The sequence below is a fragment of the Semicossyphus pulcher genome, unplaced genomic scaffold, assembly GCF_022749685.1.
Source record: "Semicossyphus pulcher isolate SPU_LCO1_2020_fin unplaced genomic scaffold, fSemPul1.0.p SCAF_24, whole genome shotgun sequence".
Lineage (NCBI taxonomy): Eukaryota > Metazoa > Chordata > Actinopteri > Labriformes > Labridae > Semicossyphus > Semicossyphus pulcher.
The window spans coordinates 15,375,188-15,447,276 of NW_027211698.1; positions in this window are offsets into that span (position 1 = coordinate 15,375,188).

Here is a 72,089-nt window from a genome sequence, read left to right on the forward strand (position 1 = left end):
CTTACCCGTGCATGGCGTGCAGCGCGTGGGGCTCGTAGTGGTATCGTCCCTCATGATGGCGCATGTCAATCGGGATCGGCGTGTGGAAGGTGGGGAAGATGTGGTGGGGGGCTGCGAGAGCAAAAAGCAAAGAAGAGAGTTAGCTGGGGAAGGGAGGGAGAGGAGACTTCAAAAAAAGAGCTTGCCTTTCAGAAAAGAGAGATTTCAAAGGCAAAAGGGCTACAATAAAGCTACATGACTTTCACAGCAAGCTGAGCACTTTCGTGTAAAATATTGGCACTATCACACAAGAGAAGTGGAATAAATAAATAATCAAAGTCGTCCTAAGAAATCCTACATCTTGAACATAAAAGATATCCAACCGGGCTTTTGACAAAGACCTGCAGCTAGACGCTCTTTGAACTAGACGGGATGATGGACTGTGTGGAGGGGAGCTGCAGCCCCGACTCAAACCGAGGCTGACAGCTCTGGGAAAGCTTTCTTCTGCTCGCTCTCTGAACGAGGCTCCTCTGGAGCTGCAAACAGCACAGCTAAAACCCAGAGAGGCTACTGTACACATGCTGGGGGGGTTAAGTGACGTCTGTGTTTGCTTTGTGCTTCCAGGGTCGGGCGGACGAGGTGCATCGTTGTTGACCTGCGTTCGTCCGAGCTTCCAGGTGAGAAAAACATCAGACGCCCATGACACCATGCTTAAAGAGGCTCAGATATATCTCCAGGCTCCAAATACACTGCATCAAACATTTCCCATAATGCAACCTCACAGGCACATGAGGCTCCTTCTGCCTGGTGACACGCCTCCAGTCTTTGTGGTCTCAAAGTCCATCTGACCCCGCGCTCACGTGATGCTCACGTGATGCTCACGTGATGCTCCGGTGATGCTCCGGGGATGCTCCGGGGATGCTCCGGTGATGCTCCGGGGACGCTCCGGTGATGCTCCGGTGATGCTCCGGGGATGCTCCGGTGATGCTCCGGTGATGCTCCGGGGATGCTCCGGTGATGCTCCGGTGATGCTCCGGGGATGCTCCGGGGATGCTCCGGTGATGCTCCGGTGATGCTCCGGGGATGCTCCGGTGATGCTCCGGTGATGCTCCGGGGATGCTCCGGTGATGCTCCGGTGATGCTCCGGTGATGCTCCGGGGATGCTCCGGTGATGCTCCGGTGATGCTCCGGGGATGCTCCGGTGATGCTCCGGGGATGCTCCGGGGATGCTCCGGTGATGCTCCGGTGATGCTCCGGGGATGCTCCGGTGATGCTCCGGTGATGCTCCGGTGATGCTCCGGGGATGCTCCGGGGATGCTCCGGGGATGCTCCGGGGATGCTCCGGGGATGCTCCGGGGATGCTCCGGTGATGCTCCGGTGATGCTCCGGGGATGCTCCGGTGATGCTCCGGTGATGCTCCGGTGATGCTCTGGGATCAGCTGGGAAGTCGTGTTTTGATTTCGGTGTGTTGCTTCTGTTTGACTCTTATTAGTGGTGCTTTTTTAATATAAATGACTACAAATGTCAGATATATATTTTTACGTAGAGGATCTGTTACATTTAAAAACCCACACATTTCACTCGATGGCAAATATTGGGACACACCTGGATGCAAGGCGCAGGTTCTACAGTGAAGGTGCGCTTCTGTTCCACTTGAATCTGTCGCCTGTGTTTAGGAGCTTTGTGAGGTTCACCGTGCCTCCTGTTAACGGCCCTCTCTATGTTTTATTTCCGTCCTCTGGATTCCTCTCAGATCTGGGAACTTTACCCGAAACACGAGAACTAATTAGCTGTTTGTGATAACACGGAGCCGCAGAAGATGTCGTGTCTTCATTTTACCAGCACATAAACGAAGCCTTTCGGGCTCTTTAAAGACTTTATGGAGTTATGGTTCTTGTTAACATTTTTCTCAGGTCTTTATTTTGGAAAAGCTCCACGAGGGCATTGCCTAACTCTCTCTCTCTCTCTCTCCCCTCATCATCTCCTCCCTCGCTCGCCCTCGCTACAGTTTTCACATCCTGTTAATTGCAACCTGGTGTGTCTCGTCTCCGAGCTGCCGGACCGGAGAAGACAAGAGGAAGAGAAGGACGGAGAGAGGAGGAGGAGGAGGAGGAGGAGGAGGAGGAGGAGGAGGTGAGCCAGCTGATCTCTGGATTGCATTAAAATTCTTCTTGAGTCACACACACACACACTTACACACACACACACACACACACTTACACACACACACACTCCAGTGGGAATCTCGCAGGGTGACCTGGGATTTTGGAGCGGAGGGGTCAGGGCCACGGATCATTATCTGCTCCGGGCCGAGCGTTGGGAGGGGATAACGGGGCCTCCCGGGGCTCCCGGGGGCCCGGGACCTGAGTGAGTCAGCATTCCAGGCCCATTCCTCTCACTCTGCACCCTGACAGCCTGACGGACAGACCCGGTCCCCACACGCACGCAGAAATAGCCCTCTTTACTTCCCTCTCTGTCTGAATGACGCCACAGGGGCCTGGAGGGACGAGGCTGGGCTGATCAGTGATGTTTGTGAGAAGGAGAAGCTGCTTCCTGCTCTGAGCCTCTCACTGATGCCTTACTGTTGTTATCCTGACCGTACCTGTGTGTGAGGCAGGTGTAACACTGTGAGGAGGAAGAGCACAGAGCCATCTAAAGTAAGTGTAGAATAAAATCATTTCCATAATAATAACTAGGAACAGGAGCAGGCCGAGCCTTTGATAGACGCTGATACCAACCTGTTCAGTGCATTAACGAGAGTGCTTCCTGTTAGACACCTACATTTCTCGGTATATCTCGGCCTTCACTTGAGATGTACTGAGCGGCCCTCGCTGCGGTCTGTGACTCGGGACAGCAGCTCATGTACGGTCCCGCTCCTCCTCGCTCTGCCTTTGTGATGGAAAAGGCGTCGGGCGTGTGTTTGAATTATCTGACGCAGGGTAATAAGGGCGCCACACCTGACCTTCAGAACTCACACGGCATCAGAACATGCCGCCAAACTGTCTCTAACAGGGCTGTTTAATTATCTGCATCGTTTTCCAGCTCTGCATCTCTCTATCTGCATCTCTCTCCTACTCTAAGTCTCCATCATGCTTCACTTCCACTGATGCGTCAGCTCTGACTGTACGTATCTTCAGCTGTACTCTTATATCTCTTCCTCACTGTGATCTCTGTCGTCTGCTCTGTGTTTGCTCGTTCTGTTGTCTGTTTGTTATTGACTCTGTAACGCGGCCTCGGGTCCCATGAAGGCTCCACATTAGTTATTCTCGTTATGATTATGAGATCTCTGTCGCTGCCTCGTCACTACTTCTAACTCACCTCGTTCTTCCTCTCTCAGTCAGCCCTTCTCCAGCTCTGTGTGCATGTCAGTGTCACACTCTCTACCACTGTCATCACTTTATCACGTTACCTCTAATGCTGTTTATTTCTATACACATCCACGTGTCTGTGTATCTCACTCAGCTTGTTTTCTCTCTCTCTGGCCTCTAGCTTTACCTCTTCATCTCTCTATCTGTAGTTCTATCTCCTCTCTCTGTTTCTATCTACAGCATCATTTCATCTACTCTGTCTGTTTCCCTCCATCACTTCATCTCTGTGACTTCTTCTCTCTCTTTGTGTCTTCCTCTTCATCTCAGTTCTCATCCTCTCTAATGTTTTATCATTAACTCAACATCTAACACACAGAGATGATCTCTGTTTACCCACTGCTATAACATCCTTCTCTGTACTTCTTCATGTCTCTCAGATCATCCCTCCTTCCCTCTCTCTTTCTGTCTCTATTTCTTTCCTTCTGTATCACCACCTCTTTCCTTCACTCCCTCTCCGCCTGCCCTCTCCGTCCCAGACATTCTCCATTGTAATTTGGTATAATTACCCTCTGTCTGACTCCATGCACTGTGTAGGCTGAGGAGAGCCAGTATATATGGTATATATGTGAGTGTGTGTGTGTGAGAGAGGGAGCTAAAGGGCCCCATTCAAAGAGCAGCTCGAGTTAATGCACCATTCATAACAGTCGGGGGTGAATTATAAGAGGGGGTCACGGGGGGAGGAGGAGGTGGGAGACAAAGAGCAGCTAAATCTGGGTCACCGAGATGTGACGTGGAGAGGAGGAAGACTTTGAGTCCTCGGGACAGGTCACAGAACCACAGAGGAAACACTTTCCTGCGGTGTGTGTCAGAGCTGTTACTCTGTACAGGAGAGATTCAAAAGGAGGCAAAGCAAAGGACAGAGAGAGGAAAGAAAGATGGAAGGAATGAAAGAAACAAAGACTGCAGCAGTGCTGAATCAGATATGTTGAAACGTGAGTGAAGCGTAACCCCACACAGCAAACTGAGCATCAGTCGTCCCAGTCACAGAAGTTTGTTTTTACAGTTAAGACGCTTTCAGTCGTTTAGAGTCATGAAGCGTTTGCCGTGATTTGGACAACGTGCCACAAACGCCTGCTGAGGCCGCCGAGCCCAGGATTTGTTTAATCCTTACAGAAACACGTCTCGTGTTAGTGTCAGAGGTTTCTGGGCTCAGATGACCCGACCAGCCCGGACACGTTGGACCAGTTATTCAGCCAGACTCCTGTCAGGTATCCTCCCCTCATCCAGCCTGAGGTTGTCCTCTGCGGGGCTGGCGTGCTGGCCGGGGGATTGACCATGCAGGCTTATTCCATCACCGAGACAGCTCCATTGTTCTGCCGCCACAGGAAGAACAAAAGGCGAGCGCTCATGAGAGTTCAAGAGGCACATTTACCTGATTCACTGGGCCCCGATCCCCCCTGGGCGTACGCAGCGTCAGGCAGCACCGCCGTGCCCCCGCTTAGGCTCCAGCCATCTATTAGTCTTTGCTTGATAGCATTTGTTTCAGCGCTGCAGCGGGCCGGCCACACTTTCTCAAAGTCAGCCCCCCTTCTGATCGCTCGCTGCAGGCTCGCTGTTTTCTTGTGTTGCTGCGTTATCTTAAAGTTTACGAGGATCTAAATTTACATTTCTGAAAGTGCTTACGCCGCGCTTCACAGAAAGACTTTAACCTCAAACTTTTATACAACTTTCTGACATGAACTCAGTTTTTTTTAAGCTTTTGTCTGATTGTGAGATCCCTTCAGCTGCTGTCATCTATCCCAAACACGCCTCCTGGCTCCTCCGACTGTGCGTCTGCTGGGGAGGCTGAACTAAACTTTTTGGAGCTCTTTAGTCAGGTGTCGACGCTCCTGGATACTCTGTGACCTTGAAAGTGAACGTGCAGATCGTCACTCTGACCCCAGCAGAGGTTCACAGTGAGTGTAACAGCTGACTGAAGCTCGTAAAGACGACTGACGTGAAAGTATTCCGGAGCCTCTGCAGTGTAATCTTTCTGCTCCTCTGTGAGAGCGCAGTTTTAACATCCTGCAGGAAACGTCTCCGAATGTGTCGATGTGTCCATTCCTCCCCGTCCAGGCCGAAGCTCTGTGTGGCTGTAGCTCAGTGGCCCCGGTGGCAAACCACCTCGAGGCAGAGCTACTTATCAGCGTTGGACAGCTGCGCTCAGGCCACGTGCTAATAACCTCCATGCATCACCGGGCTGGAGGTGAGCGCGCGGCGGCTGGCATGAACAAAACGAGGCAGGCAGCGAGGTAGCAGCGCTGATGGGCCTCCTCTGCTCGCCGCGCCGCGAGCTGCATGTTGTTAGCATGCTGTTTGTGCAATTTAGCTACTTAACAGACTGCGAGGGTTCAAAGACTGATTGCACCGTCGAGTAATCACCCACCTCCAACGCCTGATTTATCGCCCCCTCGCTTAATAGCACTGCTTAACACACAGGTTTGTCCAGATTAAGTAATTACCTGAAAGCTCAAGTTTATTATCTCCTCCGACGGGCCGGTGATAAAGGCTCGCTGTCGAGAGCAGCCAAAGGAAGGCCGTGTAGCTGCTGAATGAGAGCGATAATTAAAATACAATGAATTAAATAGTCGCTTCTGGGGCTGTCACCGTGCTCCCCTGCTAACATCCATATTACCCCGCTGGCACCCTCGCCAGGGGGGCGCCTGGGATTACGCCTCGCCCCGGACTCGCAGAGCAGCTGAGGGGGAAATGACTCCAATGGGCCATCTGTAAATTAAACAGAGACCTAGTTCTCCTCTGAAAAAACTGAGCGAAGAATAGTTTCCACATTAGCTCGGCGCGGGTCTTGTTGTGGAGTCTTAATGAGGTGGAGGCCTCTGCAGGTTCAGACGCTGCACACAGGAGAGGAAACACTGGGGAGTCTTTTGAGCGATGCACCTCCTCTTCGTCCTGCTGACGAACGCGGCGCAGGTGGAAGCAGAAGACGTCTTTTACCTGCTTCACGCCGCTCACCTCAACAATCCCCCCGATCCCCCTGAGGAGGCCCGGACCTCCGGTTCGATCTACCAAAATAGATGGAGGTCGGTCCTGTCGCGTCAGCACTCGGCCGCCTCCCGTGTCGATAAACGGTCCGCTGCACGCCGACACAATCTGCTGAAGCAGGAGAGTCTCTATTTTTTGACCCAGCTGCTCCCCCGGCTCCGCTGCTCCGGCCGCCTTTATTTTACTGCTGCTCGTGTTTGTTTGACACTCTGCTGCCGAGCATGACGGAGAGCAGAGCCGGCTGACTTCCTCAGTGCTCCGCAGATGGGCCGACCTCTTCAGCTCCAGTAACAGACGCACAGAGGGACGAGGCTGAGAGGGAGGAAATGACTTCTCTTCCTTTAGTTCAGCAACAAGACACAGTTTCTCTGACGTGTCCTCAGAATCTTCATGAGTTCGACCCGTGTGACAAAGTGGTATAAAACTACAACCTGAAGCTGCAGAGGCAGCACGATGCGGGCGCTCTCTTTCTCTGTCACCACAGCCGCCGTGACCTCTGACCCCGGCCTCCACACAAAGCCTCTTCACACACACTTCAAACTGACCTCCCCTGGACAATGCTGCTCCTTTCTCTGTTAAAGAAAGCATGTGGGAGACGGCCTGAAGGAGACAATGGAGGAAAGGAGACAGACCTAAAGGGAATTGACTTTCTAATCCTGATTAACACTTTCCCACTGCCGAGGGCCGCTCTCTGCTCCGTCACGGCTCGGCTGCTGAGCGTCCTTGTATTGAAAGATCGCCAAGCTCTCACACTGAGCAGGAATCAGATCTTAAACTGCAGCAAACAGCAGAGCACGACTCCGAGTGATCTCTCTGCTGATGGTCGTCAGCTCTGTCTGGGACACCAGAGAAGGGCAATAACACCGCAGAGCTGCCGTCTCTTTGAGCTGAAATTACAAGACCTGGACTCTGATTTGTTTTGACGTGCTTCACCACCAGCATCTCGGCCCCGCTGCGATGACACGTTACACGAACTCTCCCATAAACAAGCTGCTCAGGAATCCGTTTGAGTTCAGTTTACAGGAACCCGCTCGGCTTGTAATTGAGAGAGGGAACCGCAGCGCTTTGTAAACACAAACTTTGCCACTCAAGGTTCAAAAAGAGGACTGTAGGTGTGATTACAGCCTGTGAGGAGCAGCACATACACTGACCTCAGACCAGGTCCTCAGCGGGCTGACGGGTCGTCTCTTTGCTTTGAGCTCACATCAACAAGCAGACTTTTTTTGAGGTGACAGGTACACGTCAGATCAAATTAAAACAAGGCAGAAAACTTCGTATGCACCAAAGAACCTGCAGTGCCTCAGACTGTCTCCTCAGGACCTTTCAGAGTCAGCAGGACAGTTGTGGGAATGAAACAGGCGGTTCAACAGTTTGACCTCATCCAGCTACACCGAGGTGAGTTAGTCTGAGAGTGCAGACAGCTGCTGGGACACAGAAGGAGGACGTTTACGAGGAACAAAGTTTGAGGAGACTTTTGTTTGGGACAGAAAGTCGAGGACTCATCTGCAGATCCTGCAAAAGTCTGACATACTCATGCTTAGCTTGATCATTAAAGACGCCTTCGTGCAACAAGTCTTCCACACTGAAAGGAAGGGAACTTTGAAAGAGCAGAAACAGGATGTAGCTCCTCCTGAAACCCAGGACTCATCCAGCATTTTAGAAAGAGTCACTGCAGGAAGATGTTCATCCAACAAGCTGAAGAGAAAAGGGGACAACTGCTCTCTAATGTTCTCATGTGCATAAAACAATGTCGGCTGGAGAAAGTGACCAACCCAGCGTTTAGAGAGACTGCAGGTTTGTTCAGTCTTACTTTAGTAGTTCATCTTTCAGCCACAGGCGGCAGCACTGAGCACGACCACATCCTGCGCCAACTTTGATCTTAAATAATATGTGTCCACTTTTATGTGACGTATAACCTTTTCATTTTTGTTATTTTACACCTGCCTGGCTCTTGTTGAGGCCCTGAGGAGCGGCCCCCTCCTCCCCCTCCTCCCCCTCCTCCTCCCGAGCGGACCACCTCTGACCCCCACAATTCAGCCGCTCAATAGGGACCGGGAGGGCCACAAAGCCGGGCAAACAGCTCCGTGTGTAATGATAAAGTGTGTAGTCGGGGAGAGAAGAAGAGGAAGAGGCCGCCTCACACAATGAGAGCACGGCGAAGAATTAAACGCTGACTCGCACCTCGACCCGTCCCAGCCAATCAGAGCCCGAGGACGAGAGAGCAGGATGACTTCAAAAGAAAAAATCGTCCCTCTTGAAATAGAACAAACATTAAATATGAATATTAACTCATAATGCTGACCAAAAACAAGCCTCTGTCCGTGCAGCATCATTACAGTCATACATCTGTCTAATGGCTTCCTGTGACTGTGTGTGTGCACGTATTAAGAAAGAGACGCTGTAAATGGGAGCAGCACTGATCTGCATATTTCCTGACCTTATTTCAGTCCTTGCTCGGCCTGGTTTGGTGGCTAATTATCCAAACAGCAGCAAGACAAAGCACATCAGGACTACAATTAGTCTGAAAGAGCTATTAGCTTCCCGACCAAACGAGGCTCTGCAGGAACACTGCTTCTCATGCTGCAGAGGAAACAAGCACGCCACCTTTCACAATAATCGATTTCTTTGATCGGATATTTTATACGATGGTAAATGTATCAGCAGAGAGCTCACAAAGTTTCTCATGCCGTTTAGGAGGGAGGGGGAGACTTTGATTAGGGAACGAGAGCTTGTCTGAGGGGATGGTTGAAGGAGAAGAGGCCTCCTACCTCCGCTCGCCCTGCTGGGTGTGAGCGGGGGCAGGAGGCCGCCTGCCGAGGGCTCTCGTCGGCCCTCAGGCTCGTGTTACGGCCGGAGCTGGGTGTGTTTCCCGTACGAGGCCCTGCAGACGGGCTGTCAGCTGTGATTCAGTTTCCCCCTCAGTAAGAAATGTGTCATTACACCCACATCCTGACGTTTACACACAGACTCCACAGACAGAGCTGTGGGTGGAGACAGATTGATTTCTGAATGACTTCTGCTGCTATGATCGGTGTTGGAGAGCGGGGACAAGATGTCCTTATTTGATCAACTGTTTCAGGCCGTCTGAACAGCTGCCAAGTCTTCAGCGACAGCAGATCTGTCTGTCTGTTCCTCGCTCTGTCCACCCTCAGACAGCCGTGGCGTCAGCTCTGACGCTTGTCGCTTGTTGCCTTCACTTTCACGTCGACTCACAGTCGGAGCAGCTCCAAAGACACTTCCTCCGGAGGGAACAGAGCGGAGCGGTTGGACATGGACGCTTGGTCGGCCATGTTTTTTAGTTGAGATTGTGAGGAGCTCGTCGGCGTTGTGCAGCAGAGGTTCAGTTAGTTTTTACGGTCCTGGCACAGAGCCGGCTCACAGAATCATCCTGGTTTATGTTTTTGAGTTCTTCGTCTTCAGCAGGCTCGTTCCCTCCGTCCAGATCCCTCTGACCAGGCTGCGTCAGGTAGAGGTGGTGTTAAGCTGTGACAGAGCTCTCTCACTGCGCCTGAGCTTGAGGCCGGCTAATGAGACGCTCTAACTCGGCGTGTTTATGAGGGGAAATATTCCTCCGTGATGAATTAAGAAAAGAGCGCCGTCATATTCTCGGTGCTTTAACAGTTGCTGTGGGCCGCGGGCGATGCAGACGTGAGTTCAGAGGGAAAGTTTGCAGCTTTCTGAAACACAACACTCGTCGCTCTCTCAGACCGGAGCTTTAAAATGCAGCGATGTGACAACCTGGTGCTTCATAAAGATTTATAACCAGCAGACAAACACCACACTGTGTGTTTATCCTCACGTGCGAGCTTTGATTTCCACGTTAGCCCAGCTAATTAGCTGTTATTGCTAATCTCCAGCTGCTTTCTGTAATACTTACAAGGCAATTAGCGTGCCTCTTCTGGTTTCACTGTAACTTAGTAAAGAGCGCTGCAGCTGTGAGCTGTTTGAGAGGGCGGGGGCTCACGCCTCAGCCTGTCACTACCTCACACTGTGTCAACTGGAAATGTTTGGCCTTCACAAATACAGAAAAACATATTAAGTTTGCAATAACATGGAATTAAGCTACTGAGGTCATGAGTCAGTGTCCCCAAACATACAATTACCTCCCTCAGAAACATGTGACCAAAAAGCTCGTCTGACAGACTGCCTCACTTTCTCACACTTTATTACTTGGACTGAATTTAAGGCTCTGTGTCGGTGAGGAGCTCACATGGCCCAGAGACGTCTTCACTCATAAATAGAGCTGTCATATTCTTTCGTTCAGATTCTGAGTGCATGAACACGTTGTCCCTTTAAGCGTCCTGCTGCCTGTTAGAGTCACCGTCACATGCAGATTCATCCGCTGCTGAACAATAGTCCCCGACTGATGAACCTGATAAAAAGTAATGATGATCTGTCATGTTGTGAGCGAGAAGCAGAGTAGATATAACATGACTCAAGCTGAAGTGAAACCACTTGTTCCCTGCTGTACTGTACGTGGTTGGTATTTGTGCTGGAGGGCCAGACGCCCGCTGTCAGAGAGAGAAGGCCGAGGAGAAATGAGTGAGTTACATGCCACTCCTCAAACCTTAGTTACCCTCCTGGTGTTTCTCCTGCCCTGTAACACCGCGGGAGGCCCTCCAGACTGCGGCTGTACTGGTCAGAACCACAACGAGCTGCTGAAACCTCGAAATCATTTGATTTGTCTGCTCGGGTGGACGGAGAGTTCCCTGCTCGTCTACGTTTCAGAGCCCGTGAGAGACGGACTGAATCCCTGCAAACTTACAAAGTACTGCTGGAAGCAGCAGCAGCAGCAGCAGCAGCAGCAGCAGCAGCAGCAGCAGCCTTCAGCCCCGTGTGTTTGTGAAGTTTCTGCTTTGTAGAGCAGAGTGACTTACAGCTCAGCGCAGCCCCAGCTGCTGCCTGACGCCTGTTTCTTGTGCATCTCTTTTTAAATGTTTTCACAAACGGACCAACAGTTCCTCCCGTCTGTTTGCTGCAGGACAGAACGCTTTCAACAAGCAGCATGTCAGCCCCAGCTTCAAGGCTGATCCAAACCTTTTGTATGTCCTTCACGTGTTTGTGTTCTGTCCTTCACTTGAATCCCCTCCATCTGAGAGTGCGATACAATATGGCCGCCACAGTAACACTCACACTGATCCCTGTGTTTGCTTAACGGGTCACAAGTTAACTAAACACACACACTAACACACTCGCGCAGCATTTCCACATGTTCACTGTTTTTATTCTGACTCGAGCAGACATGTGAGACTCCTAACGTCAGTCCATCCTCCTCCTCGTCCTCCTCCTCCTCCTCCTCCTCCTCCTCCTCCTCCTCCTCTTCCTCCTCCTCCTCCTCCTCCTCCTCCTCAAACTGTTGATCAAAGTTGTCTTTGCCTTTGAATCGCTTCATCAGACTGTTTCAGAGCAGCCGCCGTGTTCAGCATGAAGACATGAACAGATTCGCTGGCAGCACGTGTTTCATCGATGCATTAAAGGTGATCAAGTCTTGATGCATGATATGAGGAGGGCGTCATGTGCTGTCATTGATCCTATAAGAGTTAACGTTGTGAAGTGAAACACTGCGGCTGCTCCTCGTGCAGATCCTGGACTACAGAAGCGCCTCAGTGCTGCTGGGTCTTTGTGCTGAACCCAGACAGACCTGGGACCTGCCCCTAAACCTCAGAGGCCACCTCTCAGGGGGCGGGGAGCTCATTTGCAGTCTGCCGGAGCGGGAAAGGAGGGATAGGGAAAAGGGAAACCAAAAGGTGGGGGAGCTTTTGGCTTAATCCTCTCAAACATCCATATATCGCTCCCCGCAGTTGTAAATCTGCAGGAATGCCGCCTGTTGTTTTTGGAATCAGTGCGAGCGAACCCTAACGGCTCTGAGAGATTGATGTCTCCAGACGTTGCCTGAAGCTGCTGGTTGCATATTTCAGCGCTGGGGTCGCTTCAGCCTGACTTAGAGAGAAAGCGGACTGTGACGAGCGATACGATTGGCCTTACAGCAGGGCCGACAAACACAGGCTGCTTCCTGTCTCCATCTTTCTCTGTCTCCTTCATGCTTAAACAAAGAGCCTGTAATAACTGCACACCTTCTCTGCCATGACCTCTCTTATCCTTTTTATCTTCATCTTTCTTCTCTGTCCGTCATGTGGATGGAGAAGAAGTGTGTTCCTCCTCAGAGTGAGCATACGCTGGTTTCTCAGCCCGTGTGAGGTGATGACACTGAGGCTGTCTGTGAGCTTTTAGAGTCACCGTGTTTCCAGCTTTCCTCTCACTGCATGCTGCAGGCCTCTGCAGTGCATCTGGAATATCTAGGCCATGTTTTTACAAGTTTCCTTAATGACTCCTCTCAGCCTGGAAACAGCTAACAAGTGAGGAGCAAGTGAGGGCACAGACACGTATGTATTCTTTATCCAGTGATCTACCACTGGGCTATAAATAGAGTCAATGTAAGAGAGAGAAACATTCTGTTTTCACTTTAAACATGTGATCCGGCCCCTCGGAGCCCCCCCTCCCCGGAGGCAGACTTCAGATAAAACAGGACGAGGGCATCTTGGAAAGTCATCAAGCTAACTGTTTACAAAGAGCCACAGAGATGTGTGTGTGTGTGTGTGTGTGTGTGTGTGTGTGCACAGGAACATGTGGAAACAGCCGTCCAGAGAGTCACTGTGATCACTGGGAGCTGTGCTGAGGGGCCGCGCTCGGGGGCCACAGGCTGCAGGATCACAGAAACTCTGAAAATGTAAATCTGCTCGATTCAAACTGAGTGAACTCGTCCGTCTCTGTTTCAACGCCGTGTCGCTGCTGACTCGTCCCGTGGAGCAGCCTGCTCGGCCCTCCGCTCCAGAATATGGTGACACAGGTCCCTCTCTGACAGGGACATAGAGAAAAGTTAGAACTTCATGTTTCATCGTCTGTTAGTCGTCGACCGTCTCTCTGTCTGATGCCAGAGTGACGGTTTCCGCACACCTCAGCAGAGACAGGAAGAAGACGCACACACGTCCTCCTCCTGTCTGTGAAGCAGCAGCGCAGTGCAGTCCTCAGTCTCTCCGTCATATGAAACACCACCACAGCTTTAACATGGGGCTCAGTGTGTAGCAGCTCCTCCAGCAGCACAGCTGTGGCTCAGTGGTAGTTTGTGTGTTAGTCGGCCTGCGCTGATGTCAGGGGGCTGTTTTTGTGCTCCCCGGGCAGGGCCTCATTTAAACAGCACAGAGGCGGAGGAGAAAGGACCCCCCCGCCTCCTCCTCCCCCTCCTCCTCCTCCTCCTCCTCCTCTTCTTCTCAGGAAGATTAGTGGCCGTCCTTTTGGAGTAGGAGGAGGATGCTGAGTCTTTTTCGGTCACATTTTTCTCTGCCAGCGGGCCTGACCCCCTGAGTGCTCTCTGTGCAGCTCGCCTGCTTTAGCGGTGGGGGCCCTCGCATCCAGCCGCCATCAATTACTCACTGTCCAGCGGCCCCCACTTTACCGGGCAGATAAAGGAATCCTTCCTTATCACGAGCCCACCTCTCTTAAAACACTATTTACACAGCTCAGACCCCGCCTCCCTTCATCTGACCGAGGCGCTCCGGATTCCTCACATCCACGCTCGTCAGAGTTCCTTTAAAGGCCTCTCAGCTCCGGCCTGACTCGGGCTGCTCACACCTGATCACTGTTTGTTGTGTTCCAGTCTCAGGTCACACAGAGACACAAACAGATGCTTATTTACACGTGACACAATCACTGACGCATCAGGGGGACATCAAGGTTTCCTCTGCACACGCTCTCTTCGTAGGGCTCGGTGTATTTCACTTAGCTTGTAAATGTCAGTTAGGAATCCTGCTTATCAATATTTTCACTGTTCGATTGCTTCTTGAATCAGTTGATCGTTCCGTTGATCAGAAGTGAAACAGTAACCGTTCAGAGAGCCCAAAGATTTAAAATGTAGAAATATGAAGATGATAAAAAACAATACATCGTTTGATCGTTTGGTTGATTTTAATTACACAAATTGTTGCTGATTGATTTTCTCACTTCCTCTTCCTGCTGAAATATCTGCTCAGGTGTGCGTCTGTTTAGTCAGTTTAGGTCGGCCTCCCCCTCCGTCCCCCCTCCGTCCCCCTCCCCGTGTGCCCCGGAGCAGCCTAGGAGGTGCTAAGTACTTAGGCTCCCTCCCTGCGGACCAGCCAGACTCAGCAGAAAGACCTGGGCGGCTGCAGGGGGGGAGGCGGGAGGGGGGAGTCGGGGGCGCTGAGCGCGGCACATCAATCTCCCTCTCGAATGACAAACTCACTCTCAGCAAGATGTATGTCAGGAGCCACCAAAGCCAGTTAATCAAATCATTAGCAGCAGCCCGTGTTTCCTCTGGCCTAGTTTACCGACACAGACAGAGAGCAGAGAGACAAAGCCTGCTCTCTGCTCAGACAGAGAGCTGCAGCAGGGACGGACTGAGCGCACACCTGACTTTCTGTTTGCAGTGTTTTGGAGTCGAGATGAGAAGAAACGATATTAGAAAAGTCTTATAATGCAGCTGCTCTGTGCCGGTCCCGTCACGTCATCTTCATCAGTTCTTACATCGGGGAACGGCAGGTCAATTATCTGGAGACTTCTCGACCTTGTTGAAGAGAGGCTGAGGTTATTTGGTACGTTGGAAGCTCCTAAACAGTGACTCAGTGGTCCTTCAGCTCAGGCTGTTTGCTCGTCTTCTGAACGTGAACTTTTACAGACGACAAAGTCTTTGAACTGTTGAGAGAAAAAAAGGCATGTGATCCGTCTGAAGGCTCCTGATCAGCTGTGAACTGGACTTTGTGGTGAGCGAATCAGGATGGAGCTCGGCTGTGACGTGTTTCCTGGACTGCCTGAGAGGAAGGATGGATTTTTGAAAAGGCAATAACTCTAAATTTAACCAATCCAGCAGAAATCAGATTTGCAGCGCGCCTTAAAGAGACGTCTCTGGATTTAAATGTATATAAACAGAGGGAAATTTCCCCCCTAATACAGACGCCTTTAATCCTCCCAGGCCCCGCTCTGCAAACTGACACATACATCAATAACAGCCGCTGGATTCGGTGTCATTTCCCTGCTTTTCTCACCAATATTTTCACTCTAAATACCCTCAGTTATTACCAATGGGTTGGAAATCATAAAGGTCCCTGAGACGGCGTAAATCTGTGCGCTGTGGCTCGGCCTGTGTAAGCAGACAGATGCGTGCTGTCAGAGGAAATACAAGCGCTCATTTGAATCTATTAACCGGCAGCAGAGTGCCGGGCTCGGCCAGAGGAGGAGGCGCTGCCAGGGCCGGTTCTGGGTAAACGACACAGAACAAGGGTCCAGAAGTCCCCGTGCCAGAGCGCGTTTTATTTTAGAGCCCCTCCAAAAATATAAATATCCTGTCGGGGGGTCGGAGCAGGAAGTCGGGGAGGGGGGGTTTGATCATCAGATATTCTCAGATAGCAGCGTCTGCAGCACCTGGGTCCATCCTAATTGAGTCGAGCGGCGGATCCACTTTTTAAACAAAGTGACTCACACTTGAGCTTCATTATACGCACACCCCATTTCCATAGGCCTCTGGGAACAGGACCTGGGCCGCTCACATAAAATAAATGACCGCTCCATGATAAATGGTTCTATTAGCAATCCAGATTGTTAAAGTGTGATATAACAGATCGGAGAGGGGCGCAGGGGCCCATTCATTTCCCTCCCTTCTGCACACATCCAGCGCTGTAAATAGCTTGTTTTTATGTGTAAATAACATATTAAAAGTCGGCATTAGCCGTGTCCTTTGATAGAGAGGAAATTGTTCTAAATAAATAACGCGGGACGGGAATATAAAACAGGGCGGGCTGTTATAAAGGCAGCGCCGGGGCTCAGAGGTGGGCATGACTTAGGTGACAGGAATTCTGCAGCCAACAGTAAACTACACAGCGACTATAAACGGGCCGAGCAGCAGCAGTATATTAGAAACGTCTACTTTCCCTGTTTGAGAAGAAGCTCTCAGGTTCAAGGACCTGCTCTCATCCGCCTCCCTCTCATGCTGCATATTCACTTATCAGGAGCTGGCAACAGGAATAATAATGCATATTACAGCCATAAGTAATTGCTCTGTCTCCACTCCGTGGCAGACCGCTGTGCTTTTTAGCACCCAGGCTCGATATCTGATTGGTGGAGACGGCGGCTGTGAGTCGCGGCTTCTTGTTTAGTTAAGATTAAAATACGGAGCTCTTACACAAAGCTGATAGGAGGGACGAGTTATTACAGAGGGAGGAGATGAAAAAGTCAGCAGCTGATATTGAAAATGGCCGAATGTAAATATAAAAGAGAGTTCAAGTGAGGTTAGCTTAAAGGTCAGAGCATCACGAGCTCCTGCTTTCACCTTCAGACGACACAAAGATCCTAACCCTCGTGCACTTAAAGATATGTTTTTATTAACCTGTAAAATAAGAACAAGAAAATGTTGCTAAAACCATCCACTGTTTGTCGCTTTGACTTGTTCAAGCATGAAGCGATGGATCGATTATCAGAACGGTTGTAGCTCAGGTTAGCAGGACAGAGACAGATGGTTCACAGATTGGATAAACGTTCTAAACTTAGTCCCTGAAGTCAAACTGCATCGTCTCCTTTAAACAGCTTCAGCTTTCATTCTGTCCGTGAAGTAACTTTTTATATGTAAATAAATCAGTAAAAACCTGTAAAAGGCCGTCTGCCCCCTGAGACGCTGGGACTGATCCACCGAAGCTGCAGCTTTGTTCAAATATTAAAGAGCGTGTTAGGAAACAGCGTCCTACACGCCAGCTCCACATAGAAAGCGTCCTACATTTATACTCTCTTCTGAACAATAACTGTTGGACTTCTTCATCATGGCAGGCCACCAAGTTCTCCATCAGAGAGGCCAACTGTCCCTGAATCAGTGGCTGCATTTCCATTTCAAAGTGTCCGTCACTCTGCGTCCACGTCAGTCTCTCACCCGCCGTGTCCTCCTCTCACACACGCATTCATCCTTTATACTCTGGAGGTAAGAGCGAGGTCTTTTAACCTCATTAGACCGAGCTTTCATCACACCTCCTCTGACATCTTTAAAACATGCATCCTCTGGTGTCCTCCTCACCTCGGCTTCCTGGGACATTCGCTCGTGTGCTTCAGATATGTGCTTTAAATGTGGGTCAGGGCTTCCACGGACCAAACCATAACTGCTTTATTGTGATTTCTCACCTTTCCTCGCTGCTGTATTAATGCCATACCGGAGAAGCTAACGCATGTGATGCATTCAAAACGTCTGTAACATGAAGCTGTTCCAGTCGAATCATTCACATCCTCTCCAGCCGCAGAGACATTCGCTGGTGTTTCTCAACCTGAGGCACCTGGGACACTCTGTGAGACACGATGTGAAATAAAAGTGTACTTAAAGGACAAACTACCTCCTGACACTGACGGCCCCTTCTCTGAGCCCAGGTGAGCTGCTCTGATCTTTGGTAATACAATGCGATCATATCCAATAAAAGACGCAGAATTATCCTTTAAGTCCAACTTGTTTTTTGGTGACATGCCCACTTTTCAGCTCCGTCTCCAGCTTTGTTCCTTCTGCATCAATGAATGCGTGTTTCTTTGTAATGGCAGGCCACCAAGTCCTTCATTAATGAGTCAAAATGTCACTAAATCACGCGTTTAATTTCCATTTCAAAGGCGGCCCATCACTCGGCGTCTTTGTCACTCTGTGAAGCTCCGTGTCGTCCTCGGCTCTTTTTTCTTTATACTCTGGAGGTATGAACGAGGTCTTTCGGCCTCATTATGCGCAGCTTTCATCACACGTTCCCTGACATCTTTAAAACATGTATTCTCTCTCTCTGCCCGCCGTCCCCTGCGAGAGACGATCGCTGCTACTCTTGATTTAGTTCAACAACACAAACACTGGTTCTCACCTGCCCCGACCCCCCTCTCCTCTTGTCATGTTATCTATTCATCAGTGTTTATGGGCTCAAACGGTGCCACACTCCTCGACGGCTCACACCGGGCCTCCATACAGGGGCGCGCCGCATTAACGATGCTCTTTCAAGCCCTGGGTCTATTTAGGATTCCTGTCAGACTTCTACTGTAAGTCACCTCTGACTGCTGCTGCTTCTTATCAGGCCTGAGAGGAGCCACGAGCTGCGGCTCCAGAGATGGCACGTTATCTTTGAAATGTATATTTCATCGCTCGTGTCGGCCCCGCCTCGCCCCCCGGCTGATCACCTTACACACTCCCTCTGTCACACAGCGAGCACAGGCCGGACGGACAGCCGGACACTGAACTCAGATCAGGTTTAAAACACGTTACCTCTCATCTCTGAGGGTTTCTTCGGGAGGTCGGAGAACCCGTCCATTTTGTCCTTTTTCTCTGCAGCTCTCGAAGCGGAAGTCTCCATGGCCAACGTCTGTGAAAAGCAGAGGAGCACAAAAGGAGACGTTAATGCTGAATGAGTGAAGTGGGCTCTGAGGGCCACGCGGAGGAAAGGAGGTGTTAATTTGGGATGAGATGAGTACACTCAGGACTCACTCGAGACTCGCTGTGGAAGCAGAGAGAGCACTCAGACGTTCATGAAAAGGCTCGTCAGGAGCGCAGAGAGCGAGCTAAACAGGGCTGCTGTGGCCTGAAAACACTCTGAAGTCCATCACTTCTGTATTTATCGTAGAGAAAACACTGAAGGACTTTATTTCTCTGACCGCTTCAGACTTCAGACAAGACTTAGAGCGATGGGAAGAGTCTGAACCTGCAGTGGACAGACTCTGATTACGTGGCAGACATGACAGCGTGTTTCCAGCTGCACGATGAAGACATTCAAACGCTTGTTAAACCTCTTCATCATTTAGTTTCTAAATACTGGATTCTTCTTCATTCACAAAGACAAAAGGTCAAAGGTGAAAACCAGCTTTTCTTCTGTAATTTTACAACAAGCTTCATAATAAAAGGATAAGAACAGTATAGTTTTAATCCGCCTCGACGTGTTTCCTCACTGAGCACGCTCAGTCCTCCGCTACTTGTTTATGTTTACTCAACCCTTCAGACTGTCCTCGGCGACGGGCAAACATGTCGAGGGATGTTCATGAAAGACGGCTCACCATGCCGGCCTTTCTGTCGTCCCGTGAACCCCGGCGCTTCACGACTCAATTTGCTCTCTGGCAGTTGAGGTTGGGGGTCGGCAAAGGGGGGGTTTGGGGGTTAAAGGGGACGGGGGATGAGGAGGCGGAGGTCTTAGCTCACATGTCATCAAAGTTTATTTGACTATTGACCTTTCGGCCAGCAGCATTCAGACCGGCTTTGTGGCTTTAACAGTCAGAACAATGCTGGTTTATCTTCAAAGCTGGAACAGAAATGAAGCTTCATTCAGGATCCATCGTGTTACTGAGACGTTCCTTTAAGAACCATTCAGGACCCTGCTTTCTCTTCTGCTCGGGAACGAGCTGAGGTGAATCTGGTGTTAACCACTGCGCACCTTTTTGGACATTTACAGACACGTTTAGGCAAACATAGGCCAAACATACTGTGGTTCTGTAAGAGTTAGCAGCTCACACTGTTCATGTTGTCTTAACCTGTAATATTATTTTACTTTAATCTGTGTTTCATCTTTATCTGGTCGGCCTCAACACTTCTGCTAACTGTTTGCTGATCCTATAGGAGGGTTAAATTACACATGCTTTCACTCATAAAGGCGTTGTAATTATTAAAGATATTATAATAAATAATAATCAGACTCTGATAGTTTCAGGAATCAGACCTGTGACCTCCTGCTTCATGACGGCCTCAGTTACAACAGCAGCTAACAATGCCGTGATCGTCGCCCACACTCTGATGAAGCAGCAGTTCATTGAGTTTGTCAATGACCGTTTACTGCCTCTGTTAACAAAGCTGAGCCTCTGACTGACAGCTCGCTCTGCTGTCTTTATTGCTGCAGATGAATCAGTGTAACAGGTGTGAGAGGCCGGGAGTGAAGCCTCATGGGAAGTCCCTCTCCACACACACACACACACACACACACATGCACAAAAGCTCCTTTAGTTGAGGTGATATATGAGGCACATAATGGCAGTCTTTCACGCTTGCAGTCCTCTGATCTGTCCTCACAAATCATTATTAGTCAGAGTTAGCATTAGCTGTTCACACATTTAGCAGCTTGGTGACGGGTGTTAGCTCTGCAGCCTCTCAGATTATTTAAACTACAGTGTAACACCCTGTTTGTCTTCATGCATCCCTAACAATGTTTATTTATAGCCCTTTACTTTATAAGCATAGATTGCTTTTTATTATTGAGTTAGCATATTAGTTTCCTTTTCCAATTCAGATTACATTTAGCAGTTTAGCAGTAAACTAGGCTACTGTTTATTGTAGCATGCAGCTAACGTAGCATGCTAACTTCCTGTACTGTAGCATTAAGTCTAATTTTTGAACTGATACTGTAATATTCCCAAAATGTCACTCGTAGTATGTCGTTTCTCAGCTTCTATAGCTTTTGATAAGGCTACTTGTAACCGCGGGAGTCAGCAAGTTGGTTAGCTCTTAGCATTCTTAGCTCTCAGAGTCTTTAAAAAGGCTTTTAAGAAACTACATTACAACTACATTAAAGCCTGGTTGTCACCTGTGTTCTTTGAATATCCTAGTTGATAAGTGTCTATGAAGCAAAAGTGCTACTTTTACTTGTTAACATATAACTTGTAGAGAAAGCAAACATGGAGTCTGTAAGCTGTGTGTCTGCTGTTAGCATTCACGCTTAGAAAACACTTCAGCTACCACGTCGCCCACTGGTGAGGATATTTTAAATTTATTCCTGGAAAGAGAACTCCTAAAAACTGTTGTTTGTGAGTGTTTTTAAAGCTTGTTTCTAAAGTATCTGTGAACGGTACAAAACTAACACAAAGGTTTGTTAGCAAACAGAAAGCTAGCAAGCTAGCCTCTCTTTTGTTAGCACTGTAGCCTGACAGAAGGTTCCTATTACAGCTAAACACACTGAAAATATTCCTGAATATATTAATTGGTGAGTTTTTCTTTTAACATGTTTTCTATCTTGTTAATAACATAAATACTAGCATAGTCGGTGAAGGAGACAGGTACAGTTGTTAACAACTTAGCGTCTCTTGTGGGATAGAGCTAACTGTTAGCATTGCTAAAAGCTTTAAACTACTGTCACGGCTTCTGTCAACTTTATAATATAATGTAAAAATGTGGACAGGTTGGAGTTAGATTTTACAGCACTGTTATGAGAGTTCGTGATTAATTTAGGAGACAAAATGTATAATGTAAATACAGTTTGTGTCTAGAAGCAAGATGACACGTGTTAGCCTTTTAGCATCAAACTTTAGCGTTATCAGATGGACGTCGCTTTGGACAAAAGCGTCTGCTAAACTCTTACATTCTAACATTGTTTAAATACACAGTACATTATTATCAACAGGTTGAGAGTTTATTTCTATCTGTAGTTTAAATAGCAAACTTTGTAATCTATCATGGGTGTTAGTAACACAAGCTAGGAGCCGGCATGTAGCATTAGCTTTTAGCAGGTTGCTAATTTTCACGAAGTAAATTATGCTGAAAGTAAAATAAAAGCTCATGAACCTGAAGGCACAGGACAGGAGCTAACAACCACGTTAGCATGTCAACAGCTCAGTTAGCCGTGTAATTAACTGCCACCTCCGACTGTTGACTGTAGGCTCCCTTTGAAAGGACCAACAATGATTCATTTGAGTATAATGGATCCTTACAATAAAGTTATTCAAAGGAGCAACAACATGAGAGCAACCCTCCCCCCTTTGCTCCCATGTCTTTGTTCTGAAATGTATTGTTCTTACATCCTCTCCTTTCACAGCTCTTCTTCAGGGACACAAGCACTCACCTGTGTGTTAAAACCAAGCTGTAGTTTGACCTTAAATTAGTTACAGATGTTTATGCATGTTTAATTAGAGCATCTAAATTTGAGGGTTCGCCGCCTGTTTGCTTTTGATAATGTCTTGTGTCTGCAAATGTCACATATGATATAAATAATGACTTTTGATGTGCTTTACACACATTTGAACAGCTATACTTCATTTATCCTGCAGAGTTATCCCAAAACAGTTTTTGCAGTTAACTAAATAAATCTCTCTTTTTCACTTGCTGGCTGCAGGGAGGCGGTCTGTGCAGAAATGAGGAGTTCAGAGTCCTCCCAAATAACACCTTTGACACGCTGTAAATTTACTAACACTCAGTGACACACATGATTTAGATTAGGGCCTCGACTCGCAGGAATCAAACGTCCTGCAGTAAGAGGGTACTTCCTGTGTCAGGAAAACAAATGCCTCTGCCTTCGAGGTGTAGCCGGCTTACAGCAGAACGGTTGGGCTCATCACTGAGTATAACCAGCAGCCACTGTCCCCCTGAATTATTAGAGCAGCTCTTGTCAACCAAACAAATGAGTCTGTCTCCACTCAAAAGGTCACGGCGTAGCAGAGTAAAATCACAGAGCACGCAGTCAATTCCTCGGCGCGGTACCCCCTTTCGAAGGGCCACTTGCTGGAATTTATGGTCGGGGCCTACACCTATTCTCCTTTGAATAATAGCTATCCCGTAAAAGAAGCCCAGGTCGGTGGCGAGTCTTAAATAGAATGCAGCCCCGACCGAAGGGGGGTTGTTTATTGTGCGAGCAGCGAATGTACAAATAGAGGCTAACAGTGACATTTGAATTTATACCGACTTCCCACACTTGTTCCTCTTAACTTCAAGAAGCAGTGAAAGCACAAAGCAGGGAGACGCAGGATTCCCATGAGACCGAACATGATAAAGCCTCCTGTTTGTTGCTTACTTTATTGTTTGTTTCACCATTTGTCCTTTAGCAGAGGACAGGAAACGCAGGAAAAACAGAGTGATAAAGGAAAGAAAAACAGCCTGTGTCAGTGTGAGCAGCTTCACACCCCTCAGCCGGGATGTTCAATATCCTGCTGCTGATCTCCTCCTGCCCTCGCCAACAGCAAACAGATGTGGAGGCCCCGTTCAGGAGGAGAAATCCCCGCTGCAGGAGGATCCGGATCGGCTTCTTGACCGGGCTACTCGAATGAGCGACTCCCCCCTGAGTGCCACGGCCGACCCTGACCTTAGGCTTTAGTTTTTGTAGTAGCGTTGCCTAAAGGTAGCTTAATGCTTCCTGTGAGGCTCCGTGAACGTGGAGGCCGTCAGTTCATCCACTCCTCCTGCTCTCGCTCACTCATTCACCCTCCTCTGAAGACTCTTTTCTGCAGTCAGTTTTGTTCCAGCTGATCAAGTGTAAAGATTTGTTTTCTGCTTAATTGTATTCAGTCGAATATATTTGCAGTGTCGTACTCTACAAAACAAGGGATAGAAAACTTCTGCATCTTTTCTCGGAAGTTCTGATGATAATTTTCCTTTTTTTCTTACAAAAATCGAAAACATAATTCAGTAAAATATAATTGAGTTTTTTTGATCCACATAAGATCATGAAACAAGTTAGCGAGAACGCGATGAAGAGCCTTTGTAGCATTCGTTGTTTGAAAGTCACGGAGCTCCGTCGGACGGGGAGGGGTCTACTTTTCTGCTGCTGGGGCTGTGATAGAAAAATAACTGTGTGCTTTAATATGTCTGTGTCCATTTCCTCCACATACTAATGTAAAGGAACATTTGAAACGTTAAGGCACTTTGCCAGCAGAACAAACAAACAGAAAGACACAGTAAAGGCTGCCGGCAGCTGGAGGAGGGGATCTAATGAGGGGGGGTCCGTGCGTGTGTGAGGTTTGAGGTGTGACATGAATCAATGCTCAACCTGTCTCCTCATCATTTAAACATGTTACAGTCTGAGTCATCGCTGCCATATGTTTGTCTCCACAGCTCTGCCTGCCGACGGCGTGAAGTCCACACTGACCGCAGAGATCGACCCGCTGCTTTGATCCCTGACCCGCCGCCAAATGGTCCCACCGCAGCTCGGCCACTCGCTGTTTTACAGCCACAGTTTGGACCGCTCACTTCCTCTCCACTTCCTGGACGGGTCCTTTTATTTATCAACACCTTCGGTAAGTCTCTTCTAACTTTTATTAATGCAGCTAACGCCTCGCTCTGTTTTTATCTGCTCCTTCTGTCACATTCATGCAGACACGTCACACCTGATTTTACTGATTTACCTCCTTTAAATTAAGTAGCTTTACTCAAACATAAATGAACATAATGCACAGAACACAAAGGAGATGTGTGTTGATGCAGCAGCCGGTTTACAGTCGATTTCTGCAGTTTAAATGTGTCGTAAAGGTTTGTGACACATCCAGAGCAAAGAGAAGAAGGTCTCTGTGATGCTGCCCAATTTCCACAATGCAATCACAACAAACACACAGCCCTGATTCAGACTCAGCTCTCCACCTTCTGTGTTCACTTAGTCTCTGCTCAGCCTCATGCTGACATGAAACTCCCTCCCTGCTCTGAGTCACTGTCGGTCTGATGTGAACACCTGAAGAGTACAACGCAGTCAGAGGTTACTGAAGAGGTCAATCTCAATATGTTGTCGGCATACAGGCCCTCCTGTGACATCCTGCAAACGTTTGTGGCTCCTGTTTTTCATCCCTTCCCCTCTCTTATTTTTTTTTTATTGTGTCCGACCGACATTTTCAAAGTGATTTAGACTGTTTGGAAAAGTGGTTCAAACCAGTTTGGACCAGTTGTGCGTGTGAGAATGGTTTTGATGCTTTAGAACTTTAGAGCTTAAACTGTCTGCAGCTTCAGACTCTGTGTAATGACTCTGCCGTGTTTGTTGTTGCTCCGTGCTGCGTGTGTTTGTGTCTGCGGTTCGGACTCGATGAACAGACTGCTCTCAGGTCTGCAGCTGTCAGACAGCAGCAGCTCCACTCTCACCTGAAGCTCAGCTAACAGCCAGTGACACAGTGAAACCCGCTGAGGCCCCGAAACCAACGGGGTGTCACAGACCTGCAGGGGCCCCTGACGGGTACCCTCCCCCCCCGGAGAGAGGGAAGGAGAAGCGGGGGCCTCCGGGGGCCGGACGGGTTCCTCCTGACCTCAGGGTCTGATTGAGCTCAGGGAGAAAGCGGCGAGGGGGGAATGATGCTAAAGAGTCCCACATGGCCCCGCCGGGACGCCGCAGGATAACTAGTGTTGTTTTGGCCCGGCTGCTGCGGCTCGGCAGCGTCTCTGAGCTTGTTTTCTCTGTTACTGCTCGTCAGACGAGGAAAAGGCCGAAGCTGTTCATCAAGCAGCAGCCAGCGAGACTCTGCGATCATTGAACCAGGCAAAGCTTTCACATGTGCTGATCAGCGGCCTGTGATAACCAGGCGGGGAGGGATGATGAGTCCCTCCACTGATCTGGGATCATTCGCTTTCTGCACGTGTCAAAATGTCACGGCGGGCGTCTCTCTGCACAGCGAGGGGCATCCTTCATATCCGCCCTTGAAATCCACACACACACACACACACACACACACACACACACACACACACACGGACTCCCCTGCTCGCTCGCGCCGTCAGGGCCTGATCGTGGCGTTCTCTCCGTCCCTTCAGGAGTTAATTAACACTCGCATCAAAGCGGCTCCCTGAGAGCTCTGGGTACACAGCAAAGAGGAGGAACTACAGGCCCCCAGCGGCCCCTGGACCTTTGATTTCTGGTGTCTCTGGCTCCGCGCGCGCGTGTGTGTGTGTGTGTGTGTGTGTTTGAGTGTGTGTGATGCCGTTGCATTAAACACAGCTCGTTTTCATCATGTGTAATTGCTGCTGCCTGAAAGCTGCTCTCCTCTGTCGGAGGAAGTTTCTCACGTCGTCTGAGACGTAGAGTTTGAGAGTAACTCACAGAGTAAATGTTTGCAGAGCTGAGAGTGTGTGTGTGTGTGTGTGTGTGTGTGTGTGTGTGTGTAATATAAAAAACATAATTTAATCATGTATGACTGAAGCACGTCTCTAGTTCTCCTCATGTTGACGCTCTGTCCTCATGTCCCGGCTGTTGGTCATGTTCAGCAGGTCAGAGAGAAACGGCTTTCATCCACACACAGCGACACACTGAAGCCTGGTGTACAACACGGATCATTATCTTCAAATTAACATGCAGCTGTTTTATTCATATTTCAGGTTAAGATGATATAAATCTTCATGTTTTAGCAGCTCAATCCAGAGAGTGATCCGTCAATGATTTAAGCAACAATCTGACTTGATTGATTATTATTAGACTCATTGTTTTTGCAGAATTACTGCAGATTTATTGACAAATTTAAACCTCAAATAATCTGACAGATAAAATAAAAGTTAAACACGTTTAAATTGTTTTGTTGTGTCAAAAATATAAAACCGAGTCCTGCTGCTCCCTCAGCCTGCTGCTCCCTCAGCCTGCTGCTCCCTCAGCCTGCAGACAGCTTAATAACTGATCAGCTGCTGGAAACATATTTTTGACCTCTGAATATTTTCTGCTTTTCTTTGTCTTCTATAATTACTCTAAACATGAAACATTTGGATCTTTGCTCAAACAAAAGAAGTCGTTTGCATGTTTTCATCTCGAGCGTTTACATGTTTCAGTCATGAAAAGAAGAATTATTTGCGGTTAGTCGTAGCTTTAATGAGTCTCAGTCCTCCGTCACCTCTTGTACCTACACACTGACGTGTGTTGCAGCAGCGTTCAGAGGATTTTGTAGTAAGTTTGAAAGATGCAGGAGCTTTCCCCCCCCGAGGGTTCAGAGGATTTATCCCCTGCTCCTGTTAAACCACTGCTGCTTCTTTTCTACACAAAACACACAAGGAACACTGGCCCCGGGGCCGCACGGCGTAATTGGTGTGGACTTGTTGTTTTGTGGGATAAGAGACTTTTGAGTCCTCACAGCGGGGAGTTTTACTCACTTCCAATTCACATTTATCGCGCCCTGCATGCCAGACTCCTTTCTTTCCTCTCCTTTTCCCTGTTTTGTGCTCGGAATCGTTCACTTCTCTGCACAGTCATTAAACTGTGCACACATTTGTTGAGAATCAGAGCTGCAATCAGGGAGACGAGGGAGCGGGCCGCGGGGGTGGAGATGTGTGAAAATGACAGCGAGGGAAGGCGCTCGGGGCAGGATGAAAGTGACATCCCCATCACAGGTTTGGGAAGCCCCCATGTCATCCTGAATAATGTGAAGGGCCCCATTATTTCTTCACATCTTTTCACCCCCCCTCCGCTCCCTGACTGCTGGAACTCTTCATCCTGCACAATAGCTAATGCACTAAAACTTTTTTTCTGATGCAAATGAATGCAAGCGGCCATTCAGCATTAAACAAATCCACTGAGGCTCAGAGCCTGCAGGTTTCCAGGTGCTTTTACTCTCTTATATTTGTCCTGTTGGATTATATAAATACACTTGTGATTGCTGCAATTATTTACAACTGTTTATTTAAAATGTGAGGCATTTCTCTGCAGGCAAACACCACAGTGATCAATGCATTTCATGTGGAAGCGTTCCTGAAACAGACTTCATTCGCAGAAACACACAACTTGACTTTGAGCTCATTTTAACGACGCTTTCTTGTATCTTTAAATGTCTCAAACATTTCAGAGTAAAGATACGATTACTGAGGGGAACAGGAACTTTCCTCCACACTTCCGATCCTTCCTCTGCAGGCGGCTTCGCCAGAGAGCATCTTAAATATCAGGTTGCAAATTCCTGAAATTCCAGCTTCAGTTTAAACTGAAATAATGTTCACGGGAAACTCACTCATTTAAACTGCGGACGTCCTGATGTTGGTGTATTTTCTAACCTCCTCCCTGCTGTTTGTTCGGCCTGATCAGACTGATGCTCGCGTTGTTACAGAACACGCAGTTTAAACTTGTTTGTATTGTTGTGCTATCAAAGAGGATGTAAAGAGCTCTACTGACGGCGTTAATCACTTTCATAAATATTCCAGTCTCTCCTAATAAAGTGCAGGATTTTAGTAGAAGAGTTAAAAGAGAGAAGTTAGTCCTGCAGCCGTTAGAGCCCCGCTGCTCTTGGAGCACATGGCTCACAGACTCACCCCTCTGTCCCCTCCTCTCGTCCCGGGATGAGATGTGTCCGGACAGCTCTCCTCGCGCCTCCTCTGCCTCGTCTTTTCCTTCTTCTCTCTTTTTCAAGTCAAACTTTTTCTCTCAGCGGCGGAGAAACAAAAACCCCTCCGTGCAGAAATCCGCCAGAAACATGAAATCCCATCTACAGGCGGGCGCGCGGAGCTGAGCGCGTGCTTTGTAAAAGTAAGTCCGCAGAGTGAGTGCAAAAAGTTCACCGCTCTGTCTTTGAACGCATCACGGATCCATCCGGCTGCAGTAAAGTTTACACCGCGCGCAGCTCACTCTTCAAGAAGTGAACTCACGTAACTTTAGCGGGATGCTGCGGAGCGCACGCACTCCTGATGCGCCGTTTTTTCACCGCGCCCACCCCTCACCCCCCCTCTCTCTCTCCCTCTCTCTCCCGGCCTCTCTCATATTTCAGTTCAATAAGCTTTATTGAATGTAACAGTGACAGTTTGCTAAAGCGTCACACAATAATCAGATACATGTGAAATTAAAATAAAACGGAGAGAAGCTTCTTTTCTCTCTGCTATAGTTTATAACTGTGGTCGTTATTATCTCTCTCTCTGCAGGTAAAACAGAGTCAGTCATTTCCTGTTGAACTGATTAATAAAGATATTCTATAAAATCCTTCAGACTGAGCGCAGACTAAATAACTGTTAATTAATAGATAAATAAATAACTGATAAATGTCTGACGTGAAGCCACCTTTATCGTTGTGTACGCCGTCGCTTATAAATACAGTTTGAATGAATCAGACATTTTTAGGTGCAGTTTTAGCTTTTTCTTAATTTCCCAGAATGCTGTGCAATTAATCACGGCCTTACTGTCCCTATTTTCTAAAACCAGAGGTTTTTTTCATCTATATTTCCTTCACTTCGCTGTAGTATCTAATTTAAATCACATTACAGTGAAGAATGTCTCCTGTTAAAGTGTTTAAGCTCTGTAAATTAAATACAGTAGAAGACAATAATGCAGCGTCTGCAGAGCGTCTGAAAAGTCACTGAGAACAGTACACCACAAGAAGAAGGACAGGTACAACAAGGCGGCTGTAAAATAATTCGACTGTATTATATCAGACATGGAGAATAATCAGGAGCCTTTACAGGGTAAGAGGTGCCATGTCGCCCAGTCAGGTGAACATAAACTGATATTTATTATATCATAGTTTCTCTCTAAATTAACATGAAGTTTATAGAATAAAACACATTAAATATAAAGAAAGGCCGAACTGCCGTGTGATCCGTCCCTCTGCGTGTCCTGAGCTGTACCCGGAAAATGAGCTGCTGTTCATTTGAAGTGAAACACTGACACCTAGTGGCGGTTTGAGTGTACTGCATGCACAGGTCAGCTTCATGATTAACAATCAGTGTCTTAAGAGGCCGTTTGATTGGAGCCTCACCCTCTTCGTTGTCTGTACTGGAAACACACGGCTCTTTGACTGAGACTGTGATGTAACACGTGCTTTGGTCTGTGTTTATCACAAACACTCAGCTGTCAGCTCTCCCTGTGCACAAAGCTCACGGCTGTAACTGTATCTTTATATTTGAATTTCTGCAAACTGTTTCCTGTCTGCACTTCTTCATCCGCCTGTCACGCCCTGTCGCTCATGTCTGTTTAGTCCTCACATGCAGCAGTCGTTTGACCTCTTGTGGTTGTTACAGATGAAGGTCACAGTCGGCTTGAGGCTTGTTGGTGAAGTTGTTTTGTACAAAGACAAATCATGCCTGTACAGTGTGACCGCTGCTGCTCTGTGTTTGGGAGGTGAATGGAAGCAGAACCCATCTCACATGTCAATCCTCCTTTATTATTATTGTTTATTGATTAATATTTAAACTGTTAAAGCTTCAAATGACCACGTGGCACAAACTATTTACTGTCAGTGTTTTAGTGTTCCTTTACGTTTGAGGAGGAGATCAGAACGCCGTTGTTGTTGTTGTTGTTGTTGTTGTTGTTGTTTGCTTTGCAGTAAAAGTGTAAAACTGTTGGAACCTGATTGATTCTGTGTCTGCAGATGTTAATGATTTCTGGGAGAACTTATTAACAGAAACAAACACATGAACAGTGTTAATACGGAGACAAAGCTGTGAGCTCAGAGCCGTCTTTTGGATGGAACAGTTCCCTCTAGTGGACAAACTGTGTAACAGCAACACTCTCCGGACGTATACAACAACCTGTATCTTTGGTTCATGAAGGTATCTGTGATCAGCTCCTTTATTTATACAAATTCTTTCAAAGTGCCGAAACTCCAAATGTAAATGATTTATAAAAAAAATAATTTAAAATGTAAAAACACAGTCTGAACTTTATCATTTACTTAGATCCAGAAATGATGTGTAGCAGTGAGTGGTGATGAATCGTCCTTCAGCAGATCATGACATACAGAGCTGCTTCACATGGAGGCGGCGTCCTGTAAAGCTGCTCTCCTGCTCTGATCCGTTTTCACAGTCCTGGCAGGAGCGAGCGACCACCTGTGCCTGATCGCTCTCTGGATCAGTGTGGCCGCCGGCTCCAGTGAACCGCGCCGACATGAGTGAAATGAAATGAAAATAAAAGAGGGAAGTTAAATCATAACTGTTAAAAATGATGCTATCACTTGTGGCGCTGCCATATGGAAGTAATCTTCCCCGCGAGCTAAAATAATATAGAATATCTCTTAAAACTATTGCGTGAGAAATGTGTTCCCCCGTCGAGCCATCTGATCCTGATGAGTTCCACAGAGCTGCTGCGAGACGTTGCTGTGTTCGCTCGTCCCGCTGTGGGAACACTGTGAGTCTGACTCATTAGGGTTTATATTCAGTCAGAGAGGCTGCACACACTGAAGAGCTTCACTGAACCTGGAACTGCTGCAAACACTGATTATTATACGTCTGCATTTGTCTGAGTCTCTCAACAGTGTTGTTTCCTACGATTCCCAGAATGCCAGTGTCTCATGTTTTTTGCTCTTTTATGTTTTTTTGTCTTATTGTCGACTTAAAGAGTAAAAATGATCCAGAAGGGAAAATAAGATCAAACCTTCAGCCCAGGTGGAATGTTCTTGTGTGACAGAAACAAAGACAACAAATAACTTAAATGATAAGAAAAATGCACCGTGATAAAATGTAGTTCGTCCCTTATTAATCAAAGTTAAATCACTTGTGCACAGTGTGACTGCTGTCTGTCTGTCTCTTTGAGGAACTGATGCCTGAATGTGATGTTTCTGAAGAGCTTAAACCTTCATCCCCAGGTGCAACCTTCACAGGTAACAACAACAAGGGATGGAGGCACGATACATGTTACACAAAATAACTACTGAACGTATATAAAATGATGAATGCTGTCCACTGAAATAAGGAAAATACAACAAACACAATCATTCTGTTTGTTTACTTCTCCTGAAGCTGACGCGTCTCACTGACGTGCTGCAACAAGATCTAATGTACCTGTTAGTGCGTCAAACATTTTGCCCGGACAATAAAGTTTTCATTCAAATCATTTATTACAATAAGGGCGACGAAAACAGGTGAAGGAGCGCTTAGAGGTGACCAGAGACAAGCTCAGCTGCAACAACAGTTAGTCATGTGACTTCTGTGAATGATGTGTTTCATTAAACACTGTTAGCAGCCTGAGACACACTGAGAGTACACACAGAGAGTACACACTGAGAGTACACACTGAGAGTACACACTGAGAGTACACACTGAGAGTACACACAGAGAGTACACACAGAGAGTACACACTGAGAGTACACACAGAGAGTACACACTGATAGTACACACATAGAGTACACACAGACAGTACACACTGAGAGTACACACTGAGAGTACACGCTGAGAGTACACGCTGAGAGTACACGCTGAGAGTACACGCTGAGAGTACACGCTGAGAGTACACGCTGCGTACCTCCAGGCCCGTCGTACCTGTGCGAGCCGCCTCAGTGCGAGCCGCCCCTGTGCGAGCCGCCCCTGTGCGAGCCGCCTCAGTGCGAGCCGCCCCTGTGCGAGCCGTCTCAGTGCGAGCCGCCCCTGTGCGAGCCGTCTCAGTGCGCGCCGCCCCTGTGCGCGCCGCCCCTGTGCGAGCCGCCTCAGTGCGAGCCGCCCCTGTGCGAGCCGCCCCTGTGCGAGCCGCCTCAGTGCGAGCCGCCTCAGTGCGAGCCGCCCCTGTGCGAGCCGTCTCAGTGCGCGCCGCCCCTGTGCGAGCCGTCTCAGTGCGAGCCGCCCCTGTGCGAGCCGCCCCTGTGCGAGCCGCCTCAGTGCGAGCCGCCCCTGTGCGAGCCGCCCCTGTGCGAGCCGCCTCAGTGCGAGCCGCCTCAGTGCGAGCCGCCCCTGTGCGAGCCGTCTCAGTGCGCGCCGCCCCTGTGCGAGCCGCCTCAGTGCGAGCCGCCCCTGTGCGAGCCGTCTCAGTGCGCGCCGCCCCTGTGCGAGCCGCCCCTGTGCGAGCCGTCTCAGTGCGAGCCGCCCCTGTGCGAGCCGTCTCAGTGCGAGCCGCCTCAGTGCGAGCCGCCCCTGTGCGAGCCGCCCCTGTGCGCGCCGCCCCTGTGCGAGCCGCCTCAGTGCGAGCCGCCCCTGTGCGAGCCGTCTCAGTGCGAGCCGCCTCAGTGCGAGCCGCCCCTGTGCGAGCCGCCCCTGTGCGAGCCGTCTCAGTGCGAGCCGTCTCAGTGCGAGCCGCCCCTGTTCTTCATGGTGTGTTTCTGAGCGGCTCCACATGTCAGCGTCTGCTTTCGTCTTCACTCTCACAAAACACATGTTGGACGACCCCCGACCTTTAATATCCGCTCGGTTTATTTGGTGCGTCCCCCCTCTCTGCCCCCCCCCCTCGCTCTGATGCGTATTAAATCAGATATGCTGCCCCCCCTCCCCCCCCCACCTCTTTGTTAACCCTCCGTGACCTCAGCTTCTCCTAAGTAAACACATTTAGACCTGCGTCTCTGCTGTGTTTGCTATGACTGACCGGGCGGCTCTATTGACCTTAATATAGAGGGGCAGATTAATACACGGCCCCCTCCTCAGCCTGGCGCTTCACATGGGAGGGTGATGCCATCATGTCAAAAACAGGAAGTGGCTCCGTGCGAGAGCGGCTGGGTCCTTTGAATGCAGCTCAAGGAGAGATGATGCGAGCGGGTTCACACAGACGCATCTCACACAGACGGAGACGCGTCCAACATGCTCACACAACTCTTTTGGTCTCCCTGAGCTTCAGAGAAACTCACACGTGTTTCATGTTCTACGTTTTGAGTCTTGACTCGAGCAAACAGGGAAATTAATGACGTGAACTTTGTCAGCAGCCAATAGGAGCGCTCTCTGCAGCAGCTAACCAGGCACACAGTAAACATGGAGTTGGAGGCTTGCTCGCTGTTAGCACACTGTGTTAGCATGGCATTTTGCTAATTAGCACAAGTCCAGCTGAGGCTAACAGGAAGGTTTTTAGTTTGGTCTTACACATAAACGTATTGGACATGTAAAGAATCCAGACTTTTGCTGGTGGTGCTCGAGGAAAGATTTAATGAATCAACTGAAATAATCAGGATTCATCGTCTGGGAACCGCGAACGTCTGTGCCAGAAGGTTCCTACATGTTGACTCGGATGACTAGAAGACTCTGACGTGCTGTTAGATGAAAGGTCAGGGGGTCAGCAGCGTTATAAGGCTTCATGATGTGGTTAGTGTTAGATACATGTGCAGGACCAGAGTCTTTACCTCACTCAGATTTCATTCTGTCTGATTCAAGAGAGACGTTTACGGATGTGCCAGGATGAGTGTGTTACGTCACCGATCCTCATCATCACCTGTGGGTCGTTTAAGTGACGTCATGATCTTCTAAAATCCAGGATATATGACCTCTGACCTGTCACAGACACGGTGCACAGGGACGCTGTCTTTCATGTGTTTTTCACTTAAAGCTTTTCCAGCTTTCTCGTGGAGTTCTTGATCGTTTGAGGCGCAAACTTTGGTTTCAGTTTTTATTTCTTTAGTTGACAAAAAGCGCCTGAACGCACCGTGACTCCGTGACCTTCCCGTCTTCAGCACAAAACGATCGAGACATTTTCCTGCAGTGTCTCTGGTTGTAGCATGTCTCCCCTCCGAGGCGTCACGAGTGTCCGTCTGAAAGTAGAATGTATGGGTTGTTCATGTTGTCTGCTGGACGAGGCGGCTCCCATCTTTCTCTCATGTTTCCTGCTGCAGGGGTAGGAAGGGTGTTTGCATGAGCCGCAGCTCTGCAGAGAACACTTGACTCTTTTTCACTTAAAATAAATGATGGCAGTGTTTCTTTCTCCATTAACTGGCGGGGGACATGATTTTGAATCCCGTGTTTGACACTAATAGTCGGACAATCTGCCCTCCGCCTCCGTCAGCCATTCATCCGAACCAGCAGCCCCGAAAGTTCCCATGCTGTGTAGGGTGCCGGTGTATGTAAATGTGTGTGTGTGTGTGTGTGTGTGTGTGTGTGTGTGTGTGTGTGTGTTTGTCTGCTGGACGAGGGCCAACAGAAATCTGTCAGTCTTTTAGAGACCCATCAGCCTGTGTGCGTGGGGACAATGAGGTGGACACAGACTCCCCCGCCGTCTCTGCCCGTCTCGCTGTCTGACTAACTGATGACACAGATTCTTTCACACCCAGCACGTCTGTTTATCAGCCCAACACTTCTTCTTCATGTGTGACAGCCATGAGTCTGAGCCCCGACACTTCAGTCAGGACAACCCCGACTCTGGCTCTGCTTTCTGTCCCAGAGCGTTCGCATGTATCGCACGGCCTCCAGGAAGAGTTAGCCTTCCTGCAGACGCTGCAGCGTTCCTTTCTCAGGACGTCGAGTCTGTCTGAGCTGCAAAGATTAGTTTGTGAGATCATTCTTCATTTGTTCTGGAGCTTTGAACTCCACCTCATGCTCCTCAAAGTGCAAGATTTCCTTCTGGTCATTCTGCCGTGAAGCTGTAACTGCCCGTGTGTTCGTTACAGCTGCAGACTCAAAGGTACTGAGTTTACTAAAGTGAAATCAAAAGCTGCGGCAGGTCTCATGAAAGCTCTGCTTCCTGTATTTCCCAGTAAAAACACCTCCAGTCAGTGTCAAGCTTTGGCACAGAGAGTCAGTTTGAGAGCAGAACAGTTTGTGGAAGCTTCACGTCTAAATGTGAGACATACGTGTGTTTTCTCTTAATTGATTTCCTGCATACCCCGCTCCCTCTGAGCGCCTGGCCCTGCGGCCTGCTGCTGGAGAGATTATCCAGCATTCAGCAGGTCACAGATGCTTCAGCCATTGAGTATTCTTCTTGCTCAAGTGTCCTTGAGCGAGACTCTAAAGCGCTCAACCTGCACAGATTGTTCTGTATGAGAGCATCGGCCTCATAAACGCTCCGAATGTAAATTCCTGCTGAACACCGAGACGTCATTCTGTGCACAAAGCGCGCAGAGCAGCCGGCTCCAACGGTCCCTGAGCCGATCCTCAGATAAGTCCCTCTTTGAGCCTGCAGATGGAGCGTGTTTGGCTCTGGAGACGTCCGTTCTCATGTCTGACATCATGTATGGGAGCACTTGTCTCAGCCGACTGGACGCACGTGGCCCTCTCCAAAACCCAGTGACACGCCAACAATGCATGTCAGCGGCGTCGTGGAGGACTCGCGGCTCCACGCTGGGCCGAGCCGAGGGAAAGTCACACTCAAGTGATCTGAGAGGAGATGAATGTCAAGTGCAGAGTGGGGTCCCCTCGCGGAGGTCCCGTCACATCTGACCAGTCCCGTCGGCCCGTCTCGCTGTGGAGCTGCTGTGGGTCTGGTTCACATCGAGCTCTGTGGGGACTGTTCTGGGAGCTTCATCACATGAGGCCCGTGTCCCCGGCCATGTCGAGCTCGTCTCTGTTTGATTCTCAGAGTCAGAGGTGTTTCAGCTGTCAGTCACTCAGGCCTGGAGTTTGTTTAGGTTTGAGCTTTGGTGGAGAAACAGCTAGAAGGCGTCATGACGGGCTGCGGGACGATGTGATGAGCATTAATTGCTATAGTGTACAGTTCAAAGGTCAAACTATGAGGAGATAAATGTGTCAATGCTACATGACATTGAGCCGTCACTCATGAAACCCCCGGAAAGCCCCCCGCAGGTTCCTCAGACCTCACTTTGGGAACCACTGATCCCTGTGTGTGTGTCTGTGTGCACCTGTGTGTACGTGTGTGTGTGTTTGTCCCTGCGGTGTGTGACTCTGTCCCGTACAGAGGAGCAGTAATTGCTGCATTGTGCTTTAATTAGATCAGTGCACAGAGCCGTCGCTCACACACACACACACCCTTCAATCAGACGCCATTTTGTCAAGAACCTCGACTGTTTGACGGAGGAAGCGGGGACACTCTGCGACATTATTAGCACCATTGTGCCGGCGCACCGCATGGTGGGCCGTCGCTCGCCCGGCCCGCGGCGGTGAATGAGGGCCAGAGGGAGGGAGAGGAGGCAGATTAGAGCTCAGGGATGAAGGTCGGCTCTCATTGTGCTCCGGCGTTGGGAAACGCTCGATCTGCAGCAGCAGGGCGGCTTCCGTTCAGCCTTTGTGACTCTGTTAGGGGGGGGCTCTGGGAGGCTCAGGGCCCCCACAGCTACACCCGCCTGTGGATTTATAAACCCCGGGTGTCCCCTGCCTCATGGCAGTGTGACGGGCCCACACATGAGAGGCAGGAGAGTGAGGTTAGCTCTGATGGGCGGGACCGGATCAGTGATATCTGTTGTGTCTGTTCAGGAAGAAGCTTTGACTACATGTGACAGTTTTAACCTCTGCACCTTCACCTGAGGAGGTCACTCTCCCTCTGCCTTTAACCTGCATGATGTAACAGTTCAAGTTGTCTCAGCTGGCAGACGCTGGGCCGTGGAGGGCGTCGCAGAGACGTGTTTCTGGTTTTTAACACCTGGTCTGATTGTGTTGGAGACCTCTGTGGAAAAGCCAGCTGTCTGTAAATCCTTATAAACCAGGAACAGTGAGGAGGGCCAACATGCTCTCATCCCACTTTGGCGTCTCTTACAGAAACACACGTTAGCGTCACACACACGTCAAACCGTCTGTCTGGTTCAGGCACAAAAACAAGCTGGTGAAAGTCAGAGAAACATCTTCAGAACAATAAGACAGTCACACACGGGACGCCATCGCTGACGTCTTGTTGTTTGGCCCCTCCATCGCCCCCACCTCTACCTCTACTACGTCGCTGTCAGCAGTTTGTCTAAGCGTCTGGTACTGATGTGGAAGGGTTCATGTAACAGTTGGTTAAAGCCTGACGTGCTTCGTAAAGACACTGAGGGACATGTTTCAGAAAATGAGCTCCTACAAAAAGCTGCAGCTCGTCTGCAGACCGTCCTCGTCCTGTGAAGCTGTCAGACTGGGTTCATGCTGCCGCTGTGCTCTGCGTACGATGGTGCCGCGAACACATACAGAAGTGCAGATGATTCGATGGGCTGTTGTTATCGTGGGCTTGTGAAAGTTATCAGTATTAAACCCTCCACCTTCTTAGTGTGACAGCGGGTTAGCGAGGTCAGCACATCCCTGCATACCAGGATTATTTGTCCTCCGTCCGTTAGGCGTCAGCGGGCGCGATGGAAAGCAAACAGCTCTGAAACCACAAAGTATCCTCACCTGAACAAACTGACTCCGGGCCGCTCCGGCTCGTCTTCAGGGCCGTCGCCTGTTTCAAATGTTCTGCAGTTTAGAGGAGATTTGGTCGGAGGCAGACTTAAAGTTGACCCAAGCTTTTGTTACGCTGTGAGGCTCGGCTCGGATAATTCGGCGTGACGCCTGCAGACCTCAGCGGAGAGGACGGAGGCTGTGAGTCCGGCTCCGAGCAGAGAGGCAGCCACAGAGACGTGTTGGTTCTGCTGCAGCTTCGGCCACTAGAGGTCAGTGAGCAGCTGTGGGCTGCAGGCAGAACGACCTCCTCTTTTTATTAGGAAGACGCTGAACTTGGATGCTTCTCAGAGCTCTGAACTCGACTCCAAGTGCATCCTGGGAATTTTAATTCAATGATTTCATCTTGGACATCTCACACTGCTCGTCTGTGAATGTAAAGGATCGCTCATTAAAGTAGATATCTACGCTTTCTCAGATATCTTCACATGTGTTTAAATTGTGACTGAACGTCGTGTCGGAGCAACTTTTACCTCCCTAAAGGTGTGTGGTTCAGGAGGTGGAGGGGGAGGTGGAGGGGGCGGTGGCAGCCGTCACCCCAGGCCACTGTCCCATGTCGGGGGAGTGTATCACATGGCCGTCTGCCTCATCCATCACTGAGCAGGAGGACGCTGTGTGTGTGTGTGTGTGTGTGTGTGTGTGTGTGTGTGCATCGCTCACATTAAACATTCAGGAGAAACGTCGATCAAAACTTGCTGCCAAAAGTCAATATTGTTTTTCATTTCATGCCGTCAGCGCGCACATTATCCACAGCATTTAAAATGCATCCAAAGACACGTCAGCTCCTGAATGACCACAACTAATAGCCTAAAGGTCAAGGGTCAACACATGTAAGGAAATATCCCTGTGACCCTGCAGTGGTCAAGTCTGATTCACAAAATAAGGAAATAAGAGAAGCTGAAGAGACGGGGGGAGGAGCAGAGTCAGCGTTACCTCTCTGTTGTTTGTTTCACCTGCTGCTTCTTCTTCTGTGGTTTGACGCTCCACGTTCTGTATTTAATCTGGCCTTGTCAAAATGTGTATACGTTTAAACATTAATGCTACATGTTGCTAACGGTTAGCCCAGAGAGGGGTGGGGATGAGTCCTGTGTTGGCCTGTCCCTCTGAGCGCTCACATCATCCATCAGTGCGTCTCTCTGTGAATGAGACCTTTACACACACTGTGTTCTTATATCAGTGCTGAGGTGACCCTCCTCTCTTTAATGGACACGAATCCTGACCCGTCTGCTGTGAACGTCTGATCTGATCTGAACGTCGTTACATGTAATGACCTGCATGCTTTGTGCTGAACCCTGCTGGCGTAAGGTGCCTCAGGTGCTTCCTCTCCCCTCAATTAAACACTGGGCGGCTCAGGCTCCGCCCTCTCTCCCTAAAGGTCACAGGTTGGATGACGTATTGCCTCCGCAGCTCCATACATCTCGTCCTGTGTGCCCTCAGGTGAGACACTGAGCCTGTACCTGCTGCTTCACCTGCGGCGCTCTGACTGGCGCCGGCTCCGCTCCGGGTCGCCGCCGTGACATCAGTGATATTCAGTGTTTGTTTGAGAGGGGAGAGGCAGGTGTGTGCTCCTGTCTCAGTCTGAGTGACGCTAATCAGATTTAAGTGGGAGGATTGTCGTGTTGAGATGAGCGAGCATCAGCTCCAGGTGTGTATGACAGGTGGTTCACAGCAGCAAGGTGAGGATGTGTTATAGCCTTTAGCTTACAGTCTCTAAGTTTTAAGGTGTTATTCTCAAAACAGCCGTCTTCTGCTTCGCTCTCTTTTACCTGACGAGCAATCTCTCAGTGTCGAGCAAACATCGTCTCTCTGCTCTCACAGAGGACGGAGAATCGTGACACGTATGGATCTAATATTAGGCCTGATACCTGAGCCATCTGTTCAGAGAGAGACTGCCTTCAGAGCAGAGTTAGAACAGCAGGTGAAACGTGCAAACACCCTGAAGTCACCTGCAGGAGCAGAAGAATGGCTGCGTGCTGGAGGATCTGTGGGCTGCTCTTTGGTTCACTGCTGTGATCTTCAGACACATCACAGAGCTGCAGGTGCAGTCTTCAATCTTAAATCACCTTTGTTACGAGCACTTTATTGTAATGCAGGTGAAGGTCAAAGGTCGTAGCACTGAGACAACATATGACAAACCAGCAGCAGACCGACTTCACCTCAGTGCCGCTCACATCGTCCTCCTTCAGCGTCTCTCTGTGACATCTCAGCTCCGTCAGTGATGGTGTCTCTCTCCTGAGTCGGGACACACCTGAACCTTTAAGTGTTTCCACTAAAGGAGCTGCATCACGAGGCACCCTCTCTGAACACACAGGACTCTCAGCTGTCTGGACCGCCATCATAACTCCGCTCAGTGAAGATCCGGAGCTCTTTATCGGGGACACTTGACCCTGCAGCTGTCCTGTTAGCAGCTCGATGGAAACCTGTGATAGGCTCTCTGCATTCCAGCCTGTGAAATATCTCCGTCTGAGAAATGTCATCTAATAAAGTGGAGCGCACATGTTTGTGTAAGCGGAGAGGACCCGGCGTCAGCACCCACGGCCCATCTGGACGTCTGCAGGAGTTGAAGCCACGTGTCAGACGGGGGAACTCGTCTGTTTCAGGCTCCAGATGCGTCCGAGCCCGGCCCGTAATTCAGTGCAGGCCTCGCAGATCAAGGCATTTCCTCTGAACCCCTTCTGACATCCATCCCAACTTTCATTAAACCCTCACACAGCCGCAGCTCGGGCGACCCTCTGCGCCGGCGGCTCACCTCCTCGCCGCTCGACGGCATCATTTGTGGCTGGAATCCCTCTCCATCTGGACGCGAGGAAATGAGGCGGTGGATCCTGAGCTGAAAGAAGATTGTAATAAGTATCGAGGAGGGACACATTCCTGACTTAAGAGAGGACATATTGGATGGCCGGGAGATGACGGGAGATAGCTGAAACACAGACAGATGAAGATATTACACACAGGATGAACATGTCGTCCTACATGCTCCACGTAAACGTCTCCTCGCTGCCCCAGCAGGCGGCTGAACAACACGAGCAGAGAAACATCGTGCAGCTGATGGTTCCCTCCTCACTGTAGACCAAACTGTCTTTGTGGATGTCATGAACATCTCAGCCTGTAGGAGGCACTAGCACGGCTTTAGACTGCTGGTGGTGTTGACGTAGGTGTTTTATGAATGAGTTGGTGGATGTGTTTGGAAGGTGTAGGAGTGTGTGTGTGTGTGTGTGTGTGTGTGGAGGAAAAGGTCAGTAGGTTTCCTTTGTTTTTCCTCTCCCCTCATCTTTTCTTCTGTTCCCACGCCGCAGCGGTGATGAATCACAATCACACAGGGTCACTTTGAACTTCAGTGCCGGGCGGCCGGCCCTCTCGTCTCTCAGATAGATGCACCTGATGACAGGCGGTGCTCCGGAGCGTCTGCAACACGCCGCTCCGACATGTCATCGACGTCTGGCCGGCAGCCCGTCCTGTCGCGTCATTGAACCGGAGGGAGAGGTGAGGCTCGGAGCTCCCTGATTGGTGGCTTTGTGAGCGGGGTGTAAAGGTCACGGCAGCATTTTTTAGAGCATGATAAGCTGCTGTTTGACCTTATCACTGCGCCGGCTTAGACCGAGCTTTGTGACATATGATATGAAAGCTGCAGGGATGAAAGAGTCTCCTCAACACCTCAGACGCTGTGTTTACCTTAACAGCATATACATTACATCAGCTGCAGCTCGTCTTCTTCGAGTCAAACCGGCAGGATTTTAAACTTCTCTTGATGCTTTTTAGACGATTAAACACGATGCAAAGGTGCAGGAGGTGCTGCACACACAGGTTCAAAGTTTAATATTTAAAAATCACACACAGATAATTAAATGTATCCAGAGACCCAGGACAAAGCCGCCCGGAGGACGATATAATGTGAATGAATGTTTAAAGCAGATTTCAGAAGCAGGAGATGAAAGAAGGGACAGACATCGTGCAGACATGTGGTTAATCACAGAGTCTTTGTCGTCCAGCACAGGAGCATCTACGTTACAGAAACCTTCATGAGTCGGATGAACCAGCCAAAAGCCTGGAGAACCACTGAAACATCTGCAGGCTGCTGCTCGTAAACACACCTAAAGGGCAGCGCATCAGTGAGCCTGTACATTTCTATTGTTTCAGAGAGGGCTGCAGGGCAGGGTGACCTGCTGATTGGGCGAACGCTCAAAGACATTTAGTCTCTCAGATTTGAAAAACAGCGGAGCTCTTCTTGCTGTGAAAGCAGGTGAGAATGTTAGCGAACCCCTCTGAGTGTAAATAAAAGCCCAAGAATCAGAAACACCTCCTGATATCGCTGTGTTTCCATGTGAACTCCCACCACGTTACCGTCCTGCAGACGGACACCTGCGCTCTTATCAAACGCCACAAATCTGCTGTGTGTCCCGCCAGGACCTTGAGATGTAGAGAGATAGAGGCGGACACTGTTCACACGTCTCCTGTGAGTCGGCCTGCAGCAGCTGAGCGTCTGTTCACACTTCAGTACGAGGAATAATGACCCAATGCTCAGCAGAGTTATAAAGCTGTTTACCCACGCTGACCAGTACAACGCTGCATGTTCCTGTTGATCACACGTGCTTCTGTTCAGTCTGGCTTTACAGACATTTGTGGCGTCTTTGTCATTTCATTGCTTTTACACCAGGTGAACAGCTTGAATCCAAAAGGTCTTAAAGCCTTTTGCCCCCACGTATCCTCCACTCACACACATATTCTTTGTTTCTCTGGGAAGCAGCCACAGTAGCTGTAACTTCTCTTGGAACTAGCCTGACGTCTTATGGAGGCACTGATGTCAGGAAGTCGCCAAAGTGTTTCGATGAGTCGACACATCTTGTAATTTATTTCCCATTTCTCAGGAAGGCCAGAAAACCAGGCAGAGCCCACAGAGGACTTATTGAGACACATGTGGAATAAAGGCCTGCTCTGTCACCGGAGCTTTTTGTGTGCTTCCCCCAAACAAGTAAAGTTATTAAAGAATAATCCAGACCTTTGTAACGCGCTTTAACACCTTGGTGTTTGTTCTCCTCTGACTGCTTTCCTAAAGAACTGTGATCAAAAGTTCACAAGGTCAAAGGTCACCTAAGAAGAAGTGATCATGCATGTCAAAAAAAGGAGCAAACACGTCCCGTAAACCCTGAAGAGCGCACTTCTTTAAGCACCATAGTCCCACATTGGGACGTTTGCCGGTCCCTGTAGATGCAATAAAACGCTAACGCTTCTCCGGCCTCCGCTCCATCCTCCACCTCCATCACGTCTGGGGAACATTCAAGTCCACGTCCAAGGCTACCCGGGGGGAGGCGGGGGGGGCCAAACAAGCCCGAGCGAGTAACCCGAGAGCGCTGACCTGGGCGACGGGCCGTATCGAAGGGGGAGATCAGGCTGTATTGGGGGCGGGGTTATCGGCCCTGATCTCTGGACCTTTTCCAGCCCGCTCCACCTCGGCTTGACCCCGCGACCTCGCTGCAGCTCTTCATGTGCCGACGCCTTTTCTTCTTCTTCTGTGTGTGTGTGTGTGTGTGTGTGTGTGTTTGCTGGGCACGTTCAGAAGCCCAGACACGGTGTGTGAGCATGTGCGTGAACATCAGATAAGAGCATCTTAGGTGTGGGTTTGTGTGTGTTAGATAAGGCCGTCGAGGCTGTGTGTGTGTGTGTGTGTGTGTGTGTGTGTGTGTGTGTGTGTGTCTGTGTGTGTGTGTGAGTGTGTGTGTGTGTGTGTGATGGATGCTGCATGGAGGATTAGCTAAGTTTTAACCTTTACACCACCCACTGTTGTGTCCACGGCTCTGTGCAGAATGCCATATAAACATGTGGTATATGTGTTTGTAGATAAGACATCCAGGTAAACAGCTCACCAGTCAAACCTTCATAATATGCTTCTCTTTGCCTTTAAAGCAGCTCGACACACTGACAGCAGATTGTAAACTATCCTTCATAACCTCAAAGCAACTTGAAGGGGAATCCCAACAAACATATTCTTGATCTGAAGCACACAAAAGCAGCAGAGCAGCAGCTCCTGTGTCCTGTGAGCTTAAATCAGTGTTTTTATGAATGGAGTCTGGTGTGTGTGCAGAGAGCGATGTAACGTCTGTGTGTGGTTAAAACAATCATCTTCCTCTGTAACAAAAAGGTCTATCTCTGTAGGGATCCTTTCTGTCATGTTGTCACACACTTAGAATAACAATCTGAGCCTGTCAGTGGAAACAACTTTTAGTGGACGACCTTTGACCCATTAAGGATTATGTTGCAGCCGTTACAGCCTGTTTCACTGCTGCAGGATGAACACATCTACATCAGTGTGTGCCCACAGTGACAATGCTTCTATGTATAATGCTTACCGTGTTCACCATATTAGCTTAGCATGTTTGCATGCTAGTTTGATCATAAAGTGAATTTTGACGTGATGCTCGAGTTAAGTCGATCCTTCAGGGAACAGTCCTGAACCCATTTGCTGCTCATATGTTTCACAAAGTGAAAACGCTCTCCCTCATCCCGTCCGTGCTTTTACGTGTTCGTTCTTTATGATGGTTGGACAGAAACAGAGACCTCTCTCTCTCTCTCTCTGTGCTCGTTTTACCCACGACCCTCCCTGACCTCCCCTCAGCCAGCAGGAGTTGGCGGGCGGAGGGCTGCCGACGCTTCCACTCCGCCTCCCAGGAGGACTGGCAGAGATTCACAGAGCCGCCTGTCAAAATGTTGATGCTAAACGTACAAATGTTCCGCTCCGAAGTGGCTCTAAAAGGGAAACATGTGTTTGGGCCCAGGCAGAAATGATGAGGTGGCGCGGACATGCAGATGCACTCAGCTCCTCTCGGATCAGGACACGAGATAAAATGTGAAATATTTAGTGGCCTTTGGTGTTGTAAACTGAACACTGTAAACAGAGCGGCTTCAGGAGGCGTGTGGAGGACCAGGAGCTCCACTTTTTGAAAGCTGACATTTAGAGTTTGAAGCATGTAGCTGCCGAGTTATCCAGGTCAGGTTTAGATTACAATCCCAGCTGTGAGGACGGAGGACGAGCGAACAGGAACTTTTAGCAACAGATTAAATGTTAATGGAGGTTTTCGTGGTCCCGTTGGGGGCAGAGGGAGGCAGAGCGAGGCAGAAGATCCTGGAAGTTACAAGAAGTCAGAGTTTCACTTCTTTAGTTTGATGCAGAGGATCTGTGGTCCAATCAGCACGCAGGAGAAACGTCCCTGTGGTCAAGTGTCGCTCTGGAATCCAGTCTTTTTCCTTCAAACAAGGAAACAACTTTCTGCTGTAAATCAGCACCTTTATTTTAATGTGAAATAATGTAGTGAGTCATTTATACATCACGAGGTGAGCACAATCAGTGTGTGTGCAGAAGAGCAGGTTAACGAGCCTTTATGAGGAAAATATCTTATGTTAAGAATTCTTGGCGTTCCTGCACTTCCTCTGGAGCAGCGACTTCTCTGACAAGGTGAAAAGGTCATTTTTCATTTCTTTGTGAGGTCACAGTCGAGGCCTCTCGTCTCACACAGCCTCCCTCTCCATCAGATCAACATCATGCAGCAGTTTAGTGGCTCTGAGTCGACTCGACGGGTTGAAGTGGGGAGGGGAGCGGCAGGAGCGGCGCTGCCACTGAAGCACAATGGGTTCAGTTTGAGGTTTGGGCGTCAGGGTCTGAGAGGGGGGATTAAATGAAGGGCCGCAGCCGTGTTGGGGGGTTGAGATGGACTTGAGAGGACCTGGTCGACTCTTGAGCGCTGGGCAGCTGCAGCAGGCATTCCTGCTGTTCCAGCCGTCATGCAGCACCTCTTAAAACCCGACGGCCGATTGCGAGCAGCACGCCTGGGCCTCAAACCTCCGCTCGGCCCGGCTCGGCCTGAGGAAGGTCCGGCTTCTACCAGCACTCACCCCATGGATCACTTTTAACGACGCCGCTGACATGTTTTAGGCTTCGTGCAATTAGAGCGCCCAGATCTGTGTCGTGTGGTCGCTTCACTTGAGCAGCAGATTACACGTGGAGGATGATCTGACAGGCGGAGGAGAACGTGTCTGTTCTTTCCACAGTTTGGACATTTCATTAATTCCAGTGTTTCTGAGTGATGTCAGCGGCGAGAGAAAAACTCCTGAGCTTCCTGTTTTTGTGAATCAGTGGCAACGTGAATCAGAAATGAAGCTTCTGTTGTGTAAACGGCCTTCCAAACACTGTGACGACGCCGTGTTCAGGGAAGTAACTCCACAGCATTGTGTGGCAGCGAGTCAACTTATGTAACTTTCAGGCTGATTGAACTCTTACAGACAAATCTGCTGCATACAGTAGACTCCCTGCAGACGTTCAGTCTTGTTTTGAAGAGGGCCTCACAGTTTGACAGAATAACAGTCTTTAAACTGCACACAGGCCGTCACATCGTCACATCAATCCATCACCAAACTTTATTTCTAACATCCAAACGTGACAGCGAGGCCACAAGCTCTTAAAAACAAACATGTTTCCTGGAATAGATCGGTCTTGACCGCGCTGCTTTAACTCAACATCTGCTGACTTTGTCCTCAGTGAAATGAATGATTCTCAGAACAGTTACTGCGGTTATCAGATCCCATCCACATTTTCTGGATTCAAGTTTCTCAGAAGCGCTGCTCGCGGAGGATTTTGGCTCAAACTCTCGTCTGTTTCTGGCCTCCAGCTTGGGTCGGAGTGTTTGATGGCTGCGGCTGAGCCAGAGAGTCACAGCCAGCAGGTTTCCCACCTCCCTCCACTCAGCAGCTGGATCTGGCCTCCACAAACAGCAACATTCCCCCACCAGTTCAGCTGCTCATCAGAGGAGTGGAGCGGGTCCAGGGGAGTTTCAGGTCCGAGCTGCAGCGTCACAGTCAGACTCTCGAAGCCCAACGGGATTCTTTACATTTGTTCAGCCTGTGAGGCAGCGTTCAGGGCGCCGCGGCCCGACGTGAAACCGCTGCCGACGTGAAACCGCTGCCGACGTGAAACTGCTGCCGACCACACAACGGACACAAAGAATGAACAACTGCTGCTTTTATACGTTTTAAACAATCTTAATGATCATATCTGACTCCTCATCTCTCCTCCTCCTCTCCTCCTTTCCTCCCTCTCCTCCCTCTCCTCCTTCCTTCTTCTTCCTCATCCTCTCCTCTTCCCCCTCCTTCTTTCCCCCTCCTTCTTTCCTCCTCTTCCTGCACCTCGTCCTGCTGCTCTCCACCGTATTCCTCTCCTCTTTTTCCTCTATCTCCTCCTTGTAGGTCTCCCGCTCCTCATCTTCATCATCCTCTGCTCCTCCCTCTTCCTTTACTTCATCACCTCTTTCTCCTTCTGCCCTACCTTGCTCCTATTCTTACCTCCTCCACTCCTCCTTATCGTCCCCATTACTTTCTTCTCTTCTCTCCTCTTCTTCATTGTCTCCTACTCCTCCCTCCTCTTTCTCTACTTCTCCACACCTCCATCTTCCCTTCTTATCTTCCTCCCTTTATCTTTCACCCCATCTAACCCCTACTTTCCTCCTCCACCTCCTTCTTTCCTCTTCTTCCTGCTCCCCACCACATTCTCCTCTCCTCATCTTCTTCGACTCTCTCCTCTTCCCTCTACATCTTCCTCTACTTCTTCCCACCTCCTCCTCCTCTCCTCCTCATCTTCCTCTAACACCTTATCTTTATCTGTTCCTTGCCTTCCTTTACTCCCCTGTTTCTCCTCCTCTTCCTCTCTTCCTCCTCCTCCTCCATCTTTCTTCTTCTTCCTGCATCACCTCATTGCATCTACAGATTCTGTCTCTCATGTTTCTCCTCTCTCTTCTTCTTCTCCTCCTCCTCCTCCTGTTCCTCTCCTCATCACATGATGACAGTTATATTCTCTGATAATTATGTAGTCAGATAGAACTTCACAGCGTGTGTACCTGTTATGTACCTGTTATGTACCTGTTATGTACCTGTTATTAACCTGTTATTAACCTGTTATGAACCATTAACCTGTCATTATGACGTGTTGTTGTTGTCTCCGGTCTGCACACAGTGTGGTCTCATTATGCAAACTAATGAGGCAGGGCTGTGTCAACAAACCCGGAGCATCGCGGGACAAGAGACACGCATCATAAATCAGTGGCTGTGATGGTTTCTCTTCAGCCCGTCCTTTTGTTCCTCTCACACAGTTTCTCTTCTGTCTTCATCTTTCTGTGTTTTTATTCTCCATCGCGACTAAAAGCTCGAAAATAAACACGACCAAACGCAACAGAATCAATAAACCAATAATTTTAGAGCTCAACACGACCAACAGTAATTAAAGGAAAACAAAACAAGCAGGGGGAGTGAGACGGGGGAGACGGGGGAGGGGGGAGGACCAGGCTTTTCCTTTGATGAATTCATCCAGGGGTCAAGTTCACGAGGTTGGCGTGCGTAGAAATCCGCGAGGCTTATCTCTCTAAAGAGTCCAGTGAGACAATGCAGATAGAGGAGGGGGGGGGCACTATGTGTCCATCTGGTACAGAGGGAGGAGGAGGAGGAGGAGGAGGAGGGGGGAGAAGGAGAAAGGAGAAAAGAAGACAGAATAAGATAAGGATGGAGAGGGTGAGGGAGGAGGGAGAGAGAGGTGAGAAACAAACAGAACAACAAGCTCTTCCTCTGCGACTGTCTCAGGACACATGGGGCTCTTTCACGCCTCCTCCTAAACTCGACGAAGATGAATACGACCATGTTTTATCTGAGCCTTCATGTGGCTGCGTTCACTCACTCTGTTTGTTTGAATCAAAGAGCGGATCATTACACAGTTACGTTTGTGTTCACACGGCAGCTGTAACCAGCAGACCAAATGTTTAGATGTGCGAGGGACCTGCTCTCTGATTGGTCAGAATTTCCACATGGGAAACTCCCAAAGTAAACAAAGAGAGCGAGCCCGCTGATCAGTCACTCTCAGCACGATCGCAGACTTTCACGTCCTGTTGGAGTCTTAGTTTGAACACCTCCGTGTTCTCGTGCGTTTCAGCATCTGTGAAATTGTTTGGTCGGCCATATTTCTATTCCCTCGTCGCTCCCCCACGTCTGTCCTCTGCTCATCTCCCTGCCTGTCTGCGTGTCTGTCTCTGCCAGTGTCAGCACCTGTTCACAACCCACAATGCACTGTGTTTGGGTTTGCTTCCTGTATTAGGTCCTACTTTAAGTCTGTTTATGTTCTCACCTGAGTCGAGCCGGATGCGTGTTCTCACCTGTCCAAACGAACCGGACCAAAGCTGTCAGGTGTGAAAGCATCCTGAGAGGAGTCGTCGGAGCAGAGACGTCAAACTGTGTTTTTAAGGAGTCTGAACAAACAGACGTGGGTCACCTAAAAACAGGTCTGACCACACACATGATCATATTCAGGTTAGTCCTGATTATAGCAGCACTCCGTAACAGTTACACACGGTGCTTCCACACTCACAAACAGCTGCAGCCTACCACGACCTGTATTCACGTCATCGTAAGGCGGCCTCCTGCATGCCGTGATTAAGACGGGAGCATGCGTCCAACGAGCGAGCAGGTCTGATTGGATGGTTCAAGCTGTTTCTGCAGTTCTGTATTTTTGCCGCCATCTTTTCTTAAAGAGCCAGAAGTGACCATATTTGGGCGAGAGGTCTCTGTCCTGATTGACAGGCCTGAGGGAATAAAGAGAGAGAGGAGGAGGACCGGTGTCTTCCAATCATTAAAGCTCTGAAAAATATTTAAAGAAGTAAAGACTGTCATCGTAAAAACTTCCGCTCCATCAGAGTGTGTGTGTGTGTGTGTGTGTGTGTGTGTGTCCTCTGGTTGTGCGTCATGGTACGGGCTGTCGTGTTCGTCACTGTCAGACGGTAAATGTGTGATTTTGTAGGTTTAGTAACAGGTTGAGATTGATGCTGCAGCTCAGTGTTTATTTCCCCTTATTGTGCAGCGCAGTGTGTCACTGCAGTGATTGGCAGGCAGCTCTTTACAGTAAATGTGTTGTCACTGTGTTGCTCAATCTCTGGTTCTCTTCAGTGCGTCACAGTTGTGTCGTAACCCGGTCAGCATTTTGTGTCTGTGCGGCGAGTGAGCCGAGTGTGTCGTTTCAGTTAGCTGTCGGGTGTGTGACGATGAGTTTACTGACAGGAATGAGGTCCTGCTGAGTCACGTTAGTGTATGTCGTGTACATTTCCACAGAGATGCTGAACGAGGGCTCAACAATCCTTCATCATCCCTCACAGCTCCTCTCAGCTGAGCATCAGAGCTGTGACACGTCCCCTTTGAAGGAGTTTCTTTCAGGTGAAACTTTGAAACAATGATTAAACTTTTCTCGATAATATCTCAAATTGCAACAGGCTACTTCTTTAGTCTGGTAAAATACGAAAGATCGTTCTTTAGACGTACGACAGAAGAAAGTCAGCAGTGGTTTTGTTTTGTGCGTGCAATGTGAAGCGAGATGCACGGAGGTACAACAAGCAGAGTAGTGGACGTGAGTAAGGGGTTACAATCAGTGTAAATATAACGTGTAGGTGCCTTTGCTTCATGTTTCAGGTTTTAAGACAGGTTCAGGTATCGGTGTCAGGCCTGTGCAGGGCTCCTGTTGAAACACACCTGTGTCCACAGTGAGGAAATGTTTCTGTTCAACATCAGCTCTTGTGAAGGCGTAAAAAGAAAACAACATACATGAAGAGAGGCGTGTCCATCTTAACCGCCATTCAAGCTTCATGTGGATGATCTGGAGTCCCATCCAGGAGCCTCTGTGCTGCAGAGGAGAAACAGATCTCACAGTGTGTTCGACCATGTCTTCAGCAGCTCCGGTGTCGTCCGTCTTCTAAAACAGCTGGAGCCCTGTTTGCCTGTCAAGTGTTTATTGTTGCCTCTTCTTTTAACCGAGCACACATCGTTCACAGTGTTTGCTGTTCCAGCAGCGACAGAGAGCAAACTGAAGACACGCTGGTGTCTGTGAGGGTGCAGAGGAGCCTTTCATGTGCGGAGCGGGGAAACCACATCTCAGTGTGAGGCTGCTAACAGAGTCCAGCTGTGCCGCTCACACACCACACGGTGTAACAAAGTGGATCTGCTCCATCTCATCCATCACCTCGTCCTCTCGCTCACTGTGCTCCGGCCTCGCAGGAAGTGGACCACCGCTCTGAGACGATGACAGGAGGTCCTGATCGCAGGTCGTTTCAAACAATCATTAATGCCTTATTCTCCTTGAACTCTTCAACCCCATGTAGGAGTTTGTGTCATCACAGCCCTGCAACATTTTATCACCAGAGATCCCAAAGATGTTCAATGTGCCGAGCTGTTACTGAGGTTCATTCTTGTTTTAACTTTAATCATAAAACTCTTGGACCTGTGTGTTTGTATGTTCCACCAGCTTTGGAGAGCGTTTCTTTCTTTAACAGGAGCTGTGAACTTTGTTTCCTGCTATAAATGTTCACATTGATCTTAAGAAAAGTAATACAACATTTAATGTTCCTTATCCAACGAATTCTCATCGTGTGTCTTGAGGTTTATGGTTCATTAAGACACTTGTTAAGTGAGTCTGATTTATGTAATTTGGAAACAAATGTTTGGAGTCCCGGCTCCCACCCTGAACACATCGTGCAACAATCAGCCGTTCCCAGAGAATCCTTCAGGTTCAGAGTTTCCCAGCTGCCAATGGAAAAACGGTTTCGAACAGTTTTACTGCTCCAGGAGAAAACGCTGCGATTTGTGCTCAGTGACTTTGACCCTGAACGTGGTGCCAGCGTGAAGTGTGCCACGTTCTGCCTGTCTGTCAGGCTGCTGTGTTCACACTGCTGAGAGGGAGAACATGTGCAGACACACAGTTTGATCTGGATGTATGGAGACAGAGAAGATGCAGAAAGGGATCCAGGACACACGTGCTCTTAGAATCAAGCCACCTCTGAGCGCTGGGAGCGGACGTCTGGTGCTGTGATGGTGGTGGAGCAGGCGGCCTCCAAACATGTGGCGAGCGTGTGTCCTGAACTCTGCTTGAACCCTCTTTGCCACCGCGGCGCTGCATGGGAGTCATTATCGGTTGTTCAGAGAGACCGTGAGAGGGTGTTTACGTCACTGGCGTGCGGTCATGTGTCGGGACATGGAGAGAACATGAGGGTTTTGGCCACTTCAAAGACAAGCGACTGTTTCGACTCTACCATCGTGTGGAGGCTGATGTGCTGCAGGAGCTCCGGCTGCAAACAGAGAAGTGAGAAGAGAAGAAGCTCTTCTTTAAAGCTCTAATTATCATCGTTCCTGACATGTGACGACAGACCTCGTTTCTAAACCTGGAGCTGAATCTAGAAACAGGCCCAGGTAACATCCAAAACTCTACCTGTTACAGCACAGTGTATTACAGGAGAGAGTCTGCAGGACTTATTTACATCAGTGCTTTTAAAAGCTACAGGAATGAGGACCTAAACTACGCTAACACCTGACTTTAACTAACTGGAGTTAACCTTAAATATGCAAGCTTCCCCCTCTCCATCTCTGATAAACCCGGCACCTCCGGTCTAACCCAAACCTGACCAAGCACGATCTAGGTTAAGCTGTGCACAGGTCGTTGGTGTTTTTCCCCGGGCCGCTCAGTTTCCTCCCCGAAGCGAGGCCTCCCTTTTGTTTTCATTTGTGCTGTTAATCGATTTACGCTAATCAGCTAATGAATCGTTTAATCCACCAACAGATTAGAGGAGGCGGCAGCAGCAGAGTCCCACTTTACTGTGACTGACGATCTGATGACTCGCTCACCTGTGGCGCTCACTCCGCCGTCACCAGGTAATTCCACAAAAACAAGTGGAGTCATGGAGGCGCGGCGCCGCTGGCTGCTCCCCGCGGCAACGTATCGGAGCTGCTGCTCCGAGCTCTGTGATATGAAACGCTGCAATAATCGTCCTGTAGTGCGGACAGCTGGCACGTCTGATCCCCACAGATTGGTTTTAGTGGCACAAATAAAGCTGATTAGCACCACGTCGCTAGTCCCACTAACCTGTCACAGACACCGCTGCCCTCGGGATGCCTCCTGAGTGTGTGTTTGCAAAGATGTGTGTGCGTCTACAGAAACACACGATTCTTCTTCTCTCACCTGTTTTAATGTCTGTCCGAGGTCTGCTGCAGCAGCTGTTTGTGGAGTTGCTTCACCTCAGCGCTCTGCTTGTCCTCTGCTTGCCGCCCAAAAAGGCCGTCCATAATGAGCTAAGCACTCACACACCTCTTTAAATGAAGGGATGAGCTGTGTGAAAACAGCGTGGGAGGAGGACAGACACGCCGCCAATAAGCTGGATGTAAATGCAGATTGATGTTTTTCCAGTGGCAGGTGGGAAACGGAACATCTCCTCCGAGCGCAGGAGTGGTCGGCCGGGGTCGTGCCCTCGTTTCTCAGCGCTCTGCGGACTCGCACAGCTGAGGGGAAGTTACAGTAACTTCAAGGCTGAAGTGCTGAACTGCACGAGGCAGAGGGGATTTAAGGGTGGGGGGAAAGCGAGGAAGACCAGTCGAGGTATGAAGGAGGACGTGTGTTCGTGTGCTGGAAACGCAACACAAGCTTTATAGACACACTTTATAAATGAGGGTAGCGTGAGCCTCGTCTCCTCAGTCACACGAGCCTCCACAGCACAAGTCTTACTAGTTATTTCCTCTTCCATGTGGCTGGGCGTGCACATGTAGTTTTTCAGACTGGAACATTTTGCTTGACGTTCTGTCTCCGTCCTCTCTGTCAGTTACAACAATCCATTATTGACTTACCTACTCCATCAGGCTGGGCATCAGCATCAACACCTAACGCACAGTTCTTGCATTTGATCCTCTTTGTACTCAAATCCAGGAAGAACTGAGTATTTGCAGGTGTGCTTCAGTTTAATGCAACAGGTTTGGCAGCTGAACGTATCAAATGAGGCGCTTCTTTGGACGCCAAGTTCCTTTTTTATCTGCAGCATCAGAAACTTTCTGTGGATTCTTTAATGTGTCTGTCAAACTCTCTGAACGCTGGCATCCTGTTGGGTCCACTTCTTAATAGACGGCTCCAAAACACCTGAGATATACGACCTGCAGCCTCGACAGACTTCTCTCCTGGTTTATTCTTCCTAGTCCCGCCTTCTTACTCCTCTCTGATCCTGGCAGAGCCAAGTTTGACTCCTCACGTCTGTGTGCCGCAGTGCTTCAGAGACAGACAGTTCATCAGTCTGTGTACGTACCTGTAGGTCAGAGGGCTGGCTCGATGCGACTTGAACCCTCTGGTTCTGCAGACACATGCCGTCTGAGGTCAGCAGGTACGCTCACACCTCTCCAGCTGCCTCTCTGAAATGTCCCAGGGCCTCCTTCAGCACCTCATAGCACCCTGTAAAATAATAAACATCCGCTTTTTTGGTAAGCTGCTTTTGTCTGACTCGACTATCGAGTGTCTTGTGGTAGAAAATCCCAGTGTGATGGATGTGCGGTGCTCCGTGTGTGTTATTGTAAAGGATTTAGAGAAAGAGGGAGGAGTTGATGTAAAGTGAAGGAGCTCTTTGAAGATCTGCTGACATCTCATGAATGTCTTTCTGTTTCTGTGCTCTCTAATGAAGCCTTGAGAGACACGGACATGTACATGCAGTGACAGAGCAGTGACATGTAAGGAGGTTTGAGGTCTTGTTGAGCTGAAAGGGGAGCGTGGCTCTGACAGACCCGAGCTTTGCTTCTCTGTCTCCTAGCAGCTCACAGGAGGTTTAAGGTGGTCTTTAATCCCAGGGCCTTGTGGTTACACAAGTTGCATCTTAACCACATCTGAAGCGTCCCGCGGACAGCTCGGTATGTTTTTACACGGCTCAGATTACCAGGGTTTGTGGAGCTCTTTGGGGCGACGTGCCCACAGTCCTAATCCGCTTTGAGAAAACTTCAGCAGAGAAATATTTCCTGAGCGATTCAGATATTTCTGCTGCTATGACTGGAGCGCTCTCTGAGCCTGTGTCGTGTTTCGTGCTCTGCTCGTGTTCAAAAAGGCTTCTTGAGAAACAAAGTTTGTCCTCAAACTGGACGCAGTGAAAAGGCGGGTATCTGGTGTCCTCACTTAAAAGGTGAAAATCAACCTCTGTGCCTTCAACAGAGCTGCCCATTGTCTGACGGTTTACAAAAGCCACCTAGCCTAAGATAGAGTTTAAAGCAGCCAGGCCGGATTGGGTTACTATGTATCTGCAATGCTGTTGCCAAGTTTTCAATTGTGTCTCACGTTGGTTTTCAGGATGAACAAAGCGCGCTACAGTTGAACTGTAGGTTAAGAAGAGAGCGGAAGGGAACTGCAGAGATGTACAGTGAGATATTTTCCTTTTGCATTCTTCACCACTATGAAAGTAATCTCAGATCAAAGCCACACAAAAGTCACTGTAAGGTGTGTTTTGTTGCTCCGGCGGCCACCCTCCACCTCCACCTCCACCACCACCTCCACCACCCACATCCCCTCGATCACTCGAGACGTGGAACAGCTCTTCATGGTCTTCTAGATCAGAGATTAATTAGGGAAAAATCTAGAGAGAGAGCTGGCTGAAGATTCAGTTCCTTCAACCATCAAATGCTCATTTATTGCAGCGCTGCAGAGCTCGAATGACGGCCCGTTAATCGTCCTGTTAAAGTTTCAGACCCTGTAAACTCACAGGTTTGTTTGATCCAACGGCAAACGATGAAACATCTTGCTAGAAAAGGAAAAAGAAAGCGTGAAGTCGTAATAAAGTAATGAATTGCTGTAGATTCCCAAAGATTTAACTAGCACGGGTTTGGTTTCTGCAGTATTAACAATATTTACACAGATTCAATCTCTACTTACAGACCCTGTAACAGTTTGCAACAGCTGAAGGTTTCATTGCAAACTCACTCTTTCAATTCCTGCGACAGCCAGATGTTCAGTGTCAGCAGTAGGAGTTGACCCACTGAGGACAGAGCAAAGGGAGTCCAGGCTGAAGCTCCACCGTTCCTCACGTTAAACATTTAAACATTCCAGCGATTATGTGTGATATGAAATCTGCAGACGTGACCCAGTCTCTACTCACAGACTCACACGTCAGATAGAACAATGATGAAACGTGTTGTTTAGATCGTGATCGCTCCCTGTTGACACTTCGGCCTGGCAGACTGCAAACTGTCATTGGGACTGAGCGCTAATGCTAATCAGGACTTAGCTGCTCCTGATGAATGAATGAATTCCTTGATAGATGATTACTCTGAGATAAGATTTTAATGGCTTAATGTTGTAGCTATTAATCTGCTAAGAAGCGTCTCTGTGCTGATTTGATCAGCAGGACCGCCTCTGGGGCGCATCACTTTAATTAATCCCCCGGTTGTTGTCCTGCAGCCATATGACTGCAGCGACAGCATCCGTCGGGCCCACCCCCGACGGTGCTTCTGTCCACAACACACTGAATCCATCACTTTGGTTCCTCCGAAGGGGTTAGGGTCATACTTCTGTTCAATCATGTGTTTTCTTTTAGCTCGTCCGACTGCTGAGTAATGGAGGTGGTAGTTGTTGCAGTGGTTGAAGCTGCAGTAGAGGTAGTTTGATTGGTAGCTGTAGATGTATTAATGTTGGTGGTGGGTGGAGTGGAGTAGATGTGTTGGTGGTACTGGTAGTGGTGGTAAAAGTAGCGGTAGTTTTATTAGAAGGAGTACTTAAGGTGCTTTTCGACAGCAGGAACTTTCCCCAGGAACAAGGAACCTTTTGAGGACGTCTCTGCGATGGCAGGAACCAGGGTCTAAATTTTGTCCCTGGGGTAATTGATTTAAGTCCCTGCTCGGAGGGTAGTACTTTCCAAAGGTCCAGGAACTTTCAGGGCGGGGCCTGCAGTGCTGATTGTTTCTGATTGGTTGATTACTCGCAGCGATTTTAATTCTCCCGTAATGTTTAACAGACTGCAGCTGCACGCTCACTGTTATAATCGTGCTTCGAGATTAGTTTAGCACAAGTCCTCCATGCTAACAGGCTAACTGTCGTGTCGCACATATGATGATGCCGGCCCGTTCGTTGTGTTTTGTGGTGCCATCTTTGTTGTATGGCCTTCATCTTCTTCTTACCGCCACCTACTGGGCTGGAGGTGTAGTGCAGTTACTTTTATTGCTTCTCCATACATCATTGGCCTGATTTGCATAATCTTCCCTGGACTTTAGGCCGCTGTGGAAGATAACAACGGGCCACAGGAACCATTTAGTTTCCTTGAAGAGAAGTTCCTGGTACTTTTGTAGTAGTAGTAGTGTTAGTATGGGGGTAGGAGTACTAATGCTGGGAGTGGTTGATGCAGTAGGATTGGTAGCTTCAGTACAAGTTGTTCTGGTACTCATGGAAGTGGTAGACATTGTCATGGTTGCAGTGGTAGACGTAGAAGTAGTTGTGGTTGGGGTAGTATTAGTGGTAGTAAGAGCCATACTGGAGGCCGTGGTTGAAGCAGTAGTAGTTGTAGTTTTGGTGCTGGTAGTTTCAGCAGTGGTAGAAGTTGTAGTTGTAGAAGTACTATGCAGTACTGGTGGTTGAAGCAGTGGATGTTAGTGTTAGTGTAGTGTCGTAGCAGTGGTACAGTAGAGGTAGTATTCAGTATATAATCCAGGTGTCACAGTACTGAAGGCTTGTTTCACACACATCAGAGGTCCAGCCAGAATCAACGTGACGACCCACTTTGGGTCTGGAGCCACAGTTTAGGAAACTGATCTGATCTATTCGATGCTGGACTGCGCAGCAATCTGGGCCACGGCATTAACCGCAGCGAGGATTATCTGTATTCAACCACCCTTATGCTTTCACATATGACAACAAGCGGCGCAGGCCAACAAACAAACAAACAATGCATGCAGACACGATTAAATCCCCGTCTGTGTTTAATGTACAGAGTCTTAGACCTCTGACGGAGGAGACTTAAACCACCGCGGAGCGACTGATGCAACAACCAAACAAACAGCGACCATTTACACAACTTTGTTCACCTGTTTTAACCAATAATAAACAGATTTGATCTTTTCATCACGATAGGTCGATAGATCGATCTCACACAGCTACAGCCATGATGAAAGGTTCAGGTGACGAGAGTAACATCATAAAGGCCTTATTAGGACTTGAATCCTGTATCTGTGATTGAACACATCACTTTAGGCTCAAGTTATAAAGGAGCCCCTGCTCGGCGACATTGACATTGCATTGACTTTGTGTAGGCTTTAAATGTAGGGAGGGTGTGTGTGTGTGTGTGTGTGTGTCGTCCCCTCCTCTCCATGGTGAGATAAAGACCCCTTCGTGCAGAGCGAGTCGCCTCAGGCCCAACAAAAGCCTCTAATGCAGATTTAGATTTTCAATCCTGTGCCACAATTCTGTTCGCTTTGACAGGTCAACAAGCATCAACAATCTGTTCGCCCCGCAAGATCTGTTTTTCCTCGACTTAAATCACTCGTTACCTTGGAGGGAGGAGGAGAAGGACGAGGAGGAGGTGAAAGGAGGAGGATGGAGAGGAGCTCTGTAGAAGGATAAGATGGTGTAAAAAACAAGGAGAATCAGGAGGCGGCTTTAAACAGAAAGGGGAGGCGGGAGAAGGAGGAGGAGGAGGAGATGAGTAAAATCCTAATTACAGGTTGGAAAAGTCTGGAGGCGGAGCAGAGAAGTAGCCGGCTTAGAGGTCTCTTGTTTGTTGTGGTAATTATTGCAGCCTGCAGACTGCAGCTAATCCATAATGCTGCTAACAGTGGACAAGCTGCTTTTAGGAGGTCTTTAACTTACGCACAGCAGAGGGTTGTGGGTTCGATTCCCACCGTGTCCGCCTCCACCTGACGTGGAGTAATGAATTCATCACAGGTTACAGATACAAGAACAGAGGACATTTCTTTGATTACTTTTTGGCTTCATAGGCTTAAAATGTATTTTGTGTCCGTGCAGACATTATTATAGGATGTACAGGTGTCCAGAAAGTAACAGTCCTCCAGCAGGTGTCTATTTAATGGGCTGAGTCCAAATGTCTGGATGGGCACAGACCCAGGGAAGCCCAAGAGCTGTCCAAATCCACAATTAATCACATCCGTAATCCATCTCAGGCTGACTACCTGCAAACCTTCAGAGAGCGTCAGGGTGCAGCTTCAGGGAGCACCACAGAGAGCACCTCAGAGAGCGTCAGGGAGCACCTCAGAGAGCCCCTCAGAGAGCGTCAGGGAGCACCTCAGAGAGCACCTCAGAGAGCACCTCAGAGAGCGTACGTACGACGTGAGTCCACCAGGCCGGAGGTTTCACAATGAGAGGTTGTGTCCTCAAGCAATCAGCTGGTGATGTGAGAAACTTGTTGAGACTTTCCTTTGGATCTAAAGAGGGAGGGGTTAAAGTGAAATCTAATCAATAAATCCATCTCAAGTTTCTGTCCAGCGCGACACAGCAGCCATGTACACACAGCACGCCGTCTGTAACAGGTTAAAGGCTGCAGACTGCCAGCTCTGACTCAGGTGTGATCCCAGGTAGGAGGAGCAGCTGTATCCTGAGCCTGTTGTTGGAAACACAGCGGCTAATAGCTTCTAGGCTGTCGCACACGGTAAACACACCGACCTCCAAGTGCCAAACAAATTGACTTAAGCTCGGACAGCAGCCTCTCAGCAGCCAACTGCTCTCACTTCATGATCTCACACCGGAGCAGGAAGTGACTTAAGTTGCTTAAGCTCTCAGAGGCTGAGCTGTGCGCTGTTCCTCCTGCAGGTGATGAAGACGATGGATTCTTTCCCTCCCTCCGCCCGTCTTGTCTCCGGCCTGACCTGTGAGCGATCTGCTGTCGGGTCATGTGCAATGCTTAAAAACTATAATCCTGTTTTTTGTGCTTGTGGAGTTGATTTCAAAGACGTGGCCGTTCCTCTGACCGGCTCTGACCGGCTCGGGCCTTCAAACAGAGACGTTACGCAAGTCCAACTTTGCTCCAGCCTCTCTGCTTCCTTTTCTGTCCAACCTGAGATGCCCAAGCGTTATGAATGAAAATGAGATTATGGCATCAGTGAGCCGGCGCTGCTTAAGCTCCCCATTTCCCTCCCTTTTCTGCTCGGGCCCGAGGGGCCCCGCAGAGCCCCTGCCATTCCCACCTGGGGAGAACAATATCCGAAGATCATCTTAGTGTGCTTCCCAAAGGCTTTGGTTAACAGATGGTTCCTCAAATCCCCCGGTTTCCTCCCAGCTTGAACATGTGTTCATGTGATCCTGGCCTAAAAAACCACAAGAATAGGAGCTGTGTTTTGGTCAGTGTCGGGTCTTCACTCACTGACCTTCCCTGGTTTGGTTAACTGTGCAGAGACGAGGTGAAGAGAACATTGACAACAAAGAAGGAAAACCTTCAGACAAATTAGAAATCATTCTTCAGTGCTTCATCCGTGACCTGTGAGGCCAGATCAAAGCAGCAGTTTCCTGGTCAGTGACTTGGAAATACCCTGGATCATAAGGGGGCGGGGGGGGGCGACCTGCCTGTCTTTTCTGATTTCTTCAGATTGAAAATTGCAAACAAAGACGACGAGGCTGACTCCCGATCTCGTCCACTGCTCCTCCCGGCTCGTCAGCTCTGAGCCGTGAACAATCAACCATCACGTCTATTGTTTGTGCGCTCGCAGGTCATAATATCACATTTTGGACTGGCTGCCAAACACCCCCCTCCACCCCCCCCACTTACGATCATTCAGTCTCCCATGTTGGTGGAACTTGACTTTGTCTACAAAGTTTCCCATGATTCTCTTCTGCTCTCAGGCCAACACGCAACTCATTGTAGTGTTTGCATGTTGGCTTTGTCCTCTAACATGAGCGCTGTGTTTCAGGCCGTGTCCTGTGTTCTCCTCCTAATGGGGACTTGGCAACAGTTTACTCCACAATTGCCTCAATTTGAATCTGTGAGACAGATGATGTGGCTTCACGATCCGTCAGGCTTCTAGCACATTCTACAGAGGTGTATTTAGAGCTTCGTGCTGGCCTGACAGGTTGCTCTCATTACGATCGTTTCTAACAGCTTCTGTTTCCAAGATAAAGAAGGACCTTTCAGTCTCACGCTGAGGCCAACAGGTTTAGTTCAGTGCTCACAGTAATGTACCTTTAAAACTGAGCATGCACGTGATTCGGTCTAAAGCTGCAGAACGGCTCCAGACACTGTTGTTGACTTGAAGATGGTTACCTAGCTTATTCGTTACAGGAAGCGTCCCCACAGAGGAGTTCTTCCACCACAAACAGACGTTACCTCGCTCTCTTCAAAGCCACCAGAACACAGGAGCTGCTGCTCTACCTTTGCTTGGATCAGTTAGTGTGTTTCTATATTTAATAATAAGTTATATTTATCGTTGCAGCCGTCGTCTGATCATTGCTGGAGGAATGTTTGAATCAGTTCAGAGTCTGTGTTGATTCAGTGACCACGAGCTCTCAGGCGTCCTCATCATACATGCTGCCTGGGAACCACTGGCATGGCGTGTGTGTGTACACGCCCGTATGTGCCTAATGAGCAGGGACAAAACACGGCAGGTTGTTGATGATTACTCAGCCCCATGACGACATCTCCGTCAGTGAATGCCAGCATTGTTCCTGCTGCCAACTTAAGAGGCAAAAGTTGCTATTGTGCGTCTTTCCAGGTCACTTAGTGCTCAGTTTGTAAAAAGGTTCACTGAAACAAAAGCACATGATTATTTGCTCGTCATCGCTGGCTTAATAGACTAATTGTGCTCGGGTGTTGGGTGTGTGTACGCCGATAAGCCCCTCCCCCACAACCCTCCCACCTTCTGCAGCCAATTATTTCATTATCAGCGCAGAGGAACGCCACCCACGCTGCACGCTGCACGCTGCACGCTGCACGCTGCACGCTGCACGCTGCACGCTGCACGCTGCACGCTGCTGCTTCTCGTACATCTGTCTCACTTGTCATTTGACGCATAAAAAACGGAGGAATCCGTGTCTCGGCTTGTTCTCCACCACAACAAAAGGAACTCAATCCAAGAAAAGATACAAAACATTTCTAGTGTTTAAAGAATGATCGAAATGATCGCAGAGCCCAGAAAATGACAAATAAACTGGACACACGTGTTTCCATCTCTGCACACAGGATGATAAAATGCAGACCTTTGGATGGAGCAGGGAGAAGCTAAGAGCTGGCATTCTGAGTGTTTGGCCTCCGTTCTGAAACCTCACAAATGTAAATCAAACAGAGTCGAATGAAATGTTTTTTAGGCGTTGACTCACAGGAAACGTTAAAGAAAATACAGGGAGGCCATTTAACTCAGCGCTGTCTTCCTTACTGACACCAAACAGTTCATATGAGCAGAACACGTTGGCAGGATACCTGGAATATCCTGACATAGTATCCGTAATGCTGACGTCCTGACTCTGCTGCGATGAGGTCGTCAGGTGGAGCGTGGCGGCGCTGTCAGCGGAGCGCGCTCCCTGCCTCGCCCTTTATCTTCTATCACGGCTGCATATGAAAATGGATACAGTGAACTCATCAGCGTGAAGGGACGGACGTTACAGGTGTTCCATCATCCCTGACGTCTCCACACCTGCGAGGCCGCCGAGGCACCGACACCCTGCTTGCTTTTTCTCTGCAGCACCTGTCAGCGGGGCCGAGGCCTTTACAAAAGCCTGCGCTGCTCCTCCAACATCCCAACAACAGCTATTGTTTGTCCCAGCCCACCTATTCAGAGCAGGGTGGGGGACCTGTCATTAATAAAAGCTCGCTGTCAGCCGGCGAGGCCCTGCGTCCCCTCCAACGCTTCCTTTAGAGGTAGGAAGGAACATAAAGGACTCAACCGACTCGGACACGTCTGCACACGGGAGAGTTTCATGTAGGAACACTTGGACCCCTGAAGTTTACGTTTTTGTGGGTTTGAGGAGCTCAAAATGTGAATAACTGCAAAGAGGTGGAGCAAGCCTGGTGCCTCCTCCAGAGGCCTCTGCAGGGGTTTGTCTGTATGCGACAAAGTTTCACACATGCGAGATGGGAGAGAGTATGTAGTATGTAGTTATATTCCAGGACAGTTGTACTCTTGAGTGAGGTTGCAGGAGGATCACACGTGCTGTGCGTGATCAGTAGCTGAATAAGCCTGATGAGCGTTTGCTGCTGAATGTTTGTGTAACACCAGCTGACTGCTCGTGTCTCCCGTCGTGTTGATCATGACATTATTTCTGATAGTAAAAGTCGTTGTATGAAAACAGAGGAGTCCTTTAAGTCTTCATTAACAGCAGCCAAGGCAACAGAGACGTGTTACACACTGTCTTTAGGCTGTGGAACATGTTGCTCTTGGCGCAGCTTCACGTCCATACAGACTGAAATTTGTTTTCCCCGGCACCGGACGCACGACTCGAGTCGTGCGGCCTTTTGTGCGGAGTGCAGCACATCACCCGAAAAGGCTTAAGCTGTCAAAAAACGTTATATCTCTAAGAGAAGTTGGCCTGCGCTCCGGTTGCTTTTTGTGAATATCCAATGGCCAGTGCCAGGGAGCGCCGCGCCGGGAGTGCTGCGAGTGCATGCGCCAGTAATTAGATGCAGTTTATTGTCCGCACAGGGTCAGTGGAGTGAGATTTCGGGGGCTTTACTGCTGCTTGAGTGCTCCGATTCACCGCTGACGCTGATAGGAACACAGCAGGGGGCCACTCCAATGACGTGAGTGTGTGTGTGTGTGTGTGTGTGTGTGTGTGTGTGTGTGTGTGTGTGTGTGAGCAGGAGTACATTAAAAGAAAGACCTCTAATACACACCCACCCTTGCACAGATACATGCATGCACACACACATTATTGTGCTCCCAGTCATGCGATGTCCCATCTCGCAGCATCACTGAATTGCAGTGTGAAGCACAGCGGGGGGCCCGTGACATCCTACGCTCCCTACAAAGCTCTCACTCCCTATTTTGTGTCAGTGTGCGTGTGTGTGTGTGTTTTGTATGCCCAAGAGAGGGAGGGAGTACTAGAGTAAATAGTATTTGTGTGTGTGTTAATGCCTCCTGATTGTGGCATGAGGGAGTGTCACGCCTGTGTGTGTGTGTGTGTGTGTGTGTGTGTGTGTGTGTGTGTGTGTGCGTGCGTGCGTGCGCGTGCGTGTGTGCGAACACATGAAGCTTAAATGCACTCTGGTTCCCATGTTGATCCTCATTGTCGTCCGCTCGTCGTCCCCTCGAAGCACAAGTGGAGCTCGTTAGTGTCCTGGGATGGCCTCCCCATCCTCCTCCTCCTCCTCCTCCTCCTCCTCCTTACTTCTCTGTGACATCACGGCCTCGAGGAGGACGTGGGAGACTGGCGGCGGCGGCTTGTTCTGCATCTGCCAACGCTCTCCACCCGGACACACTCTCCCCTGTGAGGACTCTGGGAAGCAGCCACGTCGTGTGCTGTCTGCTCGCTCTCCTTGCTCTCTGCAGCTGCATTGCCGATTGAGCCTACGGTCACTGATGAAAGCTGCAGCTTCTGCAGATTTCTTGGGAATTAAGAGGAAAAGGAATTACGTGTTAATGTGTTAAGATTCCCGGGAAACATCAGAAGCAGTTAAAAGACAAGTGAAAACAGTCAACGAGCAAGCTGTGCTCAGAAAACACGCCGCAACAGCTGCTTGTCACCACATGTGACTGACGTATGAGGTTTATTCTTTTTGTTCCTGAAGTTACAGAATCAGCCGGCCATCAGACTGCTACTCTGTCCAGTCTGACCACATACACTGTAAGGCATGCCGGCACCACCCCCATCTCTTCAAGTGGATCGATCCATGTAAAGTCAAAGGTCAAGCAGAAGTAATCAAATGAAACACAGACAGGTGCAGAGAGCAGACGCTGACTCATCTCTGCTGTAGTTTGGATGAAGTTACTTCAGGTGTACGTTACGTGTCCTGAGCGCCATGCGGCCTCGGCTGTGAGCGAGCGTCTTCATGTCCCTCTTAACTCTCCAGCTTTTAATCCTGGACTGCTGTGACTGATGCTTTAAACCTGCGCTGAAAGTCGGATCTGTTGTGGCTGTGGTCGCCTGGTAGCAGTTATTTTTTGATGTCTCTTTGATGTACTGAACTTCTGACTGATGCCAGGAAACACCCGTAACAAATAAGAAACGAGCTGTTCCTCAACAATGGTTTCTACTTTCACATGGAGTAAGACCTGTAAGAGACGGCCTTCTTGCAGCTGCACCTGACCCAGCTTTGTTAGTGACATGTTGTAAACGTCTCAATGTAAACTGGGTCAAACCAACACGATGCAAACGTGTCTCGTTAATGACCATTTGTCCAACTGTGGCCGCCTTGTTCCATCCTCGCTCTGATCCAAACATGGCAGATCAAAAGCGTCTGTACTGTAACATAAGGGATGCCCACACCGAGACAATCCAGGACAGTCTTTTGTTGTCTCTTATTGTCACTCTGCATGCACGCCTGTTTAATACATTGTCCTCCCAATCGCTTATGGAAATTGGCTCATTTTCCAAACACAATGATGAGCTGTGTTGAGTGAAAGGAGCGCTCAGTGCCAGGACTTCTTATCCTTTTGTCCCACCAACCAGGGCCAAAGGAGTAACGGTGAAAGAAGTGATTTTTAAGTGCATCTATTCTGCCCCTTCCACCCCCTCCACCCAGCTCCTTTTGCCCCCTCACCAAACTGTCACCGCTGCATGCCTGCCAATTCTTCCTTTCTCCAGTCCTCCGATAAATCAGCAGATAACAGGCGTGACTGCTGCCCATTGTTTTGCCCGGGTAAACAGTTTAAAATGAATTTTAACTGGCCTGGCCTGGGAATACATTTCATATTATGCATGTCAGCTTTATACAACGGCCCTTTGCATCCTAAAAAGGAAAAATGGATAGCGGATCGGGTTTGATGCCAAAGAAGTCCCTGCAATCAAGTCCTCTGGCCGAGCCTGTGAGCCAGACAAAAGCCTCCACACAATCCCGCAGGCGTTAGCTATGCATGCTTTCCAGTTGCCGTGGTTAGGACGGGTCGATTCGGGGAGGTTTAGGGGGGCGTGCATGAGGAGCGAGCTGTGGGTCTCATCCTGACGCGCTCCTTCACTGAGCTGCTCATGTTGTGAGTGTTTGTCTCAGCTGGAGGAGGAATGATGCGGTTCAAACTAAAGTCTGGCTGTTGAACTCTTCCTGATTATTTGATTGCCGTCTTCTCATGACTTTCCAGATTCCTTTTAGACGTAATTAACATTTTGAGCATGTGTCGGCTCCTGCAGCGTGCTTCCTCCTGTTCTCTTTAAGAACACTGAAACCTGCAGACATGGACCTGACATGTCAGCATGCATTCATCTAAACATGCTGGACATGTCCTGGTGACACTGGAGGCGTCGAAACTGATTTGATAATCAGCTCGAGGTGGCCGATGCATCCTAAACAGACCTTATGAACACCTCAGGTCAGTCCTGTGTTGCTTCTAAGCACTCAGGCAAAGGCCTGCTTGTTTCTGATGGGCAGGTGTGTGACTAATCAATATTAAAGTCCTGATAGCTCTTCATATAAAGTTAAAGTCTGCGATGCGTCGTACCTTTCAGTCTGGTGAAGGTAAATGACTTTGTGCACGTCCTGCTGCAGATCAGCCGTTTGTTTACGTCTCCGTCAGAGTTCAGCGGAGGGTTGAGTCGCCCGCTGTGCCATTTATATTTGTCAAATTGTTCTAATTGTGATGTTTGTGCAGCCTATATGATAATTCAGCTTTCCAGAACAATACGGCTAATAACGGGTGTAGAGGGGTCATGGGAAAAGCACAGTCTCTGCCAATTAGAGACGTAGTGCTGATTAACCCTCTGCCTTCCACGCTGCAGACGGCTATAGAGGCTCTGAAGAGGCCACAACAGCAGAGCCTGAATGCTGCATCTTATTCTTTGAGCTGCACATGTTGTTGAAGAAACCTACACATTAAACATTATTAGCCGAGGCCTTCGGGACAATGACACCCGATAAAAGCCAGGGCGTTGTGGCTGCAGTAAACTTGTAAGCCCCTCGTTTGTCAGGCGTCCCATAAGAGAGATAGATGATCTATTCATTGGACTCTTTATGGCTCTCTTTCATGTCTTGTTTGCCCACATTAAAGCCCGGCAATCAGCACCATGTGACGCTCCATTATGGTTTCAGGACACTTAAGAGGTTGTTGTTCTCTTTCCAGGCCATTGCTTCCTGGATGCATTTGAACTTGTTTCTCTAAAAACCATGACAAATGAGTTGTTCTGTATGCGCTGTTCTGAGGGGAACATCTGCTCCTACAAACAGGTTCAGTAACACAAAACATGGTTTACACTGATCCCTGCTCGGCCGTGCCAGGACACTGGCCTTTGTAGTGGTTTCTTGGTGTAATTTGGGAATCCTGCACTTGGAGATGAAAGAATGCGGAGCTGCTTCTCCTCAGTGACGCTCCGAGCAGGGAAGTGAAGTGAAGAATAATTCTGCAGAACCGACGACAGTGAAACGAGCTGTGTGCTCACTCTGAGTTACCTGTTTGTAGTCGTTCCGTCTCCGTAAAACTGCTGATGTGCTGCGACGAGGAACACGTGTCCCAGTGTTGTGAACTGATGGTGACCAATTTAAAGCCACATTAGCCACCGGCATCAACATCTGCAGACCAGATCCGGTGACATCGGTGATCTGGTACCAAGCCACAGGCGAGAATGTCGGCACTGGTCCATAATTGAATTCATTACTGTGGATGCTGCTGTAAATCACCACCAGTCAGAGGACTAGTTAGATTGGAAGCACGTTAGCTGAACAATATTGGTTCTTCTTCTTCCCATATACACAAGCATGAAAGTGTCAGTGGATTTACTGATGTTGTGAAACCTGCAGAGAATATCTGGCTCATGTAAAGTGTGTGTCAGAGGTTCCACCTCACAGATGTGACGTGACATGCACGTATGGCAGTGCTTTTATTTTGGTGACATGTACAGTGTCTGTATGAAGAGCAGGTGCAGCTACACCTTGGTTCCAACACCACAGATGTTTTGACTCCAAATCTGAATCACAGGAAAACTTCTCACAAACTGCGGATCATTTTCAGAAACACATTTCAAAAGAGCGGAGCTGCAAATGCTCGTAAACCTGAATCCCCGTGAGAAGAAAACTGCATCCAGACAGAATAGATCTCTCCAGCTCTTTGTCTCTCATTTCTTTCATCCTGCTTCAGATTTATTCCCTCTTATTTCTATTGTTTAATTGAGCTTACTTCCAGAAACGTGTCCTCTACATGTCCCAGTCTCCCTCCTCTTGTGGAGCACAGAGGTTTGAACATAGACCCCCGGGAGCAGCAGCAATGTCATGTTCATGTTTTGTAAATCTGTCCCATCTTGAGATCATTTCTCAGAGGAAACTCAACAGTTGTGGTTTGGCTGCGACTGGATGTGAAGAATCTCTTTGTCGGTGCCTCAAACCCTTTGAAAGTTTCCCCTCTGTCACGTTATCTGTCTGTGCTGAACTCGCTGACCTCTCCGGCAGCGCCGCTGCTTCTTTGACCCCGGGGTGAAGTGGTCAAGCATAAATGTCAAGGCTAATTCAAGGTCAAACAAATGTGACCTGATAATCATCTACCTTGTGTCCCGCTGTGTCCGTGCCGGGCTGCGTTTAACGAGCAGAGCGAGGCCTCTTCGGCCCCCTCAAAGCTTTTATTGTTCTTTAAGCTGTGAGGGGGAGCGAGAGCCGGAGAGGACCTGCAGGAAGCCTCCTCTTCCTCAGTGGACAGACGGCAGATAACTGTTTCAGGTTCACCCGCTGATCCAGAGTGACCTGCAGAATGAGCTCTGGATCCTCCAGTGGATCACAAGCAACCAATGTTAGCAGCATTACTCGTACAGAGGAAGGAAACAGAGGCAGAGGGACACAGAACATCTAGACTCAGAGTGAAAAGCTGCATTCAGCTGGGTGTTCTGCTGACTTGCTATCAGTCCTGTAAAGAGTACATGATGGCTGCCTCAGGTCGGGTCAGGTAAGGGCACTTTGTCTCCATTCAGCCGGCCGATAAAGGCCACCGTGTAAAAGGAGAAAGGCTATCAGATAGTTGGGGCCAGCCACCGTGGCAGAAGTCAAGCGGTTTTGAAAGGCTCCGTCTCCGCGCTCTCTGCCTCAGCGTGAGAGAAAGCCCTGCATCCTGACGGGCAGAGATGGCTTTTAAAAAGAGCCCAGATTACAGCGTCATATAGCCTATAGTGGCCCGGAGATACACCCTTCTTTTCTTCCCCGTTTGTCTCACTTTCAATCGCTTACAACCACTTTTCCGAGCCATGCTGGGCCCTTCCATGCACAAGCTTGTCAGCTCTTCAATAGCTTTTGTCTACGCCGGGACTCAAACAAGATAGGCCGCCTTTGACTCCTTCCCCGTCTCTCCCTGGATAAATATTTCACCTGTCACAAAGCCGAGCACGCTGGGATCGACGCTGTAAGAGAAAAACTTTTGGGTTTTAAAAGAGGGAACGTAAAGCGGGAGGAGACGGAGGGGAGAGGGGGGTTATTCAGGTTCAGAAAGATGCTTTTCTTTCATCCGGAGATGTACATGCTGCAATTTGCATAGCCTTTCATTCACTTTCTCAGCCTGAAATCTCACTGTGCTCGTGGTAATCTATTGTAAAGCCATCTCCAACTTAAAACGACTCGCTGCACAAAGCTGCCTTTTGAGCACAAGTTCCCTAATGAGTGACGGCATAAAAGAACGGAGGCATCACTTTATTTTTGGCGTGGATCAAACGCTTTGATGTTTCAAAGCATATACATCAATAATGCTCTGCTCTCAACAACAACAGGGAGAAACACGCAGCACAGTGCTCCACATTCTGACTGAGGATAATACCACGGTTTGATCTGCAAAGACTCCGGCGACTCGTCCCTGTGTCTTTAAAGCTTCCCAGGTGCCCCGGAGTCGAGCAAAGAAAAAGGTGATCTTTGCATCAAAGAGCGCAGACGCTTTCAATGCGTATCAGGGAGCACACGAGGTTACAGCTGCAGGTAAAGCGCTGCAGAAGTACACGGGAGACATCTGACACGTTGGTGATGAGCGTCTGCAGAAGTGCCGTTCCTCCGCTCGTTGTTTCCTCCTCTATCTGACAGTCTGGATGCTAAGCTCATGACCATGACACCAGGTTCTCTGTGCAGTGCAGGTCACAAGATCAAATACAGAAACAGAGCTGAAGAGTGTGTCACTCATTAACTAATGAGGAATTCACATCATCGTAGTGCGGCGTGTCTCTGGTGATTTACAGACGTCGCTTTGTGAGAGCACTTTTATCTGTTGCATTTAACTTAACTAATCAAAGACTGTACGTACATGGAGCGTCAGTCACTTGTAATGAGCAGTCAATGGAACCATGACGAGTAACGTGTAACCTGGACACACAATGAGAGTACGGCTGAATAAACACAGCCTCCTCCTCACACCGTCCAAACCGTCCTCGTCCCCACGCTGCACTGACCCTGCGCGATGCACCGATGTCAGGTGTTCTGAGAGCTCCATGTGATGACGTTGTTGGCAGCGCTCTCCGTCCCTTCCAGCCCAGAGGCGAGCTTCATTTCATTACCAGCTTGACTGAGTTACCTGTCGCTCCACCCGCCGCCGCCCCCCCGTCGACTGACCTCTGAGGACGCGTCTAAATCTGTCCTCCGCTGCTGCCTGGCCTCCTTCTGTCCAAATGTTCGGACATGGAAGAATTCAGCTCAGAAACAGTCATCACCTGTTAGTGATCCAAATATCTTTCATCATCTAGATAGGTGTTTAAAGGTTCATTCTCAGGTATTCAGACCGTAAGAATGACCAGCCCATGTCCTTCTTTACAGCGTGTTAGCATGCTAGCATTTATGTAGCTGAGGCTGGTGGGAGAGTTTTTACTGTGAAATGTTCATCACCAAATGTCATTTGGTCTCTGTAAGAAGAGCTTGTGATGAGCTGAGTCCAGGAGCTTCCTGTGGAGCACAAAGACCAGCTTTAAACCGAGTATTTGATCCTGCTGTACGACCTGAAGTCTTTCCCAGCACCAAACACGACTGTGCCGATCAACCTTTGCTGCCAGGATCCAGGGAGCAGCTGCAGGCGTGACTCACTGCGGCACCGAACTCTTTCATGCATTTACATTTTTGTCATTCAGCTGATGTTTTTGCAGCGGCAGACAGAACTTCACATTCCCACATCGGAGCCTTTAATGGCAGCAGCGTCGGCGTCGCACTCTCAGCATCCTGACAATAGATTCCGACTATGATTGATGATTACTGTATGTGCAGCTCGGCCATTCCCAAGCTCCGTGTGCTGGGATTCATTTAGCCCATTGTCTCGAGCCGGAGCAGAGGCCTGTGAGAATGGGGACCTGATTAATAATGTTCGTGAAGGACGCTGGAAAGAGGGGCTACTCAGGTCTCTCTGCATGCTTCGGGGGACATTTAACAGCTTGAATTATACATAAATTATGGACACCCACTGCCCTGAGGTGTGGCACCCCTCACACTGTGTGCAGACACAGTCCTTTAAAGGCCTCATACCTCATTTACAGAATGCACATTAAAGAGGCCGCCCCCCTTTGATTTCTAGTCTGCCACTTTCAACACTTTATGTGATGACACTGATTAGATGCTTTAAAGAGAAGAGACTTGCACACTGCAGCAGTCAGAAATATGTGTTCACTCCTCGACAGGCCCGGGGAGAGAAAAGCACGTAACAGGTGATTGAGTTGTTTGCTCTGTGACCTGAGCTGAGCGACCTGAGCTACAGAGGGGTCGCCACTCCGTGTTCAAGGCCTCCATGCTGACAAACAACCAGCAGCACAACAGTGGTCGAACACAGCCGGTCGACAGAGCAGGTCTCAGATCAGTAAGTGTGTAAGAGTCGAGCTGCAGAGGGCTGACATCTGCTTTCCACTGTGAGGAGCTCATGTTCTCCTCTCACAATCACACAACAACACACACGGACACCTACACAACATGTGATGACGCTCAGCCTCTTCTTCTGCTGAACACATTCGTCATGGGTTCACAGGTCCAATTTAAGTGTCCCGAAACAAGACGGCAAAGTCACAGTTTGGCGGTTTGTGGGTACAAAGAGAAAATTAACGGCCCTGCTGAAGTTTGAGGAAACTGACCTTTGACCTCCATGAAGAAGGACCTTTTTCCTGCTGGGATCAACACAGTGTCTCATTATCTTTGGGTTTCCGAGTTAGACAAAACATACACAGGAAGTTTGACAAACAGAAGTTTGTGGTTTAAATCATGAAAACACTGTGAGATAAACAATGACACAGTTTGACTCCCCGGCAGAGGACAAAGGTTTGTTATTTACAGGAGACGTTGTGACGTGATGAGCACAAAGGAAGTGTGGAT